Source organism: Copadichromis virginalis, linkage group LG3, assembly GCF_057382275.1.
Source record: "Copadichromis virginalis isolate Kocher_CV1m ecotype Utaka linkage group LG3, C_Virginalis_male_GT1.1, whole genome shotgun sequence".
NCBI classification, from domain to species: Eukaryota; Metazoa; Chordata; class Actinopteri; order Cichliformes; family Cichlidae; genus Copadichromis; species Copadichromis virginalis.
The window spans coordinates 53,403,580-53,475,668 of NC_140620.1; the positions used below are offsets into that span (position 1 = coordinate 53,403,580).

Genomic DNA, 72,089 nt, shown 5'->3' on the forward strand with positions numbered 1-72,089 from the left:
AGCAGCAGGCGAGGGTGATGAGACTGCAGCTGGTGATGAGACTGCAGCTGGTGATGAGACTGCAGCTGGTGGCTGGACGGGCTCCTCGGGTCCCCCAGCAAAAACAGTCTCAGACCCAGTGGGCACTGGAGCCCCTGGCACACACAGAACAGAACCAGCAGGCACACGGGCCTCCGGCAGGAACGCAACAGAACCAGCAGGCACACGGGCCTCCGGCAGGGACGCAACAGAACCAGCAGGCGCGCGGGCCTCCGGCAGGGACGCAACAGAACCAGCAGGCGCACGGGCCTCTGGCAAACACATGGCAGACGGCAGCTGCACAGAGCATTGAGTCGGCTCAGGCAGCGACGGCCGGGTGCCGTCCCCAGCTGGCTTCTTAACCGCCAGGGGTCCCAAGTCTGCTGGGGGCTGAGACCCAGCCTCTGGGGAGGCCCTGGGGCGAGTAACAGTCTCTAAATTTGCCAGTTTCTGAGAAACTAGAGTGGTTTTAATGGGTTTGTCTCTCCGCTTAAAATGGGTGCTAGGAACGGGATTCAAAATGGGTGGCACAGACACAGCCTCCAGTATGGAGGGAACGGGTGATCGGGCTAATGGCATAGATGCAGGCTGGGCTAATGAACTGGCTAAAGGCTGATGTACTGGTTGAAGTGAGACTTGAGTTGGTGGTGGAGTGGATGAAACACAGTCAGTTACTGTTATGGATGTTTTGAAAATGCCAACTTGTGAGAGGTCAGTTACCACGAAGGTAGGTAAACGCCGTGTACTGTCTCTACTTTCACTATGAACAGCCCCAGAAAACACAGTCCCAGAAGCACCAGCGTCCTTAAAACTCACCACAGCTGGTCGCACAGGAGTCCCTGAATCCGGCTGTGGGGTGAAGCGCCGGTGGTGCGAATGTTTCCTCCCAACCGTTGACGGCTCCGACAGGCAGGGAAAAACCTCTGGGGGGTCGGGCCGTGAAACCTCCGGTGGGTGACTCTGAGACGGATGCTTTGTGGCGGTCGTAGTCCATTGTTGCTGGGCGCAATCCGCTACTTCCCGAGCTTGCACCGCTTCCAGGGCTTTATGCAGCTCAGCGAGTAAGTCTGTAAATCCCCGGACCTGGTGGAGATAGGGATTTCCGGCCAGGATTGCTTCAACGGCATTTATCCCCACAACCTTCGCTCGTGCATTGGAGGTGTGGGTTACCCAGTCCACCAGGCGTAGGGCCCGTGTGAGGTCGCTCTCCCCGGTCAGGGCCGCTGGATCCATCTTGTGGTCGCGTCGTACTGTCACGGCTGTACAGCAGTCGTGTGGTGAATTGAGTGAAGGATCCAAGATGCAGGCACTGACTGGGGTGCGAGTGAATATTTATTTGCAGAGGTGATAAGGTGACAAAAACAGGAGGAGCAGAGCGGGGAGTAAACCTACCTAAACTGGGGAAAACTAAAGAACTCAACTAAAACCAAACACGCACAGGGGGAGGAACAAAATACACAATGAAAGATGGCGGAGAGACGCAGACTAAACACCATGTTACACAGAATGATGCAGACGGACACGGCGTTAAACAGACGACGCGACAGAGAGCACAGGAAAACACAGGGCTTAAATACACGGGGAGTAATCAGGGAATGGGCCACAGGAGGGAGACACAGCTGGGAGCAATAAGGCTAACGAGACAGGGGAGAGGTAAAACTGAACACACTGACATGAGACATGAACTTTCAGAATAAAACAGGAAACTAACAGACACAGAGAATCAGACAGGACACTGAACATGACAGGCAGACTCATGAGCAGACACAATAACACCATGGACAGACAGAGGGAACACAGAGAAGTGGGAGCAGGCAGGCAAAGAACAGAAACCTAACAAATGGCAAAATCACAACAGAATACACACTCGGAATAAACAAAAGCATAAGGAAACACAAAACACTGAGTCCTCAGACTCAGGACCATGACAAAGAGTCTCTTTTAAAAAAAAATTAAATTATGGAATCTACACCAAAAAGGGATGTTTTAGTAAAGTAAGTAAAGTTTTAGGACATACACATACAGGTGATTTTACTTAGGATGGATGAATGGTGTATACACGGCCCCTTTTTGCCCTTTTCATTTTTTTTTATTGTAACCTGTAACATTGAATATATATACGAAAGAAAATGGGGGCAGCTTTGTGGGCAAACAACATTTTTTGCGCACCCTCCTACTGTCATTTTCCATCGCCGTGACAACACTGTGTGTCACCCAACTTGAAACCCACAGAAAGGCAAGCATTTAGCTCTGCAATAAAACCCCATGCAACAAATGCTGCAGTGCTTTCCGTGCAGCATTTGCTTCAAAAACAGCAGTTTTGAGCACTTCTACAATGGCCTTCATTTTTAGGAGGTTTCACCTCTAGCTATATTCAGAAGCAGACCCCACATCTTTTGCTAATTATTAGCAATTAAAAAAAGGTTTAAAATGCATTTTTATGAACAGGAGAACAGCAAAGTTACATTTGTTTATTTTGCCTTCACACTGCGCCCCTATTAGAGGGGTCCACCCCATAGTCTGAGAACCACTGCAGCATGCAACGTGTCACAAAGCTTATATCATTTCAGAATGCTCTCGTCAACATATCTTTTTGCTGTCAAATGGTTAGTAAGGTGACTATATCTCAACCTATCACATCTTTTGGGGATGTGATGGAACTGAAGATTTGCTAAATGAAGGTCCTGTCTTCAGTTCTACAGAAATGATAGTCTCTGAGGAATGTTTTCAGCCGCTTGCTGTGTCTAAACTAAAGCATCTGGTCCAGCTCGATACCATCAAGCTATACCTAATCAAACGGCCTTGAAAAAACGGAATTGAATCTCAAACGATTTCCTCCTTTACCAAACTAATGTACAGTTTTTATCTTTTTTATTTCTTTGTTTTTTGCTTCGGGGAAAAAACAACAACAAAAAAAGGAAAATTGAGAAGTGGTGAAAACACTGGTTACTCATAATACCAGACAGGAAAGGTGCACCTCACGACCCCTGGCTCATTTTGGTACTTGTGGCGCGTAACGTGGGAGTGATTTTAGAGCTGCTGTGTGTCTGAGCAGCGGGGTAAAAATAGGAACCTTCTTCTATACTGAACCTTCCTTAGTGAAGCTCTGTGATTTCATATCAACAGTGATGAGCTTTACTATAAGAACTGCTTTGCTGGTCTGCAGCCTCGGTAAGTAACAGACCTCATTTTATCTCAAAATGTCCGTGATAAAGGTGTGTTTAACCTAATAACCAGCAATAAACCTGAATTTAAAACTACCAAAACCTTTGAGTTTCTGTTTTGGTTTTACTGGATCAAAAATATATTTCTTTGCCGTTTGTTTCAGGCTGGATCTCCCGCTCAGAGTCCTCGATTGTGGAAGTCCAGCCTGGAGAAAATGCCACACTGCTTTGCTCCAAACTTTCAAGTTTTCCTACTCACACAGTCTGGTTCAGACTAGTGAACAGAACCCAGCCTTGTTGCATTAGCATTTACAATTCTATTGAGCCACCATCATTCTGCGACGGAGTTGATCAGGAAAAATTTGAAGTGACATCCAACTTTTCGACGATCTTCCTCAAAATCAAACATGTGGATTTGTCTGACGCTGGGTTTTATTTTTGTGGATATTACACAAACGGACTCCCAGTGATTGTTAATTCAATGGATCTGCAGGTTCAAGGTAAGAATGGTGAGATAAGAAATAACAAAGAGAATGAGATACGCAGCTTTCACCACAGTCAGATTGAAATGTGGTAATGTAAAGAGTTTGGATCACATGTGAAGAATTTTGTCAATCTTTGCAACAAAACATATCATTCATGACATCAAGTGTAGGCACGTTTCTTCTAGAGGAAGCTGGTGAAACAACAAACCTGACAACCCTGATCCTGAGTGCTGTGACTGTCGTTCTCACTAAGGTCATCATTTGCCTTGTTGTCAAAATGAGGCTTCAGACAGGTACTGCTGGAGGACTTGTTGATATTTATTCCATTTTCTTTCTTCTTTAAAAATTTCTGTATCAACAGCACATCAAAAGCCAGCATAAGTTAAATTAAAAAAACAAATAACTAATTTGTCTGCGCCAAAAATAACTGATTAACCAGATAATCCATTTGTAATATTCAATATTGAATGTAATATTCAGTGGAAGATGTATTGTACTGTTTTAGGGTATTGTTGTGAAAAAAAAATCTGTCTCTTCCTTACAGAATCCGAATCGAGTCCCGAGTATTGATTGTCATCGAGCAAAACAGAAGAGGAAACTCAATCATTTCAGTTTGATTAAGATCAAGACCATTTTGAAACTCCAGATGTTTTTTGCCCCACAATTCCCAACTTTAACTGTGTTCACAGATGTTAGATGTTACATAAACATTTCATCTATAGTGTGCGATCTCTGGAATTCCTTGGATTCACCGCTCCATCAAACCTCCGTCCTCATAGCATACATTACGGAAGTTGCAGCTCTCTGAACTGCTTTCACTTCCAGACTTTAAAAGATGTAAAAATGACCTTGTGAAATAATTACTGTGAACTTCTTCCTGTTTATGATATGACTGTGTAAACATTAGACAATCTTAGCTATTTCATTGTTTCGTTTTTTAATATGTTTGTCTGAAACAGGTCTATTCTAAATGAGACAAAAAGTCTCAATTGAACTACCTGTATAAATAAAGGTTAAATAAATAATGACTTCTGAAAGTGTTTCTGAGCCACTACAGTGATTTCCATGACAGAATCATGCCCCGAGGGTCTCAGGATGATGGATAACCAATACTGATTTTTGGACTTGTCCCTTCTGCACAGAGAATTTTCCATATTCCCTTAATATTATGTACTGTAGATAATGAGATACTCAAAAATGATTCTTAAAGTATTCAATAATTTATAGAAACAGTTATAGTTTTGTAGGGGTAGGTAGAGAGTGACCGGTGAGACTCTGTCAATCTTCTGCCTCTCTAAGATGCTCGTTTTGTATCCAGTCATGTCACTGATCTGTTGCCAATTAACATAATTAGCTGTGAAATATTTCTCCATGTTTATTTTGGTGCTACTTATTTTTCCAACCTTTTTTACCTTCTCTCAACTTTTTTGACACATGCTGCTGTAATCAACTTAAAAAGAGCTAAAAGTTTTCATGAAACAATAAAATGTCTCAGTTTAAAAATTTAGATTTTTTTCTGTGTTTTGCTGCTAATAAAATATGGGCTTATGAAATTGCAAATCATTGTAAGCAGTTTTATTTTTTTATTTTATATAGAATCACAACTTTTATGGAACTGAGATTTTGTATTTTATACACTTTCCAAAACACACTGAAAACTAGAGACAAGTAACTTTGTTACAGTTAATTGCTTGTAGGTGTTAATATTTTCATCTACAGCTACAGTTAACTACAGCTGTTGAAATGAGACGTACATTACCAAACATTTTCTTGGTTGAAATGAAAAATATTATTGGTGAGCTATTTTTCATGTCTTTCTTTATAAATATGTGGACAGTAGCATCAACAGTACATTGATGAGTATCAGTCGGCAATACTGACAACATCATGATCCACTTGCCGGGTGTCAGTTTGCATCTTTATAAAAGTCGTGATGTTATTTTGCTGGTTTTCCCATCCACAGAATTTCCCTTCCACGCAAGGGAAAGACTCGCTGACAGTTTCATGCATCATAAAGATCAATCTATTGCATATGTTTTAACATAATATTCTTTCAATGTAGTGCTTTCAGGCTTGTTTAATCACGTCAACTCAGTTATTTAGTGCATGTACTTTATTTACAAAACCTAGACTCCAATGACATGAAAGCACTGAGCATGCCCAATTTCATAATAAGAAGCAGAAGATCTGTAGCAGGTGGAGAAGTAGAGATGATTTTTATACCAGCAGCAGCTTTTGATCTCACCTGTCTCTATTTAATTTTGTCTGCTTTTGTGTTTCAGTGCGGGACATGCAAATCATATGAGTAAGCAGTGAGTCAGAAGTCAGAATTAGAGGGGAGTTTGCAGTAGGGCTGAAATGAGTGTTTGACAGGAAGAGGCAACATGGTGTGGTCGAACACAACTGAGGTGAGGAGAATGAGGACTGTAAGAGCAAAAGTCAAACCTGAAAAGGAAGCAGTAAACACCAGCTGAGAATATTCATGTTATTCACTGCACATTCAAAACCGAATATTTTAACTGCTATCATAAAATCTGTAAATGTTACTGCTAATAAAAGTAAATTTATAGAATTATATATCATCTATCAACATATATGTACTTCATTCGTGTTCTACCTGATTCTGTTTTAGATCATTTTTTCTAAGGTCGCTTGTAGACAAATTATTTGATTTTTGTGGCCAATATTTAACATCCACCATTATACCAGAATCTATGAGAGAGACTATATATGTATATATGATATGTATATAAGCCCCACTTTAATCTTAGAAATCTGACTTAATCTGGCTTGATAATGGATATATAGAAAATGAATAGTTGATTAAAAAACGTACATGGTGAGTGTGCTCTGAGCGCCAGACGACGTGACAATGGAGCTCTTTATAGTCAACAAGGAGCTTCACTGTTAAAAGCTGCTAAGTTGTTCAGAGAGTGAGGACTGATTCAGTCAGTTGGAAGAAATCAAGAGCGTTTGTGTTTCTGCTTGCTGACAAAACCTAAATTAGGACACATCTTCACTGTAAGTCAACCTCACTCTGTTATTCATACAAACTCACATCACTACCCTCTGCTTCTCAGGGTGACACCTACACACCCTCGAATCAATGTGGTTACTCGTCCACGTGCTGCACACCAAAGCCACACTAGGTGAAGGGTCCACACTAGCATGCACTTGATCCTACTAAGCCTTGCTAACATAATATAATCAAGCATGGTGAAAAAATACGTTTAATTTGTTTTTTAGTGTGGGGCCAATAGTCAGCTTCATGCAGTGTTAGCAGTTACAAAATCAACAGAGAACTTCAGCGAGTGCGTCACATCAGATTATTATTTCTGGCATAAAGTAGGGCTGAACCTCTGCAAAGACTTGTGTAACAACTAGTGTATATTTTTATTTTAAAAAATGTTTGACATCTAATGGTGACGACAACAAATGCTGGGTAAAATTATGCAGACCGACAGCTTTTTCATGTATGTAAACTTCTAAAAAAGATATTATCTAGATTATCTGAAATGCTGTCAAAACATTAGTATATTATTTTGTTCCTAAAGCTGTAGGTTTGTACCATTCTCCTAAAACTGGTGGCACTGTGAGTATGAGGAACTGTACATATAACAAAGCAGCCCGCCTCTTTACAAAGAGATCACTTTTACTGGAGCGCAGTTCAGTTAGCAACATTGCAGTGGTCATACACACGATGCTGGAAGTTAAGTGGATTGCAGTTTTACTCTACACCTTAAGTAAGTAGACCCATCACTTTTTTCTCATGAAAGAATTACTTGTTGTTGAGTATTTCAAGAGAACTGACAACAATTCATAGGCATTGTTTGGTTCCTGTGGAATTTGAAGTTTATGAAAACGTGTTGTTTGGTTCAGGTTGGATCTCTTCCATAGTCACAGAGTTTCATGCTGTGGAGTTTCAGGCTGGTGAAGAAGTCACACTGCTCCAACTCCTGGTCACATATTCTGGTTCAAAATGATCAACAGACCTGACACGAGCTGCATCTTGTTTATATGCAGTGCTGATATCAATGCTTCTCTCCTTGTTGGTTTTCAAATTGGCAAATATAACATGATGTCCACTGTGCTGTTTGTTAAGCTCAAACAGCTGGACTCATTTGACTTATTGTATTTCTTTGGTGAATTTAACACTAATGCAACATATTTAACGGTTTAAGGTAGAGCTTTTTTTAAGACATCCCAATAAAATACACATTCATATTTTACTCATTTTGATGATAATTACTTGCCTCAAACCACAGCAGACCAAACGTTATGAGAATATTCTTATTTAAGTAAAATTGTAGTGCTACATGTATGTCAATTGTCTCTGTCTTGAAAGAAACACACCGAATCATAACTGTAGTTCTGGAATGCAGATGCAACTCAATAAAAGTTTATTTACAGCACAGCAATAAACCACAAATCATTTTCTCTGTAAGACTTTCTTTCATCAATCTCTGTCTTTCTGTCTCAGACAAAACTCTAAGGTTTCTGTGCAGAAGAGAAAAAAAGGGTGAATAATTCACAGGGCAAATACTGAGCAACCATTCAAGCAACAAGAACCAGCTTCACGAAAGCAGTTAGTTAATCTTAAGTTATTGCTGGAAATAAGATTTTCAATAGGTGAACTTGTTACCTCAAAGTGTGTGGATGTAGAGGGTGGAAACCCAGGAAAGGTCCCAAACACAAAGGTGAGGTTAACACGCAGGTGAGGTTAACTCGCACCACACTTACAGTATTCATACACACCAATGAGACAGAAGTAGCACAGGAAGAACAATTTAGAGCAGTTTCCTGTGGTGAGTTAGACTCACTTTTTTCCTCCTGGGCCCTGTTTCAGGAAGCCGGTTTAGTGGAAAAACTGAGTAAGTATACCCTGAGTTAACGAAAACTCTGGGTTTTCGGTTTCACAAAGCGAGTTCAGCTGAAGCCTGAGTGAGTCACTATGACGACACACGCCGTGAAGCTAACCTGCCCCCTAGCAGGTTTACCACAACTAACCCTGACTGTCTCCGCCCCTTTGTCGGAAACCTGACAGTAGGAAGTGTCGGACATGGCGTGCCACTTCCTTGAAGAGCCAGTAGATCGTGAAGCCCAAATTCTCCGCAGAGCTCTCCGCCGGGAGAGAGTGATCAGAGCGCGTTTGGACATTTTATCATTTCCTGATGATTTTCTGTGCGAACGTTACCGTTTCTCAGCACAATCTATAAGTTATTTGGATAACATCCTCAGGCCATATATTACGCATGTGACACATCGCGGACATTCTCTCAGTTCTGTACATATTATTTGTATTGCACTTCGGTTTCTTGCAAACGGGAGCTTTCTGTATAATATTGGTGACGCTGAGCACGTTTCCAAGGCTACCGTCTGTCGGGCAGTCAGGAATGTTACAGTTGCACTGAAACGTCTCCTGTACTCGTCTGTGGTGTTCCCCGGTCATAGACCCACAAGATTTATCAAAGAGGGATGCCACAAAATTGCAGGTATCAGGATGACCAAAACTTAATGTATGATGTGGTGATACTTGGACTACTACTTAAATTGCACATTTATTTTCAGGGTTCCCAGGCGTGATTGGCTGTACAGATGGCACTCACATTCCAGTCATTGCTCCTTCAGTAAATGAAGGAGACTATGTGAACAGGAAGTCTTTCCACAGCATTAATGTACAGGTACATAGTTCCCTGTACCATTTCAAACTAACAAATTATTTCATTATAGTAATGGATGCTAATTTGTGTTCTCTGCACTGTGAAGATCATATGTGATGCTGCCAACATTATCACAAATGTGGAAGCCAAGTGGCCAGGCTCTGTCCATGACTCACAAATATTCCGTGAATGTACACTGAGCACAAAATTTGGACATGGTGAGTTGAGAATACTTTAAAATATATAAAGACCAATTGCTTCAGGGACATTTGAACTGAAGTGTACCCTTCTGTCTTAGGAGAGTTCACTGGCTACTTGCTTGGTGATAGGGGGTATCCATGTTTACCCTATTTGCTTACCCCTTACCCTGACCCTGAACCGGGCCCACAGCAGCGATATAATCTGGCTAATTGCAGGACAAGAGCCAGAATTGAAATGACTATCGGAATGCTTAAGGCCCGGTTCCAGTGCCTGCAAAGACTCAGGGTCACCCCAGAAAGGGCATGTGACATTATTGTGGCATGTGTGATTCTTCACAACATTGCCACAATTAGAGGAGAACACTGTCCTTCTGAACCAAACATCAGCAGTGATCCAAACCATGAACATCCTGACCCTCCCACGGACATACAAGATGGAAGAGCAGTCAGAGACACCATATGTCACAATCATTTCTTTTGACCCATCACCTCAACATGTTGAAAGAAGAATAAACAGATTTTTTGTTCAACTGGCTTTATTGGTCGCCTGTATTTCCTGTACACAAAGTATTAAAAGATGTAAACCTCATAAAGTGTCTCTGTTGCTTCCTCCTCTGTAACAGCTGTAAATGTTTCTTCATTATTTTCCTGTAGTAAAGAAATAGACAACATTGCTGTTCTACTGTAAACTCATATAATCTGTGGAGTATTACTCACAACTGCATGTTGGTCTGGCTCAACAGGAGGCTGCACCAGATGCAGTACACCACCACCATCAACTGATAGAATATGAGGTTTATACAGGTCACTTATAACTTACAAGGGACCAAATGGCAATTAACAAACATACCAAGCACCTTACACTTCATTGTCATTATGCTCTCAAAGACAACCAAGGCTGAGGGAAGGCAAGATCAGTCGGAAAATAACTTCACTACAAAATAATCCATTATGGTAAAGAGTTTATCAAATGAATGTGTCGCACTGCAAAGGTGACTGTGAAGAAAGGATGTATGCACATCATGTATTATTTTGAATTTACCCCCTATGTAGGCACTTGTGTCTTGCGGGGTTATTGACTCAGAGGATGTCCCCGCAGAGATGCCTTCGGCCACAGGGCGCCCACTGTTTTGGCTGAGGGCCAACTGCTCAGCCTCTGTGAGTGGTGGTGGTGGAGGACCCCCACCTGTTTTTCGGGCCTCCGCTTTTTTTCTGTTGGCTATAACGGGCCACATTTGAGCATACAGAGTGGGCAAATATGTACTTGTAATGTGCTCAGATAATTTCAATAAGTGCTTACAGAAAGAAAATTAATGTAGCCTCTAACTGCAATTGATTTACATGGGACAAACAGACCAAGCACTATGGCTCATAATACAATTACACCTTACCTGTTTGGACTATATTTTTATATTTCATTTTTACTTGCTGCCAGGAATGTTTGGGGCCTGTTGGGTTGCACCTGCGCTCACATCACATCACAAAATAAAATGTATAAAATAACAAATAAAATAACATATGATAAAATAACGTGTTAAATGGGTGGAAATCCCTAGATCAATGTTTATATTAACACTCACGCATTGACTCTGTCGGCTATGTTTTGCCATGCATGCTTTTGCAGCTGTGGCTGTGTTACTTTTTTCCGCGGAATTTGCATGTTATCAGCATATGCTGCCATCAGAATTTCGGCCTCAAGCGCTGTAAGATACATTGACCGCGCCTTCTTTCCCTCCGTCTCCATGGTGACTCGCTTAATCTGTGCTCCGCTTATCAGGGCTTTATGTATCCTCGTCCGCGCGCTTCACTTGGGGTTAAAGCAACTCCGCGTTGACTGAACTAATTGTTATCAGCCTTTCTGAAACCGAATATTCCGAGTTGGACAGTTCGGGGTTACTCAACCGTGAGTGTCGTTTTTCACTCTGAGTTTTCCAAACCGGCTTCCTGAAACAGGGCCCTGCTCACCATCAGTCAAAAACTCCTGTTCACTCTGCAAAAGGGTTAATGACTAGCCCGTGCTGGGCTGTCAGAAGACTGGTCGTACTCATCCTGCTTCCATAAACACTATTCTGCCCTCTGAGACTCTAATTACAGATCATTATGTTTCTGAAACTGATCATTTCTGATCTCCTGTGGTTATTTCAGAACCTGTCTCTCAGCCTCTCAGCGGTTTCAATGGTAAACACGTTTGAAGAGCTAACTCGTCAGGCCAGGACTCCCAGTCTATTTACACCTACAGGCCAGTGGACACTCTTTCAATGGTGAGGATGTGTACACCCTGGACAGGGAGGAACGCTGGTTTGAGCGCGGAGTCAAGGAGGTCATTTACATGAAAAGGGAAAAACTATCTCTGAATCGAGGAGGAGGCCTAAGGGTACATTATTCCCCATCTTAAAATGCAGCCATTTCCCAACTCTCTGTGGATGGTGCTCACGGCCATTGATCAGTGGCCATGGCAATTTGCATATTAATGATCAAGGAACTGACCTCACAGCCCACTGTTCATTCAGTGGTGCTAGTTTCAGTCATTGTGCAAATGTTGTGTTTATAAGTCTGGGGAAACCTGCAGTCAGCTCAGACAGAAGAAGTCACTTGGATCAGTGATGAAACGTTTCTCCCACTGAAAACAACATGTCCAGATGAACAGAATCAACTTTTATGGATTTACTTACCTGGATGACTGAGCATGCATCAAGACATGTCGCTCAGCCTGTTCCTGCTGGCCGTGTGACTTGGACCCTGCCTTCCACTGCACCCATTGTGGGTGCACCTGGGTGAGTGTGGCTAGGGTCCAGCCAGTCCCTGCTCCTGTTCCTGTTTGCATTCCTGCTTGCAGAGCAGCTTGGGCCACCTTGTACCCATTCCAGTTCTTCAGGTGATGGTGGCCAGGGCCCAGCCGGTCCCTGTCCTGGTTCCTAGAGCAGCTAGGGCCCAGTGTGTCCCCGCATCCATACCAGTTCCTCAGGTGGGGGCAGCTGGTGTCCATTGTTGCCTGCTCCTACGGTGAGGCCAGTCCACCTCTGGGCCTGTACCAAATCCTTGCGTGAGGGTGGCCGGTGTCCAGCAGGCTCCTGTACCCACACCGGTTCCCAGGGCAAAGGCAGCTGACACTCAGTCCACTCCTGCACTCGTATCTGTTCCTTCGGTGGGGGTGGCTGGTGTCCAGCTAGCTCCTGCGCCTGCCCCTGCTCCTAGGGTGAGAGTGGCCAGGACCTGAACCTTTCCCTGCATCCATACCTGTTTCTCGGGTGGTAATGGATGGGGTTTGGCCAGTTCCTCCACCCATTCTGGTTCCCAGGAATAGATGGCTAAGCCCTCAACGCGAGCTCCAGCCGCAGCACCCAGAGCCTGCTGCAAGCTCTGCACAGCCCCGACCACAGGTTTCTGCACCAAACTTTTGGTTCAGACTCTGGGGCCGGAAGGAAGAAACGCACATGGACACAAGACAGACCGGGGAGACAAAGGGAGGAGACACAAAGAGGGAGACACAGAAACAGTTAAGGGAGACGAGACACTGTGGGAGAGGGAGACATGAATGCACATGACGGAAGGGGAAAGATGGAATGAAACACAAGGAGGGAAATGTGAACAGAAAAAGGAAAAGAAATGCAACGACCTGTCCAAGACACAGAAGTGCGAGGAGCAATACAGACACATAAACACAGACTACAAGAGAGGGAGACACAAAGACAAAGGCACAAAATGGACCCAACAAACAAGAGAACGTAAACCAGAAATTACATTACAACACAAATAAATCACAAAAACGCGCTCTCAAAATGGTTGGTCAAATGACCCAGAACCATGACACGTAGTTCTGAATAGCCGTTAGCTGACATGTTTTGTTTGTCATGGTTAAAAAAAATAGTTCCAAAATAAAAATGAACTGACTTTGCAGATGTTACCACAACTTTGGTTTGAGCTATGTCTTCAGTGTTGGAAGAATCAGAAGACAAAGTTGCATTATGAATGTGACCCACAAACTCTTGCTGACTGGCAGACTGGGAGGAGATAATTGTAAGTCTGATGTGCTAAATTCAGCATGCCAGCATGCCAAATGAAACTGAAACTGGTTGTTGTGACTGTTGTTCTCATCCCCGTTATCACAGCTATGGCTGTAAAACTCTGGAGATTTCAGATAGGTACTTGATGAAGACTACGGTTAGATCTATTTACGTTGTACCAAAATGATAAACTAATCCAATAGCACATTCACAGATGGTGTACAGTTATTTTTGGTAAATGGTATGTCATCCAGATATGGGCCAGGTCTGGCAATGATGGCACTGTTTATGTGATGGCATGCCACATCTGGCCTGATTGTGGTTTATGTGGCCCAGGCTCATAGAAAACAGGTCTGGCCCAGATCCGGCATCAAGCTGGCACTTCTGACTGACTGGTGTCATGGAGGGTGTCTGTCAAAAAGATGTGGGCCAGGTTTGGCAATGATGGCACTATTTATGTTCCTATTTTCCTATTTTAGTTAGAAGACCCAAATGCCATGTTGCAACACTATACTGCTATGGTAGCCAACGTTTCAAATGCAAGGGTTTATGCATGAGTGTACACTTTATCCAAAACCTTGTGAGGGTTTACTCATGTTTACTACTGGGAGGCTGTAGCTCAGGAGGAGGTCACCTACTAATCGGAAGGTTAGTGGTTCGATCTCTAGCTCCTCCAGTCTGCATGTCAAGAGTGTGAATGCAGTTAGGAAGCACTCAGTTTAGAGAAAGTGTGTGATTGGGTGAATGTGGCATGTTGTATAGAGCACTATGAGTAATCCATGAGAGTAGAAAAGCGCTATATAAGCATCAGTCCATTCACTATCTGAATAAAGTTTCGTCATGCTACTTTTGCGCTATTATGTTCCGGCACATGTTGTTATTAGTTGGCTTGATTAAGGTACACATTAGGCTGACATCTGGGGCCAGAGCTGAAACTGTTCTGGGCCAGCACAGGTCCAGCAGTGTGTCTGCAACTGGCCCGTGGCTGCACACAACTTACACATGGCCCACATACCGCAAAAAATGACGGCCCTTTTGTGGCCCAGATCTACTTTGCCAGAGGTAATCCACACATGGGCCAGTTTGTGAGTCTGAAGGTTTGGGACCTGATTGACGTGAGGCGCTGACGTGAGGACACCTGTGGCCCTGGTTTTCCTGAAACAAGAGGATCTAGCGATGGCTTCCAAGGGCAGCCAACGATTCATTGCTATGGACCAGGGTTGTAGTGGTGCACAAAAGTTACAGTTTTGTATATAAGCTAATTTATATAACATTTATGTAACATTCTGTCATTTATGTTAAACAATGAGAATATTCCAATGTGTCTTATTCCTAATGAAACAATAGTGGTACCAATACTTCCAACTTATAAAGGCAGCTTATGTAGGGGAGGCTGGTCTGTCATGACTGATGAGATCATCAGTTTGCCAAATCTGAAGACATTTTAATGACAACTGAATCTCTGTGACTTTTACTTTCCAGAGTTAAGACAACAAAACACGCCTTTCAGTTTCATTGTGAAAATGCCTGTTTGGAGACCTGTGATGCAAATCTGTGTTTAAAGCACTCTGGGTCAGCTTCTGTTGTTATATGTAGTAGACTTGACAGTCAGCACAAAAATGTTAATATTATGTTATTTTATTATGTTGAGACATTTTTCATACTGCATGTTTGAAGTGTATTTGTTTAATTTCCAATAAAAATATTTATTTAACACAATGCAGTGGACTGAATGCATCATCTGAATGTCTGAACATAGTTTACAGGTAATCTGTGTGCTAAAGAAACTGCTATGATGTATCAAAACACAAACATTAACTAATGCTGAAGAACCGACATGTGTTGTGACTGAAACATCACTTCCATCATTAAATGAGCTACTTGGTTGGATCTCTGCGTCTCTGAAAGGACTTTAAAAGAGAAGCAGCAAAAAAAAAAAAAAAGCATCAAGAGGAGGAAATAAATCCCTCAGACAGACCCAGACGCCAAATGTTTTACATTGGTCACATCATTCTGAGTGAGCTCTAATCACCGCTATGCAAAAATTAACAATGATAAGCAGTTTCATAATTTTGAGATGAGTGACTGTGGTACCAACAATCATTCCAAGTTAAAGCTGATTAAATACATTTTTGCCCAAATTTTGTGAGACTGGACAAAAAGGACCTGTTGATTCGAAAAAGTAAACAATGAGTGCACCAGCTGATGTGACAATTGTGCTCAACAAGGAGCTTCACTAAGTTGCTAATTTATTCAGGGCTGATTCAGTCGGTTCACTCGAAGAGCATTTGTGTTGCTGCATGCTAAACAAATCTAGATCAGGACACATCTTCGTGGTAAATCAATCTCACGTTGTTATTCACACAAACTCACATCACTACCCTCTGCTGTAGCAAGGTGACACTTGCACAGCCTCATATCAAAGGGTTTACTCCTCCACAGGCTGTACGTTTCAAACCCACACTAGCTAAAGGCTCCACACTGAGATGCACTTGAACCTACTAAGCCTTGCTAACATAATATAATCATGCATGATGAAAAAAGATACTTGATTATAGTATTAATACTTTATTTAGTTTGGGGCCAATAGTCTGCTTCATGCAATGTTAGCAGTTACAGAATCAACAGAGAACCTCAGCGAGTGCTCGATATCAGGAATTTTTGTCACGTATTATTACTGACACGTCTGATGCTGAGTTAAACCTTTTCAAAGAGCTGCGTAACCACTAGCGCAAAGTCTTATTTAAAACATCTAATTGTAAAGACAACAAATATCTAATATATCAAAATGATACAGACTGACTGCTTTTGTAGATGTATTTTAAACTTGAGACTGTAAGACTAAGACTGTATTTTAAAATAAGTCATCTATTAAATATATCCTATTAACCAGCATTATCTGAAATGCTGTCAAACAATAAAATATTGATGTTCTGTTCTTCCTAAAGCTTTAGGTTTGCACCATTTTCCTAAATCTGGTGGCACCGTCAGGCTGAGGAACGGTACATATAAAAGAGCAGCCCGCCTCTTTATGTAGAGATCACTTTTACTGGAGCACAGTTCAGTTAGCAACATTGCAGTGGTCATACACACAATGCTGAAATTTAAGTGGATTGCAGTTTTACTCTACACCTTCAGTAAGTAGACCTATCACTTTTTTTCCTCATACAAGAATTACATTTTGTTGAGTAATCCAAGAGAACTGAATCTTGAGACACTGAATGGCCAGTGTAGTTCATAGGTATTGTTTGGTTTTGGTGGAGTTTGAAGTTTATTTTGTTGTTTGGTTCAGGTTGGATCTCTTCCATAGTCACACAGTTTTATGCTGTGGAGGTTCAGGCTGGTGAAGAAGTCACACTGGAGTGCTCCAACTTTAGCAGACATACTGGTCACATAACCTGGTTCAAAATGACCAACAGACCCAACGTGAGCAGAATCTCATCTATGGTCAGTGCTGAAGGAAATGCTTCTCTCCAAGATGGTTTTCAAGCTGGCAAATTTAACATGACGTCCAACACCTCTGTGCTGTTTCTCAAGATCAAACATCTGGATTCATCTGACTCTGGCTTGTATTTCTGTGGAGAGTACAATGATGAAAAGACGGTAATTTCAAGTGGAACATATTTAAAGGTGCAAGGTAAGAGTGTAATTATGTTTTCTGTCATTTAAATCTTGTTATTTTGCATGACTTTTTACTGTCATAGGCAGTATATTACACAAAGTTTTATTTAAATTGTCCATTTTGTAGATGTGTTTGATGGATTAACAAATGTGATGCCTGTGATCCTGGGCAGTTTAATTGTTCTCCTTCTACTGGTCATCATTGGTCTGGCTGTCCAAATCAGGAAATTTCACTCAGGTATTTATATGATTTCATTTCATTTAAATTACAAATACAAAAGCAGAAGCGAATTACTGACGGATGGATTGTTCCTGTCATTTAGCTCAAGATGATGGACAGAATCCACAACAGAGTGAGGTAATCTATTTAAGATTTATTCTCACCAAGCAAGATATTGAACCCATTTAGGGTAACAGTTGGAGCCTGACCATACCATGCTTGAATATGCACATTTTAAGGAATTACAGGATGCTAACATCCAAATTAAGTCTCACATATTCATTTTGGCATTGCAGTTTTTCTCTCAAAAGCTCTTTCATTTTAATGATGAAAGTTGAGTAGCTGGACCCCAACACTAGATGGGTTCCCTGTGACCTTCTGGATGTTAAGAGGTTGACAAGTAATGTGCAGGATTAGTGACTTTGAACATTTTTATTTACAGAATGTGGACTCTGATGACATGAACTATGCAGCACTGAATTTCCATCCCAAAGCTAAAATCAGAAGGCCTGTACCACAGAGTGAGCTGGACACAAATGTGGTGTATGCTTCTACGAAACACTTGAAAAACAACAGGAAGATCAGCACAGAGTGAAAGCTGTCACACTGATCTCTCGTGAGGGATTTGACACATACACACATGCATATATTCAGTCCTGTTTTTTGAGTATTAAAATCTGATGAACTGAACGGACGAACATGAATATCTCAAGGATTATAATATATAACATGATTATATTATATTTTATTATATTATAACTGTATAACACAATAATGATAATATTATTTACACTTTTCAAGCTTTAACTATCAAAAAGAAAGAAAGAGCAACCCAATTTTGGGCCATTTTCACAACTTTCTAGTTGTAACTGTAACTGAGAAAATACCTTTTTTTAGCACTATCTGAAAATTCAGTTTCTATTTGCATGTAAATTATTATAATAATATATAATAATATTAATTTGTATAAATTTTTATTCTAAAGTATTATTCTAAGGTAATAAGGTAAAAGGTAAAATGAAATATGTATTCTTTTTTAAACTAAAAAGATATTTCTACTAATTAAGCAAATAGCAAACTGAATTTGTTATAACCTAATTTCACACACACACACACGACTTCTCTGAGAAATCAAGCATAACAAGCAACCACTGTTCCACACACTGTGGCGATCTTCAAACTTCATGTAAGAGATTTACTTCTCTGCAGCTTCTGTAAGTCCTGGAACTGAAATACCTACAAATCACTGATGTTATTCATTATTCTTCTCTTCTTTTGCTAATTTTTTTTCTTTATTATCAAAGAATTTATGTCTCTTTTGTTTCAGCCCAGGCAGTTCAGTTTGGTGAAGAATTCAAACTGCTCTACTGCAAACTTCTTCTCAGATATTCTGCCTTAGATACATAAACAGAAGCAGTCCTATTTGTCTGACCTACGTGCTCAGATTTTATTAACAACATTTATATCTACATTCAACAAAGTATTCAAAGTATTAATGTGATAATGGCTGTAGTAAGTAATAAATTGGGCACATCATTTTTATCATTTAGGTGGAAATAAGAATCTTAACAAATAATGTAGAGATGTGAATAAACAGGTGACACAGCATAGCAAACACAGACATTTGAAATAAATTAATGCTTATCTTTAAAGAAGACCTTTCATAAATCTCCTTACCATCTGTCACACATATACTGGTACATTTGTGTATGTTCATATTAAAGATGGCCAAAGTTTCAGATAATGAGGTCGTCTTACGTACGAATAACCCCTGTGAGTCATAAGTACAGACGGCTGATTGTTCAGAGATAAATTTAGTCGTTAAACCCTTGCATCAGTTTGATGTCACAGATATAACTAATCTCACCTACACAGGTCTGGTTGGTAAATCTACAGTTTATGACGGGCAGCCAATCAACAGAAAGCTAGCGTAAACGGACAGTGAGGGCATCAGGAGGATTAGTTTAAAAGGAAATCATGAAAAACTGCTTCAGTAGTTGCCAAGAATAACTTTATGATGATGAGCTTAAATGCCCTCTTCTGAGAGCTATTAAGCTCTGTTGTTTAGTTGCATCTCATAAAGGGAAATCGTGTTTGACTCTTATGACTCAGCTCTTGATCTAGACTCTGATGATCATCAGGATGTAACACTTCATCTGCATGGAACAATTAAAACCAGGAGGCATGCAACAGGGGAGAAATAAGAAACTCGTGTTATCCATGCTGCAACCAGACAGCCTGAACACAACCAACTTTTTAAGATAGCGTTGATACGTTGTGTCTGTCCCAAAAAAATAAGATCGCTTCTGTATTGTGATTAAAAGTTAAGCTTGTAATAAATATGATGAACAGGATATTGTTGTCTTTATTAATTTTGATGTTGAAGGACATAAGTCAGGACATTAAAGACTGTCAAGTGTTTCTTAAGCTGAGAGTTAGATGGAGGTTTGTCGAGGAGAGAGTGAGATATACATCATGAGCAACAGGAAACAATAACACGGTGTGGTCTGAGCAAAGCTGACTTTGAGATCGTGAGGTCTGTCACATCAAATATCTGTCTCTTGTTTGTCTGTTGTTGTCTTGTTTGGGGTTTTTTTTTCTAAATAAAAAAAAAAAATTGTTTCTCAGCAGAACCACCTGTCTTCAGTATGCTATGACAGAGCAGGTGTAACGCTGGTGTAATGAGTGTTTTTTGAGTTTGGACAACTTTTCTGATGCTGCAACACAAAATTTATAATAATAATAATAATAATAAAGTATAACAATCCAGGAAATGATGTATGCAATGTTTATTGTAGATTCATATCATTTGTTGGAACATTTTCAATATAATTATCCGATAAATAATATAGCTGCGGATGCATATCCATGACACACAGTGCTTTCTCACCTCAGATGCTAAAACCCCAACGTGGTGACCCACAGAATGCAAACGCTCAGGCGTTAAGATGGCAACTTTTTTTATAGTATATTATTTATCGGATAATTATATTTAAAATGTTCCAACAAGATGAACATCATGGACAAGTCGGGTTTAGTACTGTCACGTGAGGCCTAGCAGTCAGCTAGAAGCCAGAGCTGCCTACACTGACATACCTGTCAATCAAAGTGACCAAGTCCATCATTTTAAGCCTTAAGAATGTCTAAATAGATGAGGTAGTCTTGGGGAAATTACTCCTTTTAGAGCCATATTTAAGAGGACATAAGAACTGCAGATTTTAGCTCTTTACTAGTTGGTTTCATTTTCCAGCCCCAGAAATTGCTCTTTAATTACAACTTATATATTTACTAGTTGTACAGATATCGCCCTCTAGTGGTCACAGCAATTAAAACATATCTAAGATAGTGGTAAAAGATACACAAAGTCTGTTTGGGGACCAGAATAGGTTAATTGTTTCTTTTTTTCACTACAGTCATTATTTTTCATCCATTATTTATTTTCCACCATAAATGTAACTGCAGCTCAGGGATAAACCATTAATCTTTCAGATTAAACTCCTATTGAGATTTCTGTGTATAAATGAGCATTTATTGACCTTTGCTTTTGTAAGACATTATCTATTTTTTGCATATGACCTCACCTGTCCATTATTGCATTTACTCTGTGGTAACATTCACACCAGTGCGGTATTTCTATCTATATCTTGAATCAGGTCTTCAGCTGCCTGAGTCACAGCCACATACAGCAAGCCGCTGTATCTTTTGGTGGACTTCCTGTTGTTATTTAACCTGTCTGTAAGTGTGAGATGTGGCGTGGCAGTTGCACAGCCTCAAATTATATTCTCCGGTCTGTACCAGGGTGATAGCCACAGCAAAGGTGCTGGTGCACAAGTACACAGTCTGCCTATAAGCTGCTGCTTCAAATAAGAAGCTATCTATATGCGGCTTCAGACTGCACAACCTTGGGAACCTTTACTGGTACACAATCTTTCGATGTATCTGATAAGTGGATTGATCCAGGCATGTTTCCAATTTTGTCACATTTTGTGTGGGTCAAATAAAACAGGTCTAACAGATGTGAGTGAAGTGCCCTGCCCCCACCTTCTTCAAATCAAACAAAACTGATGTCAAACGTGCTGTGTGCTGATTTTGTTTTAAAGACATTAAAAAGATGAACCTTTTGTGTGACTCCCCATTTACATGCAGAAATTGGAATATATCACATATTCAAATTATTCAAACCAATGAAGTGTGTTCTAGTCTTTGTAATAAGATATTGCGATCAGTAGTATTGAATACTGGACTGATGTCCAACAGGACAAGCACAAAGATGAGCATAACAAGGTCATTAGTAACCTTCACTGCTGTTTCTGTGCTAAGATTCACTCTAAAACTCAGAATAAAAATATTCAAATGAACCATTCCTCAATTCTGTCTTGAAAGAGATATTTAAAATTAAAGCAGTAAATAACGATAAGAGGTTTTGAGCATTCTTGTAGGAATGTGTAACAGACATGTTAGTGGCATACAGGGAGTGCAGAATTATTAGGCAAATGAGTATTTTGTCCACATCATCCTCTTCATGCATGCTGTCTTACTCCAAGCTGTATAGGCTCTAAAGCCTACTACCAATTAAGCATATTAGATGATGTGCATCTCTGTAATGAGAAGGGGTGTGGTCTAATGACATCAACACCCTATATCAGGTGTGCGTAATTATTAGGCAACGTCCTTTCCTTTGGCAAAATGGGTCAAAAGAAGGACTTGACAGGCTCAGAAAAGTCAAAAATAGTGAGATATCTTGCAGAGGGATGCAGCAGTCTCAAAATTGCAAAGCTTCTGAAGCGTGATCATCGAACAATCAAGCGTTTCATTCAAAATAGTCAACAGGGTCGCAAGAAGCGTGTGGAAAAACCAAGGCGCAAAATAACTGCCCATGAACTGAGAAAAGTCAAGCATGCAGCTGCCAAGATGCCACTTGCCACCAGTTTGGCCATATTTCAGAGCTGCAACATCACTGGAGTGCCCAAAAGCACAAGGTGTGCAATACTCAGAGACATGGCCAAGGTAAGAAAGGCTGAAAGACGACCACCACTGAACAAGACACACAAGCTGAAACGTCAAGACTGGGCCAAGAAATATCTCAAGACTGGTTTTTCTAAGGTTTTATGGACTGATGAAATGAGAGTGAGTCTTGATGGGCCAGATGGATGGGCCCGTGGCTGGATTGGTAAAGGGCAGAGAGCTCCAGTCCGACTCAGACGCCAGCAAGGTGGAGGTGGAGTACTGGTTTGGGCTGGTATCATCAAAGATGAGCTTGTGGGGCCTTTTCGGATTGAGGATGGAGTCAAGCTCAACTCCCAGTCCTACTTCCAGTTTCCAGCCTCCACCACTCTCAGCACTGGAACCCCCCAGGGGTGTGTTCTGAGCCCCCTGCTGTACTCTTTGTACACATATGACTGTGTGGCCACTACCAGCTCCACCACCATCATCAAGTTTGCTGACGACACCGTCGTGGTGGGCCTGATCTCTGATAACAACGAGACGGCCTACCTGAAGGAGATTAGGAATCTGGAGAACTGGTGCCAGAGGAACAACCTCCTTCTAAACGTCAGTAAGACAAAGGAGCTGATAGTGGACTTCAGCACTAAGCAGGAGAGGAACTACCAGACCCCCGTCATCAACGAGTGCCCAGTGGAGAGAGTGGACAGCTTCAAATACCTCGGAGTTCACATCACGCAGGACCTGTCATGGTCCTGTCACATCAACACCGTGGTGAAAAAGGCCCGACAGCGTCTCTACCACCTCAGACGCTTGAGAGACTTCCAACTGCCCTCCAAGGTGCTCAGGAACTTTTACTCGTGCACCATAGAGAGCATCCTGGCGGGAAACATCTTAACCTGGTTCGGGAACAGCACCATGCAGGACAGACGAGCTCTACAGAGGGTTGTGCGGTCAGCTGAGCGCACCATCCGCTCCGAGCTCCCTGACCTTCACTCAATCTACAGCAGGCGGTGCTGGACCAAGGCCAGGAAGATCGTGAAGGACCTCAGCCATCCCAACAACAGACTGTTCTCTCTGCTGAGGTCAGGAAAGCGATTCCGCTCCCTGAAGACCAACACAGAGAGACTGAGGAGGAGCTTCTTCCCGCAGGCGATACGGTCTCTCAATCACACCACCACACAGTACTGACCCACACATATGGTTCTTACACACACACTGGACATTCTGGACTTTGGTTTTGCACAACACTGGTCACTATATTCTTCATTTCCAGTTAATACTTGTACAGCTGCTGTTATTGTGTATATATTTATTTATATTTAGATTTCTTCATACATTCTTATATAGTTCTATATTGTGTATTGTGTATTTTGTTGTACAGTTATTTTATTTTCAACTTTAATTTATATATTTATCTTTATCTTATTCTTCCCAGTTAAATTTACCCTTCATTCTAATTTGTGTTGTACAGTTATTTCATTTTTAACCTTAATTTATATTTTATTCCTTCCTAGTTAAATTTACCCTTTTTAATTTTTCATATTTATTTCCTATCTTATTCATAGCCTTTTCCTTTTTTGTTTTCTTTAGGTCACGAGCAGTTGTCCAAGCATTTCACTACATATCGTACTGTGTATGACTGTGTACGTGACAAATAAAATTTGAATTTGAATTTGGAAGACACCTTCTTCAAGCAGTGGTACAGGAAGAAGTCTACATCCTTCAAGAAAAACATGATTTTCATGCAGGACAATGCTCCATCACACGCGTCCAAGTACTCCACAGCGTGGCTGGCAAGAAAGGGTATAAAAGAAGAAAAACTAATGACATGGCCACCTTGTTCACCTGATCTGAACCCCATTGAGAACCTGTGGTCCATCATCAAATGTGAGATTTACAAGGAGGGAAAACAGTACACCTCTCTGAACAGTGTCTGGGAGGCTGTGGTTGCTGCTGCACGCAATGTTGATGGTGAACAGATCAAAACACTGACAGAATCCATGGATGGCAGGCTTTTGAGTGTCCTTGCAAAGACAGGTGGCTATATTGGTCGCTGATTTGTTTTTGTTTTGTTTTTGAATGTCAGAAATGTATATTTGTGAATGTGGAGATGTTATATTGGTTTCACTGGTAAAAATAAATAATTGAAATGGGTATATATTTGTTTTTTGTTAAGTTGCCTAATAATTATGCACAGTAATAGTCACCTGCACACACAGATATCCCCCTAAAATAGCTAAAACTAAAAACAAACTAAAAACTACTTCCAAAAACATTCAGCTTTGATATTAATGAGTTTTTTGGGTTCATTGAGAACATGGTTGTTGTTCAATAATAAAATTATTCCTCAAAAATACAACTTGCCTAATAATTCTGCACTCCCTGTACATATGTGGGCTGGTCGGGGTCAGTGCATGACTCCAGGGTGCTCCACAACAGCCCACTGTACTGGCAGGCCATTTACCCTCCTCCAGTGCATTTCATCCTCACAGATGGAGGGTACCCATCTGTCCAACATCCACTCCCTCTTATCATTCCCTACAAGAGGCCAGTCCAAGGTGTGGGTGCCCAGCGCTTCAACTCTCATCAATCCAGGTCATGGTCTATTATAGAGCATGCTTTTGGAATGATGAAGACAAGGTTCCATGCCATCTTCCTCCAAGCGCTGGAGGTGCACCACACCTTTGTACCATATATAAGTCATTAGAATACATCTTTATTGTTTTTAGTGTATGTGCATGTATAAACACTTTATTTACAGAACGAAACATCTGTTTCAGGTCATAGCAGCATGTGCTGTTCTGCATAACATCTGCCTTGGTGTTGGTGACATTGCGGCCCCGGGGGATGAGCCCAAGGATGATGTGCAAGATGAAGGGGAGACTGGTTTGCACCACTTTGATCTTGCATCGTTCTGAATACATTTTAGTGACATGGCAGGCATTAGTCACATCAGCCCTGCAAACCCAAGAGATACATGATGCAGTGGACAATGGAGAAGAGCATCCCTGAACACCTTGTGGAGACCACCCTGTATGATGCTCCACTCAGTACCTGGAAACACAAACCAAGGGTCTCAGTTGTGGCACCTCCTTCTTCTTTTTGGTCCTGGTCCAGCAGATTCAGCAGCACTGCTCGAGACTTCATACTCAGGCAAATATCAGGCCTGATTAAAGGTGCCTGTGCACACTGGGACACTCAGGTTAATGGAGGTCATTAGGACTGCAGTCCTGGTAGAAGGCCTCTGCCTTAACACCTCATCCATGAGGGCAAACCAAAACTCATGATGGACCAGAAAGACCTCTTAGGACAGAGCTTGCATATGGGCAGAAATCTGTGCCATCAGAAACTGAATTTGAATAAGTTCAATTTGAATTTGAATTGCTCAGATTGAATCTGAATTGTAACTTGAATAAATGCTTTTGAAAACTGAATTTGAATTAGTCTAATTTGAAATTGAATTTATGGTTTGAAAATGATCATCACTAAATTGAAATTGAATTTTATATTTTGAAAATGAATTGATTTGCTTTGAAACTGCATTTTATCCTTTAAAAATTCAGCTCTCGAATAATTTCAGTTTCACTTCTCACCATTCAGTTTCAGTTCTACAATTCAATTTCAGTTCCAAAATTCAGTTTTTTGGAACTTACATCCGGTTCCGGTTCAAGCGCAGATTAATAGAGCTACGTTTTACTAGCGGACCGAAAGTGTTACTGACGGGAATCTACAGCGTCTTTAGCTGAATTAAGACTTCAGAAGTCATTCGTCATGTCGAATGAACTCTCAGGTTGGTAATACATGTATAAGAACAAGCGTCATGTTAACAAATGATAGCCGTACGGTAACTTTTATGCTTATTGTAGCTGCTAGCTAAAAACGCTAATTTAGCGTAGTTTGCCCTGAATTCAGCTTTGACAACAAATATGATCGACTGTTTCTAGTAGAATTCCAAAGTTGTCATCTTGGACCCTCTCAGAGTACCCCCTCTGTATGCTTGCAGAGACCCCTACAGTAGGGAAACATGCAAAATGGTGTCCAAACCTTTGTATTTTAGCTTTATTTATGTCTTACACAGCATCCCAACTCTTTAGCTAACTTAATAACTTTAGCTAAAGTGAATAGTTAGTCTAATTCATTAGTGCAGCATTACTGGATCACCTCTGTTTGAAGTGGTATAATGTGATATACAACTATCACTGAAACAGCAAACTTTGTAAATAAGCAAACAACACTTCTCATTCTCTAAACGTTTGGCCACAGCTGTAGATTACACTATCAGTGCTTGTTCACTCTTGACAATAATTACATTTCTAAATTTACTTTGTGCATTTACAGGTAAACAATATCTAATATTTTATCTAAATGACTGCTTTGTCTTTGAAAAGGGTGAAGAGCCTGAGGCCAGTGACAGTCCAGTTCTACTCTAAGTACATCCTTACAGTGGCTCACAGGACAAGGCCACATTCTTGTCCTGCCAGAAGAGAAGAGAAGCTTCAGAGTCTTCATGCAGTTCAACCACACCTGTCATATTCCATATGACAGGGGTCTCAAACTCCAGTCCTCAAGGGCCAGGGTCATGCAACTTTTCCATGCCCTCGAGGACTGGAGTTTGAGACCCCTGCCGTATGGTGTTTATGCTGTTTTCTACCCCACAGTTACAGCATGTCTGGCTGCCTGTTCAGCATATGCAAAAATATATGATGAGTTCAAGCATGTGATGACTAAGGCCTTCCATTATGGTGTTTGTCATCACATGTCACAGACATCTGGATGATCATTTGGAATAAACAAAAAACTAAAAACTTGTTACTTCATCTTATCTTTATTATTGTTCTTATTTTACACTTTTCATTGTTAGGCATTAGGTTTATTTGCAGTAGTCCTTTCCAACTTCTTTCCCTCTTCCATGTTACTGTGGCAGCTTGTCAGCATCTATTTGGGGTTGGGAGTGGAACAGAAAGTAAGGAAATCCAAAGTGCCATTAAAACCAGGAGAGGTTCTTATATTTCAGAAGAAGGGATTAATTCAAAAGACCTCAATGCCATATTTTATTTAGGAACCCTAGAGAGCACTTTGCAAAATAACACATTCTTATAATTTCACCCTCAGATGAGCCAAGCTACGACTGTCAGGGAAGGTGATGTAGGTACAGAGCATATGAGAGTGGTTACGTTTGTCTCTTGTCTAGATGAAGGCACAAGAGGGATGGATGGCAAGGCGTAGAGATTCAGTATCTTCAGTCTTCAGTGGACACTCCATTTCTGGCACAAACCACCTGTAAAAGATGGTCGATTTAGGAGGTGACCCGACAACTTCAGCCTGTCAAACATATTAATGGAGCAGTATGTTTAAAAAAAAAAAAAATCTAATCAAGTAGAATTATTATGGTAGTTAAACACAGTGATAGTTGTATATCATATTATATCACTTCAAACAGAGGTGATCCAGTAATGCTGCACTAATGAATTAGACTAACTATTCACTTTAGCTAAAGTTATTAAGTTAGCTAAAGAGTTGGGATGCTGTGTAAGACATAAATAAAGCTAAAATACAAAGGTTTGGACACCATTTTGCATGTTTCCCTACTGTAGGGGTCTCTGCAAGCATACAGAGGGGGTACTCTGAGAGGGTCCAAGATGACAACTTTGGAATTCTACTAGAAACAGTCGATCATATTTGTTGTCAAAGCTGAATTCAGGGCAAACTACGCTAAATTAGCGTTTTTAGCTAGCAGCTACAATAAGCATAAAAGTTACCGTACGGCTATCATTTGTTAACATGACGCTTGTTCTTATACATGTAGTACATTTATTACCAACCTGAGAGTTCATTCGACATGACGAATGACTTCTGAAGTCTTAATTCAGCTAAAGACGCTGTAGATTCCCGTCAGTAACACTTTCGGTCCGCTAGTAAAACGTAGCTCTATTAATCTGCGCTTGAACCAGAACCGGATGTAAGTTCCAAAAAACTGAATTTTGGAACTGAAATTGAATTGTATAACTGAAACTGAATGGTGAGAAGTGAAACTGAAATTATTCGAGAGCTGAATTTTTAAAGGATAAAATGCAGTTTCAAAGCAAATCAATTCATTTTCAAAATATAAAATTCAATTTCAATTTAGTGATGATCATTTTCAAACCATAAATTCAATTCCAAATTAGAATCATTCAAATTCAGTTTTCAAAAGCATTTATTCAAGTTACAATTCAGATTCAATCTGAGCAATTCAAATTCAAATTGAACTTATTCAAATTCAGTTTCTGATGGCACAGATTTCTGCCCATACTTGCATGCAAAAAAGAAAAATAGTGAAACAAAAGATACAAAACCGACTGGAAAAAAACACACGCTTGAAGCCTACAGCTATGTGAAACCAACAGTGAGTAACCTTAATGTCAACTTGGAGTGTAATTTTCTGTAATTATATATGCTTATAATTTTAGAAAGTTACGCCCAATTTTGCAAACAACAAAGTCATATGCAACATTTTACCTAAAAATTCAGCCTGTCAGGTTTTGGAGAAACAGGACTGGATAGGTGAGAGTTAATTTTTGAATTTATTTTTTTAATAGTGAACAAACAAGCAAAGATGTGCAAAAACAGTTTGAATAGCATGGTTTCCTCCGTGACAATCTCCCAACTTCCGAACAGTGAATTCTCCTCTTGGTCCGTGGTACAAGAAACAACTCCCTCAGCAATATTTATAAAAGTGCTCGGCTCCCCCCACACTCTCCCTTCTGGTTTGTTTGCAAAACAAGACACAATTTAGTTCATTTCTCACCGACAAAGGACAAAGACAGGTTCACCTGAGCGAGCCGGAGTTTACTGACTCACTTAGTGATCCCAAACCTCAGCCACTCTGTTTCAGGGTGAGCCTATGACGAGGATCATCAGCAGCAGGTGAGTATGATTGTTGGCAGGTGTGGCTGACTTCAGGGCGGGAAACTCTCCAGCCTTGGTGTTGCACATAAACAAGAACCTAGAGACACACATACACACAATGCAAAATCTTTCAAAATGACTGGTGTTCAAGTTCTTCCTCTCGTGGTTTCATGCTACGACTTGTCAGCCACAGAGCTTTTGTTCAGATCCCCTGATGGTTTGTGTTACTGTGGCATCTGACACACACCCAAGTCCTTCGCTGCAGGCTGTCTGATCCAAACATAATGATCATCACTGCTGAATGATGATGATGTGATGGTTCAGTAAATTTACTGAACCAACCATTATCACAAGAAAGGCTTTAAAATTCGAATTTGCAGAGTAACCTTTTGCTTTTAAATGTATATTATAAATATAAATGTATACATATTTATTTTGCTGCACGATTTAGCTTAATCAGTTAAATCACCACCACTCTGCACAAGGTTTAACTGCTGACAAGAACAGCACTTAAACTTTCCGCTGTCATTAAAATGGACAACAGAGAAAATTTAGACGATATTGTGTAAACATGGGGTCAGAAGGTACTCCTTTTTCTTGGGCCATTACCCAGCCCTTCCCGTCCTCCTCCTTTCCCCACTGGACCCTAACTCTAAAATCAATCTGCGGTCACCTTCCTTGTATTTTACCTTTGTGTAACTGTGCTTTGAAGCTTTGCTAATCAGTAAATCACTGCCAGCGAATCATAATTCAAAAGAAAACTCAGCAGCGTAAAGTGAAGTTATGTATGAATGTAGTTTTATGCACAGCCCACTGATCTCACTTTTAGTGGAGAAATCATAATCATACACAGCAAATCCAGCATGTCCAAATTAACACTGTCGGATTTGATTTCAACACTATTAAAGTGTCTATATGGGTCCACACCAGAGTGTTAATTTAACTCTTTTTGGAGAGTTGGTACGTTAACTCTGATTTAGTGTTAAACACCAAATCTGTCTGGAGTTGATAATTTAACACTTGGTGTTAAGAGTTTATATATTAACTCTCAAAGAGTATTTTAGTTTAACTACGTAAGAGTTATCTTCTAATTCATTCTAAAAAGCGGGAATTTTACTGTTCTGAACTTCTAGAAATTTCTTTTGGAAATAAACATTTACTAAAAAGACGCAATGATTTTTGAAAAACATTTATTCTGAACTGTGCACCACAATTTCAAAACATTTTCTGAAAGATGTAACAGTATACATGTTCTCACTTTCATTAGAATTTTGTTTATCAAAAGGTCTGACATAGTAAATGCAAATAACAGCATTCTCATCACTTATTTCTTCAATACAATATGCATGTCCTTCATTCATCCCTTTGTGGAACTTCAACGCACTTCTGCTCTCCCCCATATTCCATCTTCACAAGCATATCCTGTGCGGAGATTGAATAAAAATTAGTTGACACTAATTAATGGCACAAATAATCCAGTAATCAATTGCAGCACAGTAAAAAAAAAAAAAGGAATCCTCTTTGAGCCATTACTTGTGTAAAGTATTTTCCCAAAAGACAAGGACACAGGCAACAGGTTATACTGAACTAAATGTAAAACCTCAACCTTTTTAATTTTTACCTAAACCGTGTGCACAAAACTCTGGAGGGATCTAAATGCTAACGTAGAACCCAGTCAGGACGTCTGCTACTGCTGTTTGCTCGTTTTGTTTTTTAAATTTTTATGGGAGATCATTTTCAGGCTTCGAGTAGCACCATTATACCAACATTTCACATTCTAGACATTGTTTTAGGTGTATTTGACCAAAGGTTTGACTGAAAATTCACATGCAAGCTTTTTTTCAAGGCTGTGGTATTTGCCTGCAAACAATACCTTTCAGCTAGCTAAAACAGAATATTATGCTATCAGCGAGCAACATGGCTAATGCCTTTCACACAGCTTTGTCTCAACTCCAAAGAGCCACAGAAGTAAAAGCTAATAACAATTGAAACAATCTTTGAAAAAATGACTTACCAAGCATGGCAAACAACTCAAATATGTAGAGCAAAATGTTCTGAAACGGCTTCACTTCAGCTTCGATTGGAGCCGTGCTGGGGGCGGAGTCTGTGAATTTACTCTATTGGTGTCATAGCCCCTCTAGGAGTTCAGAGTTAAGAGGTCAAGAGTTAATGTTTCCATTGTAACACCTCCAGATTTGACATAGAAACACTCATTTTTAACACTCGATTTTAACTACTATCATTTTACACCTCAGAGTTACATTAAAAGAATGTGACTCTGCTTAGAGTAAAATTAACTCTACTTTTGCAAGAAGACTACTAACACCGAAACATTTAACACTTTTGAATTTGCTGTGTATCTGTCTCTCTGTATATCTGTAAGCACGGTGTGAAGGTGTGTGATTTTGTATCTCCTCCACCCGACAGCTCCACTCCAAAGTAAGTTTCTCTGCTGTTTTTTCTGGAAACTGACTACAATGATTCACGCAGAATCTGCTTGCTCTTACTCTGTGTCCCAACAAGATGAAGACAGGCCATACATCAAGAAGCCACCAAACGTCTTCATGCTTTATCCTAAGGAGCAAAGGCCAAAGGTCAAAGCTGAACTAAACGTCACTGAGAGAGCAGCTCTAAATGCAGTCGTGGGAGAGAGAGTAAGTTTGTAACTCTCCATATATTTATGCATCTCCTAATATTTCATGCCTGTGTTTGTGCATGCATGCTGTAGCTATGTGAAGTAGCAGTGTACCTGTGTATTTCTATGTGCTGAGTGTTTTTTTGTGTTCTTCTGTCCACAGTGGAAGTCACTTTCAAAGGATGAGCATAGGAAATATTCTGATCAGGCGGAAACAGAAAGATGTCGTCATGCCAAAGAAAATCCAGCGTGGTCTACCAAAGACAACTACATACGTCCAAAGGGCCAATATGCAGTTCATACATGGGCCCATCGCTGCTCTAAATGATGAAACATTCACAGCAAAGCGTTTGAATCACTTTTTAAAATTCGAATGTGTTTGTATTTAGGGAAAAAAGAGGAAAAGACATCTCACACATCTAGCACAAGTGAAAAAACCATTTCAGTTATTTTTATTGCAAAATGTGATAAAAACAAGACAATAATTTGGTGTTTTTGTTTGTTTTGCAGCATCTGCAGTTGAATCCAAGGATGAAGCACAGCAAACCAAGAGGCTTTGTATGAGGCCAGCTGAGAGAGCCATCCACTTCCTCTTATTCAGTTGTGAAGGACCCAGATCAGCAGCCACAGCTAGATGTTAGCAAAGTGCCTCACCAGCAGTCAGTGTGTGCGCAGAATCCAAACACACAGACATCACTCAATACACCTGTGTGTCAAGGAAATCAGGTCCCCACTTCCTGTCACTGGCTGCCTCTGCTGCACCCGTTCAGCTCCGCACTGAGGTCACCTTTAACAGAGACGATCATTGAATTCAACTTGATCCTTTCACCTTCTCACAATCTCAGCAGCCCTCCTGTCTATGTGCAGACCCCGGCACTGATCTTCTATTTAAAAAGACCTGGGGCCCGTTCTTCGTACGTCGCTAAGTAAGTTAGCTGGATTTGATTGTTGACGATTTCGCGTGATCTTGGATCGTTCGGTTCCCCGACGCTCATCCGGGACTTGCTGTCATAGCAACAGAGCCGTAAGCGTAAACCTGCTCGGGAGCAGGCTTACTTTATGTAAACAGGATTAGATCGCGGCCACTCAGGTATGTCCGCCTCATGTATACGAAAGCAACAGCGATATCCCACCACTGTTTCACCAGAAATAGACATCATCAATGTAACTAAAGATAATGCAGCACTTGATACTGTTATTGATGTCACACAGATACATACAGGTCATTTCCTAAAAAAGGGAAATGCACTATTAATCACGCTATGTCATGTAGGTGATCACGCCAGATGCAACTCATATGTCAGAGTAGTAACAGCAAATTACGTCGTGTAATCAAGATGGGAGACCACGGCTATAAAAGCGAAGGTGGAAGTGGGAAGTCTGTCGCAGCCATGTCCTGTCCGTTTGTACGCGAGCCACCCATTGCGGAAGGTGCAAGAGTGATAAGGAGAGTTTTCAGAATCCAACGTATATTGCGGGATAGACAGGATCCTTTAGCTCAGCGCGACAGTGTGCTCATAGAGAGATACCGATTTTCCCATGAGGGTATCATCTACCTAACCAACTTGCTGGATCCCCATGTTAAGAGTACCACTCACCGTAGTCGGGCATTAACAACTGCACAAACTGTGTGCATTGCCTTGCGTTACTTTGCGAGTGGCACATTTCTGTACGCTGTTGGAGACGCAGAGAACGTTGGCAAGAGTGCTGTCTGCCGGGCCATTCGCAAAGTGTACCTGGCACTCAAGCATTTCCTGGGTGCGTTTGTGGTTTTTCCAAGCCACTTAAGACCACAGGTTGTCAAACAGGGCTTTTTTGCCATTGCAGGTACAGTAAATTCGATAGTGAATGTGATGCAATCATGACCTATGTCGGTAACTGTAGCTCGATTGTCCGCAGGCTTTCCGAATGTGATTGGTACCATAGACTGCACACACATTGCGATCAAGGCCCCCCCAGGCCCCAATAAAGGGGATTTTGTCAATCGAAAGGGGGTCCACAGTATAAATGTGCAGGTGAGTAATACTAACATTCCAGATGGCAATATATAATGGGAGGAGTGTGTTCACATATAATGTAATCTCCCAGATGGTGTGTGACTCTATGTGCCATATCACAAATGTGGAAGCTAAATGGCCCGGATCAGTGCATGACTCAAGGATCTTCAGAGAGTCAGGGCTATGCACATTATTCGAGCGTGGTAAGAAAAAGAGGCTTATTCTGATATTTCACACTCATTTCGGGCCTAACATAACAGCATTTCTCCATTACACAGGGGCCTACGATGGGATTCTCCTTGGAGACAGGGGTTATGCATGCAGGCAGTACTTCATGACACCGTTCCCTGACCCCAACCCTGGGCCACAAACCCGCTACAATGCAGCTCTAGCCAGGACAAGGGCACGCATTGAAATGACCTTTGGGCAAATGAAGGAACGATTTCAGTGTCTGAAACGCCTGAGGGTTGCACCTGACAGGGCATGTGACATTATTGTTGCATGTGCCGTACTGCACAACATTGCCACCATCAGAAAAGAGAGGACTCCCGTGGTGGAGGTGCAGCCTGATGATGACCTCCAGCCAGTGCACTTGGACCAACCTAGTGGCAGAGCTGCACGGGACAGAATTGTGCAACACAATTTCGAATAATTAAATCATGACATAACATATTTTCTATTGACGTTTATTTGAGCATCTTTGTCTGTCTCATCACACACAAGCCAGTCATCAGTTGCCTGGAAAAACAAATCATATATACTGTGTCATGCAAGGTCATCAATAGTGCTCCGTATGAAAGTGTATTCTTACTTACTCTGAAGTTCCTTTTGAAGCAACTTGATTTCCAGTTGAAGTTTCTGCCTCATTAGAGCTTGAAGTTCGAGTTCACCTAGGAGCCTTTGTTTCTTCAGCTCAGTGTACTCCATTTTTTGCTGGAGACTTCTCTTGTAGAGCAGACGAATGTCACCCTGTTTCAATTGTAGTGACAACATTTAACGGGAAATACATGTCATATAGGCAGTAAAATTAATCACAACACTGCCCACCTCTGTATCAGCAGGCCTCTCTGCCGGCCTCTTGGCCTGCAAATCATACTGCAGTCAGACACACATGGCAGTGCACAAGTAGATGGCAATTCAGGCCAATTCATGCATGTACTCACAGGGTCTTCCTCCAAACCACAGTCATCTGACAGGGTTGCGTCACTGTCCTGTGCAATGGAAACACAATGGTGTTACAAAGGGACGTGGTACAGCCTATTGTTCTGTACAATTGGGTGGGGACAGATATATATATATCTCTCCCAACTTACTATGCATGCTCCAGTCACCCCTTCCATGGGAACAGGTAAAAGTGATGGAGTGTCATGTAACACTACACACAAAGGAAACCCACAATGCCAATGAATGTCAAAGTACGAATAGCATTTTCATTAAGGCAACAATCAAATATTTTACATTGTGCAAATGGAATCATGAGCCCATTCACCAGTTATGTAGGTGCTGCTGCTACTGCACCCCGGCTTCTGGTCTGTGGAAGAGCTGCCCCCAGGGATGCCCTCAACAATGGGTCTGGTGGCATTCAACCTTAGGGCCAGCTCCTCTGCCGGGGTGTGACGAGGGGGTGCAGGACCACCACCTGTCTTTTGTTGCTCTGCCCTTTTCTTGGTTGCTGTTATACACAAACACAGGGATTGTTTCAGGGTGTCTTTTCAAGAGACTGACAGCAATATGAGTGATAGATATTACCATTCTGTAGAATGTTCTTGTATTTCACTTTTACTTGTTCCCATGTTCTGGTGGGTCCTTTTGTGGCTCTAATGTGTAGGAGGATATCATGTGATATGATTTGATATGATATAATATGATATGGTATGGTGTCATGTAATATGTTGAATTACTTACGTGTTTAATTTGTCAGCAACTTTCTGCCAGCCCTCTCTCCTTGCTTTTGCAGCCTTTGCAGTGTTCCCTTGCATTTTAATTACACTCTGGAACTCCTGAAATCCCTCAATCAAGAGTTCTTGCTCTGCTGCGGAGAAATACTGGGCGCGCTCCTTCGACATTTTCACCGACCAATCAGAGGGTTGCCGATCAATGTTTCTGCTATCGATGCGTAGCTCCTTTTACGACACCCAGTGATCTCACATTACTTCATCCAGCTGTACTAATCGTCAACAGCAGGTGTGTTCGGAGAACCGGATTAGCGAGCTCACGGTTAGCGCGATGATTTGGTCTTGGATTTGTCATTTGATCTTGGATGTAGTAAGCGACGTACGAAGAACGGGCCCCAGCCCTGCTTCTCCTGTTGATTCTACTTCATCTACATAATTTTCATCTGCAGTTACATTCTTTGAACACAGAAAAGAGCCCATCTGTTTTGCTGATGTTCAAGAAGACATGTGGTCACTGTGGACACTGTGGACACCCTACTTCCAGCCCCCACCCATCCACATCTGGGATTTAAAAATGCGGGACAGGGTCAGGGTCATCACCTGGGACCTACAGGATGGAGTGGCTAAACCACTCATCACAAAACAAAAAACAAAAAAAAAAAAAAACAAGGTGGCAGCCATCTCCGATGGGGAGATGGTCATAAAAAATAGCATTGTTTGAGGAGTTCTCCTCAAAAGTCCTGGAGGGGGACATGAGCTCAGAGGCACAAATCCCCCTTACGTGATAAATATAACTGCCAAGACTCAGTTTTTCAGGGTAGCTGTCCTTCCAGTCCCTGAAGAGCTTATGGCAAAAGCGGAGGACCTTCTGCATTCCCTTGCCCCTGTAATGCCACTGAGAACGAGCTAAACTGTGGGGGGGCTTATGTCAGTGGACAAAGAGGTCGTGGAGGTAAGTGTTTGAGATTAGTCAAGAAAGAAACAACCATCACAGATCTATACAATCACTATTCCTGACATTGTATTTTAATTGAATTTTCAGTGTGTGGCAGTGAGGAAGGTTGTCTCACGGAAACAACTGAAAGTGGTGAAAGTAATTTGGCATATTTGAGATTGGTGGTAGATGAGCAGATTGTATTAGCTTGTAGGCTTGGTTTTGGTGTTAGTGGCTTTTCGTATTAATTAATGAAAACATCTTTTATTCTGTCATGTTTGTGATTTCAGGATTGTTATACCATGACAGTGTCTCTGTGGAGAGAGGCAGCAGTGCAGCACTTTCACGTGGGAGATCACATAAAGGTCTCCCATGTCAAACTTAACCAGTCTGCTTATGGTCCGCAGCTGCACACGACCTCATTTACAAACATTGAGGTATGAAGAAGCCATATGTTTGTACCAACATGTAAAAGCAATGTAACAAAATGCTTAGAATTATAGGTTTTGAAATGTAAATAGATCCTCTGTCAGTGTTGGTCAAAATATGATATATATGTATATCTATATATGTCTAATTGTCTCTCTATATATCCCTATCGAAGATAGATAGATAATGCAAATGTAACCAACCCAAAAGGTTGATTCTGTTTATCTGGAAATAGCATTTTCAGTGGGATAAACATTTCCTCACTCATCCAAGTGACTTCTTCAGTCTCAGCTGATCAGTGGTTGTTGATCATTGGTCATGAGATTTTGCATATTGATCAAGGAACTGACTTCACAGCCCATTGTTCATTCAGTGGTGCTAGTTTCAGTCATTGTGCAAATGTACTGTTTATAAGATTGGGGGAACCTGCAGTCAGCTGAGACTGAAGAACTCGCTGGGATGAGCGATGAAACGTTTCTCCCACTGAAAACACTTCATCCAGATGAACAGAATCAACCTTTTGGTATCTACTTACAGTGGGGCAAAAAAGTATTTAGTCAGCCACCGATTGTGCAAGTTCCCCCACTTAAAATGATGAGAGAGGTCAGTAATTTGCACCAGAGGTACACTTCAACTGTGAGAGACAGAATGTGAAAAAAAAAAAAAAAAAAATCCATGACTCCACATGGTAGGATTTGTAAAGAATTTATTCGTAAATTAGGGTGGAAAATAAGTATTTGGTCACCTCAAACAAGGAAAATCTCTGGCTCTCACAGACCTGTAACGTCTTCTGTAAGAAGCTTTTCTGTCCCCCACTCGTTACCTGTATGAATGGCACCTGTTTGAACTCATCATCTGTATAAAAGACACCTGTCCACAGCCTCAAACAGTCAGACTCCAAACGCCGCCATGACCAAGACCAAAGAGCTTTCGAAGGACACCAGGAAAAGTATTGTAGACCTGCACCAGACTGGGAAGAGTGAATCTACAATAGGCAAGCAGCTTGGTGTGAAAAAAATCAACTGTGGGAGCAATCATCAGAAAATGGAAGACATACAAGACCACTGATAATCTCCCTCGATCTGGGGCTCCACGCAAGATCTCATCCCGTGGGGTCAAAATGATCATGAGAACGGTGAGCAAAGATCCCAGAACCACACGGGGGGACCTGGTGAATGACCTGCAGAGAGCTGGGACCAAAGTAACAAAGGTCACCATCAGTAACACACTACAACGGCAGGGAATCAAATCCCGCAGTGCCAGACGTGTTCCGCTGCTGAAGCCAGTGCACGTCCAGGCCCGTCTGAAGTTTGCCAGAGAGCACATGGATGATACAGCAGAGGATTGGGAGAATGTCATGTGGTCAGATGAAACCAAAGTAGAACTTTTTGGTATAAACTCAACTCGTCGTGTTTGGAGGATGAAGAATACTGAGTTGCATCCCAAGAACACCATACCTACTGTGAAGCATGGGGGTGGAAACATCATGCTATGGGGCTGTTTTTCTGCCAAGGGGACAGGACGACTGATCCGTGTTAAGGACAGAATGAATGGGGCCATGTATCGTGAGATTTTGAGCCAAAACCTCCTTCCATCAGTGAGAACTTTGAAGATGAAACGAGGCTGGGTCTTTCAACATGACAATGATCCAAAACACACCGCCCGGGCAACAAAGGAGTGGCTCCGTAAGAAGCATTTCAAAGCCCTGGAGTGGCCTAGCCAGTCTCCAGACCTCAACCCCATAGAAAATCTGTGGCGGGAGTTGAAAGTCCGTGTTGCTCGGCGACAGCCCCAAAACATCACTGCTCTCGAGAAGATCTGCATGGAGGAATGGGCCAAAATACCAGCTACTGTGTGTGCAAACCTGGTAAAGACCTATAGTAAACGTTTTACCTCTGTTATTGCCAACAAAGGTTATGTTACAAAGTATTGAGTTGTATTTTTGTTATTGACCAAATACTTATTTTCCACCCTGATTTACGAATAAATTCTTTACAAATCCTACCATGTGGATTCATGGATTTATTATTTTTTTTTTTTCACATTCTGTCTCTCACAGTTGAAGTGTACCTCTGGTGCAAATTACTGACCTCTGTCATCATTTTAAGTGGGGGAACTTGCACAATCGGTGGCTGACTAAATACTTTTTTGCCCCACTGTACCTGGATGAGCACACATTGAGACATGTGATTACCATATTTTTGTTGTTTTTATATGAAAACAGGTCAAGTTGCAAGGTTACATATTTGCTTATTGTGTATCCACAGACAAAGGAAGAGGACAGAGCAGAGGTTCATATAATTGGTGTGGCCACTGCAGAGAAGTCCAACCAGCTCGAGGTGCTCATAGAAACTGGCAAAACCCTGTACATTGACAGCGAAATGTGGAAGCCCTATGATGAAGACCTAGAGAAGGCAACTGTCATCGTCAGTGTGAAAATCAAAAAGGGAAACAAATTACTGACATCAAAAAGAGAATTTAAAATACAGTTACTTTGTTTTGTTCAAAGTGTTTATAATGTTCAAATATCCAAAATTATATTTTATAAAGGATGAATTAAGTTGTTTTTGTGGGTATTTATAATTGTTTGTTAGATGGTATGTTCGTTCATTTAAACTATATTTACATTTTATACTTTCAAGTGTATTCCTATGCCAAGTTTTTATATTTTGAAAAAATCTAATAAATGGCTGGAAATGCATAAAACAGTCTCATGTTTATTAATGAGACAGAAGGCATGTTAATAAAACACTCTTTAACGTACAATTATATTGCAACCTCCAAAGTTTTAGAAGTAGTTAGTCGTTATTAGAAGTGTTTGTGAACTCAAAATCAAGAATGTGGGATACTGTTTAGTATTTAGTATTTATTTATTTATTGTCATTGTCAAGAACAATGAAATTGCGTTTGGGGCTTCCATACAACCCAAAAAAAAAAAGAAAATAATAAATACCCCTTAAAACCCAAGTGTACATATTTAACCCAGTGTGACTCCAATGCAATAAGACAATCCTTAGCAATAATGTTCGTAGAAATTCAGACAAAGACCTGAGAAACATGACAAAATACAACAATGCAACCCATTCAATATTATTGTACTGTGAGATATGATATCAGATATGATAGTTATCTATTTAAGAAAGAGGGGGGGGGGGGCAGGAGGGGGAAGAGAATAAAGATATGATGCACCAATGCAGACCAGTTCATTGCTATTAAGTTGGATATGGTTATTATCCGTGAGAGGGGGGCAGAGAGTTCAGGAGCCTCACAGCCTGTGGATACAGGCTGTTGGCCAGTCTGGATGTTCTGGCCTGTATAGACCTGTACCTTCTCCCTGAGGGCAGCAGATGGAAAAGGTGGCGCGCAGGGTGATGTTGGTCCCGCAGGATACTGTGCACCCTCCTCAGACAGCGAGTGGGGAAGATATTACTGATCTCTGGCAGACTTGTTCCAATAATTCTGCCAGCTTCTTTCACCACCCGCTGGAGTGCTTGCTGATCGGCCTTGGTGCAGCTGGGGAACCACACTAGAAATCCATGCGTCAGGACGCTGCTGATGGCACAGTTGTAGAAGTTCAACATCAGAGATCTGGGAATGTGTGCGCTCCGCAGTCTTCTCAGGTAGTAGAGGCGCTGTTGGGCCTTCCGTGCAACTGAGGTGATATGGTTGCCCCAGGACAGGTCCTCGGTCACAGTTACCCCCAAGAATTTAAAACTGCTCACCCTCTCCACCGCCTCACTGCCAATGAAGAGAGGCAGATGGTTGTTATGACCCCTCTTCCGGAAATCTACAATGATCTCCTTGGTCTTTTTGGTGTTTAAGACCAAGTTATTGTCGTGGCACCATGACTCTAGTTGTTGCACCTCTGTCCTATAGTTTGTCTCATCATTGTTGGATATAAGTCCGAGCACTGTGGTGTCATCTGCAAACTTAACAATGAGATTGGACGCGCAGGAGGAAATACAGTCATGGGTGAAGAGAGTGTATAGCAGAGGGCTCAGAACACACCCCTGAGGGGCACCGGTGTTGACCACAAGGGTGGAAGAGGTGTTCTTACCCACTCTGACACTCTGTCTACGGTTAGTGAGGAAGTCCACAATCCAGTTGCACAGAGAGGAGTTAAGTCCCAGTTGGTGGAGTTTGGGACGGAGTTTGTATGGCCGGATGGTATTAAAAGCCGAGCTGTAGTCTACAAAGAGGAGCCGTGCATAGGTGTTCCTGTGTTCCAAGTGCTTCAGTAATGTGTGCAGCACTGTGGCGATCGCATCCTCGGTTGACCGGTTCTCCCTGTATGCAAACTGGTGCGAGTCCAGGGATGGTGGAAAAGCAGCTCTGATGTGTTTAATGACCAGTCTCTCCAGGCATTTGGCGGGAATGGGGGTGAGTGCCACAGGTCTGAAATCGTTCAGACATGTGACATTTGACTGTTTTGGGATGGGAACGATGGTTGCTGCTTTGAAACAGGATGGTACCAGTGAACAGGACAGCGAGGTGTTATATATAGAGGTGAAGACGTCCGCCAGGTCCGCAGCACAGTCTTTTAGCACCCGGCCCAGCACTCCATCCGGCCCGGCCGCCTTCCTGGTGTTAATGCTCCGGAACACACGCCTCAGCTCATGAGTGCTCAGGACTGGAGCAGGGTCGGTTGAGGGGAGAGGGGACAGGACAGGGTCGGTGTTCTCCCTATCAAAACGGGCATAAAAGAGATTTAGATCTTCAGCCAGAGTAGAACTGTCGGCTGAGGGTGATGGTGTTCTTCTTTTGTAGTCCGTGATAGCCCTGATGCCCTCCCAGACCTGCCTTGGGTTTGTGTTGTTCTCAAACCTGGCCTCGATACGCCTCCTGTGCTGCTGCTTGGCAGTCTTGATGCCTCTTCTCAGGTTGGCCCTGGCAGCACTGTATGCCTCCTGGTCCCCGGATTTGAAAGCGTTGTTCCTTGTTCGAATAAGTTGTTGAACTCCGTGTGTCATCCAGGGTGGATTATTAGGGAACACACGGAATCGTTTCAAAGTTGTTACATTGTCCACACAGAAACAGATGTAGTCCAAGACAGTGGAGGTGTAACTGTCCAATGCGACACGATTGTCAGTGTCCTGCACCTTGAATACATCCCAGTCTGTGCAGTGGAAACAGTCCTGAAGCATCGGAATAGCATCCTGCGGCCATGTTCTCACGGTTTTGGTTGTAATCCCAGTGCTCTTGATCTTTTGTGTGTATATTGGGTGTAGCAGAAGGGAGAGATGGTCTGACAGACCCAGGTGGGGATAAGCCTGGGCTCTGTACGCATTCGCCATGTTGGTGTACACCTGGTCCAACGTTCTATCTCCTCTGGTAGCACACTTCACATTACGGTGGAAATTGTGAAGTACAGATTTCAGGTCCGCGTGGTTAAAATCCCCAGCCGCAATAAAGACACTGTCCGGGTGTGCTACCAGGCTGTTATTGATGCTGCTGCTCAATTGTGCTAACGCTAGCTTAGCATTAGCATCTGGTGGAATGTAAACAGCGCAGATGTAAACGGCAGAAAATTCCCGAGGGAGATAGAATGGACGGCACTAGTTGTAGTAGATCATCTCTGTTGTATTGAAGTAACCCCAGACTGTGTGAAATAATACACAGTACCACCAAAAGTGCAAAAGTGTAGGAGCTCCGGGCCGCTGCGTCTGTGCGCGCCGCCATCTTAAGTTTAGAGGTCTGTGATTTGGAGAGCCCAGCGTGTGCTCCCAACGCAAAAGCTCAACACTGCGCCTAGCATCCTGGAGCACTTCTGTTGTGTTTTGGAGTTCGTACGTGCTTTGTCTCTAGGGACCTATGGAGTTAAATCAGGGCCATAATGTTTGTGTAGTTAAAAGAAAAATTTGAAATCGAAAATATGTAAACTTAAAGCAAAAGTCACATTTTTAGAGTGAACTTTGAAAAAGAATGATTTTATTTGAAATCCAACTCTAACGTTTTGAATATTTGTATTATTTCTCTGAGTAAACTTTATTTAAAAATTTTCAGTAATCTTCTTTTCATTATTATTATTTTTTTTAAAAATCTATTCAGTCTCAGATTACATTTTTTCAGATTCAGATCTTTTAAATTAATGTACAAAAAAAAATTCTTCAGGTTCGGATTTTTCTCTCAGTTTCAATTTTTTTTTTCACTTTAAGATCTCTATTTTTCAGTTACAGACTTTTGGCCCTGTTTTGGCCTGGTGGGCGTGGCTACACAGAGGGAGTCATGAGTGACAGCAGACCGCTGCAGGCTCAAGATGGTCCATTTTTCATGTTGCCTTCAGGAAACCTGGGAATGAACATAATTTATCAAACACCTCCTGCACTGTATTATTTGATAATGTTTAGAAAACATGTCATGCATAACTGCTAAAACTCAGTTACTAAAGCTCTTTCAAGCAGTAATGTGTACAAATTACGCCGTAACTGATCAATTATGACACGTTTTCCCAGCCACTACGTGAGAAGTGGTCATTTTCCATGCTCTCAAAGTAGCGCGCATTGTATCGGGTGGGGGCTGCTGTTAACTTGTCCCTCAGTGAACGATGGCGTCGTCTTCCAACAACACTGCTGGCACGAACAATCAGGTGAGTGTTTAAGTTTGGAACAATTACACTGCAGTCTGTGAATACTACGAATTTAAGAAGTGGCTATTGTTACGGTTAATTTTTTCGGCTATTCTGTTTTTTTTATTTTATAACGTTTTTTTGCTGAAATGCTAGCTCAACAGAAACGCCTCGCTATCATTTTCGGCTGAAACTTACGTCCTAGTTGATCTGTAAGCTTGGAGAACAACAAAGTTAGTGAAGTAACGTAAAATTCTTTGTATTTAATTTAGGAGCAGCTAAAAAGAGAGATGCTTCAGCGACTACTGCATAAAGTTTCCCAGGTCATGCACAGACAACCCCTCGATGTGGACTATTTGCAGTTTGTTATCGACCATGAGATGGTCCTTTTAAGATCTTTGTCCGATCAGGTTGAGATCCCTCAAACTATTATAAATGCTCTGATAGAGCTGTCAACTGTGCTCAGTATGGAGGACGTCAATGAACAAACCCCCTCTCAGATGTCAGTGTCAGAAGGAAAGCTGGGATGTCCAAATTACAATGTATCGCCTGTATAGCTCCAGATACTGACAGAAATGTTCTTATCAATAAACAATAAATGTAAGTATATAGGGCTTGACATTACGCTTTGAATTCTGGTATGTGGGAGCCATGTTAATTGTGTAAGAAATGTAAATAAACCATAGAAACAAACAGTACATCAGAGAAACAGCCAATTTAGAAGAGGGAAGGTAAAAACAACATATTAAAATTCCCAAAAGTATGCTGCATATGAATACCTGAACGAGGGAAGCCTGGAATTTGTATGTGGACAAAAATCTGCATTATGTACAGGTTGGATCTATATGAAACAGCCAATAATGAGCACATAGACACAGTCGGGCGGAGACAGATGTATATATTGTGAAGAGTGGACCCAAAATGCAGACACATAGGAACTTGGACCAAAGCTTGAGTATTAACAAAAAGCGAGCCGTTTAATATGGCTGGTAACAAAAGGTACAACTAGTGATGTGTCCTGTGTGTCGAAGCTTCGAATCGTGCGTCGGGTAATCGCGGGGGCGTTTTTCTGAAGCGCGTATCAAGGCTTGCTTTGATTACGTATGCAGTGACGTTCAAGGCCTCGCGGGCAGTCCGTACCACGTGACTGATTCAGGGACTGGTTCACCGGTTCGCGCCAGATTCGAGATAACATGGGCAGGAAAACAGCTGATTCCCCATCACACCGTGTTGTGGAATTGGATTACGTACGTGCTACATAGTTACTTGTGCATTTCTTCTTCGATGGAACCAGCAAGGAAGAGTTTTTTTTTTTAATTTTGTCTCTCCTAATAAAGTATGCACACAGTAATAAATATCACAAATGATAAACACCAAAATATAAATAAACAACACTACACATCCTATAATCTGATTTCTGTCTTTTAGTTTATTAAAAAGTGAAGCACCAAACACTAGTTTGTGTCATTATCCAGATGTACATAAGGTTTACACATCATTATAATCAAAGAGCCCGCTTCACTTGAATTGTCCACTTGATGGCGCAGTAGAGCAAATGAATCATCACAATGCTTCGAACCATGAGTCGACCAATTGGATGGAAAGCTTCAGTTCATCATGAGGCTTCATCTCACCATCACTAGGTACAACCAAAGTGCAAGGCAAACTGAAGTAAAACTAACATTAACCTAAACTGGGAGAACTAAACAAACAACAAGAAAAACCTAGACTTGAACACATGGCGTGGACAACAGACGACCTGACAAGAAATGAACAGAAACACACAGACTAAATACACACAAGGGTGATTAGGGGAAGTGGAAACACATGGGGAAACAGCTGACACTAGTCTGACATAACGAGACAAAGGAAGCAAAGCTGACTACACTGACATAGGACACAGACCTTCAAAATATAACAGGAAACATGTGATGCAGACAAGACAATATAAACTTGACAACATAAGACACACAGCATGAAACACATAAAGGGCAAAGGGAGAGGGAAACTTAAATAGAAAACACAAAGGGAAACTAATAAACAACTTAGCTACCCTAAAGAACTCAAACATATCATCCAAATAAACTAAAACTCAAAACGCTGGGTCAACAGACCCAGGAACATAACACAAACTTAATAGTGTTTTGAACATTTTCCCACACTGCTCACAGAGGTATCGTTTGGTGTGAACTTTTGTGCGCAGATCCAGCTGTTCTTCAATTGAATCTTCCCCCTTCTTATGGTGAGGTCTTCTTTGCATTTTCCCGGTCTGTATATAAAGAGAAAGAAGAGATGGACAGAGTAACAACAATCTACAACCATTTGATCTGATAGACTTCCTCCTTACAAAGACTGAGGTGTTGTGAAGAAAGTGGAAATGGGAAATTAGTGAAGAGTTGTTGTGTCCTTCATAAACTCCTCCCGCCAGGTGAGGGAGGAAAAATGTGTGTGTAGTCAGAAGATGTTTTGATGCAGTCAGCATGCTCATTAACCCAACAATATTTTGCATATTAATTATACATGTTTTTTCCCCATTTATATGTAACTTGTTCGAATTCAAAGAGCACTCAAAATGTGGCGACAAATGCATCCTACCTCTCCGCGAATTTGAGGGTTAGTCGTGTCCGAATTCGGGGGAAGGATGCGCCAATGCCACACTTGGAGGCAATGACGTCACGGCGACACGACGAAGGCTGTCCGAATTCAAAGAGTACTCAAAATGTGGCGACAAATGCGTCCTACTTTGCCCTGAATTCTAAGGATGGGTCCGATGTATCCTTCATGTCCTACTATATCCCAGGATTCATTGCGGGCCACCTGCCGCATAAATTCCGAACCAGTAGAAGGATTTTGGACCGGAACAATGGTGGGTGAACCAGGTGTGACAGTGGGAGACGGGATTATTTTTTAAAACAAAAACGGAAAATCTCCATTTTCAAAAATACCCGTGTACGTGTGGACGTAGCCTAAGATGTCAGAGATATGCAAGCAGGAGTGCCATGAAGTGCCATATACCACCGGAGAAAAGGTTCCTAGACAAATTTGCGCTTGCCTGTTAACAGTAGTTGTGGTCTGGTGGTACCTCCTCCAGGGCTGACACCTCAGATGACAGTTGGTCCCGCCAAGGAGCACCACTGACTGCCTCCAACCCAGCCTAGATCACTGAAAATATACACTTAATTCTTTCAACCCCACAATTATTGTTTCTACATAAATATTTTCTTGAATCCTGTAGTTGTTTTACTGTCCTTCAAATTGAACAAAAAGTGTAGAAAGTTCTGTTTGAATTATTGAAATGTCGTGTGACCGAGCAGTGAAAAATTAATTGACATCATAAGAAAACACAAGAATTTCATTAACATTTAAAGAAAAATGTATTTAAAATGCATTTGTATATATCTGTAAGCATCAACTTCCTTCACAGTAAACTGTTGGGAGAGATTAATCAAAATTGTAGATGTTTTCTCCAAAAATTAATATTGTATTAGTTTATCACAAGAAAGGCTTTAAAATTCAAATTTGCAGAGTAACCTTTTACTTTTACATTTATATTATAAATATAAATGTATACATATTTAGTTTGCTGCACAAGGTTTAAGTGCTGACAAGAACAGCACTTAAACTTTCCGCTGTCATTAAAATGGACAACAGAGAAAATTTAGACGATATTGTGTAAACATGGAGTCAGAAGGTACTCCTTTTTCTGGGGCCATCACCCAGCCCTCCCCGTCCTCCTCCTTTCCCCACTGGACCCTAACTCTAAAATCAGTCTGCGGTCACCTTCCTTGTATTTTACCTTTGCGTAACTGTGCTTTGAAGCTTTGCTAATCAGTAAATCACTGCCAGCGAATCATAATTCAAAAAGAATAAGCGCTTTACACTACATTCAGTCATTCAACCATTCACACACTGGTGATGGTAAGCTACATTGTAGCCACAGCTGCCCTGGGGCGCACTGACAGAGGCGAGGCTGCCGGACACTGGCGCCACCGGGCCCTCTGACCACCACCAGTAGGCAAACACGGGGTTAGTATCTTGCCCAAGGATATTTGGCATGCAGCCAGGAGGCAGCCTGGGATCGAACCACTGACCTTCTGGTTAGTGGCTGACCTGCTCTGCCACCTGAGCTACAGCTACCCATCATAGTGTTGCATCGCATCTCATCATCTGTTGTATGTTTTGTGCGTTTTCAAGTGTGATGTCCTCGTGATTTTTGATGACACGGTACAACCTGCATCCTGTTGGAGAACTGTATGTAAAAGGAAACAAATTAGCGACATCAAAAAAAGAGTATTTAATATATAGTTGCTTTGTTTTGTTCAAAATGTTTATAATGTTCAAATATGCAAAATGATATTTTATAAAGGATGAATTAAATTGTTTTTGTGGATATTTATAATTGTTTGTTAGATGCTATGTTCGTTCATTTAAACTATATTTACATTTTATACTTTCAAGTGTATTCCTATGCCAAGTTTTTATATTTTAAAAAAAATCTAAAAAATAGCTGGAAATGCATTAAACAGTCTCATGTTTATTAATGAAACAAAGCACTCTTTAACATACAGTTATGTTGCAACCTCCCAAGTTTTAGAAGTAGTTAGTCGTTATTAGAAGTGTTTGTGAACTAAAAATCAAGAATAGGGGATACTGTTTGTCCGTGATTTGGAGAGCCCAGCGTGTGCTCCCGACTCAGGGGAAACAAATTCTTGGAACAACAACTGTTGTGCAGGTGAAGCCAAAGGCAAGACATGCTTCGCATATCTTCTAGTTTTGGCTTGGAAGGAAGTTGGTTTGGAAGCATATTTGGCGCTGCTTCAACCTCTGCTTTCTGTTTGTGTGGGACCCCTGTCAAAAAAACCTTATGCTTGCAGTATTCAATTTTATTTTTTTTTTAATTCAACCCCCCACTTTGGGATTCACTGGTGTAAATGTTTCTGCTGTAGATTACAGAAGACAGTCAGGGCTCAACTTGTGGTGAAGTTATTCAGTCTTTGTTTCCTTGGATCTTTTAGTCTAGTCTAAATGTATAATATATTTGCCTGTTATGTTATTTCCTGTTGTGTCCTTTGTGTGTTGTACTCTGTCCATAGCTTTAGTTATAATTGTCATTGATTATTTTCACCTGTACCTTCTTTTTCCCTAGCTGTGTCTCATCCCCTTGATTAGCCCTCAGTATATTTGAAACTAGTGACGGGATTTCCGGCTCTTTTTAGAGATCCGGCTCTTTCGGCTCGACTCACTAAAAAACCCCAGCTCTTTCGGCCCCCAACTGGCTCTTCAGGTTGTTTTGTTGCTTTAATTAATTTATTATTAACAACAGTATGAAATCATGCTAAAAAAAAATTACTAATGTAAAAAAAAACATGGTTTTATTTATATATGTTTATATATAAATATATACGGTGGCCCCTAGAGAAAAGCAAACTCCAAAACACATTTCTAGCATTAACTGAACTGCCAAAACAGAGCTACCTAGATCACTTAAATTACACAATTGAAAGCATAGGTGTATTGTTTCTGTATTTATACACAAGCACTTATATATATTTAAATAATGTAAAAAAAAAAAACGTTCATTTACCTGTTACTACTACACACCAAATCCGGTCGTTGGTACTTCCTGGCTTGTGTAGGTAGGTAACAAAAGCTCAACACTGCCTCAAACAACCTGGAGCACTGTTGTCTTTTGTACGTGCTTCGGAGTTTGTACGTGCCTTGTCTCTAGAGGCCACCGTAAATATACTTTTATTTATTCACTCCACATAAAATGCAATAAATAAACCATATAATACAAATTATACAAAATATAATACAAAAAACATTTCAACTTTTTCTATTTAAATTTTCAGCTTTTCCCTTTTAAACAAATTTAAAGTGAAACAACACAAAACACTGCACAACACAATTAAATATAAATTAAAATATGAAAACAAAAAGAAGATGCACATTCTCAGTCATGGGCCTACATGAATAAACTTTCTGAATCCTTTATCATCCGCAACTGAAAATAGTTGTGGATGATTACTATACCTTTCTAATGTGACGTTGTTGTCCCTGGCTCTTTCTCTCTCTCTCCCTCCCGCTCTGTTCCTGTGCTACTGCGAGTGTAACTACCGCCCCTCCCCCCTCTTCCCAGCGCAAAGCACAAGGCTCGCATGCGGAGTGACGCGGGAAAAAAGTGCGAGAGAGTCGTTTCGTTTGCGACCGACACATCACTAGTTTCTGCTGTAAATTACAGAAGACAGTGAGGGCTCAACTTGTGGTGAAGTTATTCAGTCTTTGTTTCCGTGGATCTTTTAGTCTAGTCTAAATGTATAACATCTTTGCCTGTTGCCCAATAATGTAAATTTTTTGTTTTTCTAAATTTTGTGGCCTGCCTCAAATGGGGGCTCTTCCTGTTACAACATGTGGTGGTGTTATTTCATTGCAGGAATAGCAGCGTTGCAACCTTCAGTGTTCTGCCTGAAACAAACACCCAGACAGTTGACTGTAACACCAAGAATAGCTGTCTTTTCCAAAAATATAAAAACTCCCAGGCTTCTAGACTTATGATTGCCCAAAATTTCATTTATAACGTTTACATGTGGACGGAGATATTTTTTTCAAAACTGCACATGTGGACAAGATGGTTTTTTTGTTTTGTTTTTTTTTTAAAAATGCCCATGTACATGTGGACGTAGCCTAAAACATGCTACCAATAAATAGTGATAATAAAAACTATGAGAGGCCATTAGTGATCATTGACTGATTTTATGGGCTTGTTCAGATTAAACAGAACAAGATATAAAGTCTTAAGACATATTTCAGTCTTGTTCTCATGTCTGTTTCTGCACCTGCCACTGGAGCCTGGAGGCTAGTGCATGAACCAGGATCCAAAAGCAGATTCAAGCATGGAAGGAAAGTGAACTAGTTGAAACCTTAACATTAAGCACAGGAGTTAATAACAACGCAAGGAGAGACTCTTGGCAAGAAGGCAATCTCAACAGTGGATAATCCAGTCTGTAACGGTGTGTTCACACCGAACGCGATGGGCGCGTGAAAAAAGCCCCAAACGCCCCTAACTTGACGCGTGCACATTCGCACCTCTACGCGTGTCCAAGAAAAATCCATCGCGCCCCAAAATATCATATTTTAACGCGCGTGAACCGGAAATGTGGGAGGAAGTTTTGCACCTGCCATCTTTGCAAGATGGCAGGTGTCGAGCTAGCGCTTGAGGAGAGAGTCTCCCTTCTCTATTTACTGTGGAGAGCAGAGCAGCGGCGTAAAAGACGTCCTCGCCGTACCTGGGTCCATCAGGTCCTCGAGACGCGTGAGCAGTTTGGTGAGTTTCACCATTTGCTACAGGAGCTGCGCCTGGATGACGGCAGATTCCAGCGATATCATCGTCTGTCACTCGGCCAGTTTGAGGACCTGCTTTCCCGCGTCGGTCCCAGAATTGCCCGCCTAGACACCAATTACAGGCACTCAATCCCACCAGCAGACCGCCTGTCCATCTGCCTGAGGTTAGTAAAAGTGTTTAATACGGTAGTCCTTTATTGATACCTGCGCTAATATATGCTAAACCATCCATTTATACACTGCTAACATGGATGTGCTATGCTAATAGTGAATGCTGTCAGCGTTTACTGATAGCATAGCACATCCATGATAGCAGTGTATACTAACATGGATGTGCTATGCTAATAGTGAATGCTGTCGGCGTTTACTGATAGCATAGCACATCCATGTTAGCAGTGTATACTAACATGGATGTGCTATGCTAACAGTGAATGCTCTCGGTGTTTACCGATAGCAAACTGGTACGAGACGACTTCATAATATTTGTAGTGATACTCAGACGGTCTCATCAAGTCCCGATTTAATTCGATTTATGCTGTTATCAGTGTTTGAATGATAGCATGGCTGTGGTGTCATAGGTATGCTCTCGGTGTTTGCTGATATCAAACTTGTACTAGGACCAATGTGGGTTAATCTTTGTAGTGATACTCACTCCTTTTTTCATTTAGACCTGGTTTAATTCTGGGATAGTTGAATATTTGTTTATGATCACGGCAGATTGTTCTAGATTATATCAAATATATATCATGTAATTATCCTTATAATTACAAAATGTTTTATGTAAGATTTATGTTTTGTAATTTTGGAATTTCAATAATGTATTTTGTAACTGCAGTACACATAATACTCATTTTAAACACTGTTGTCCAGGTTCCTTGCCACCGGGGACTCCTTCAGGACCATCGCGTTCAGTTTTCGAGTCGGTGTGTCCACGGTGAGCCAGATCATCCCCCAGGTAGCGACGGCCATCTGGGACTGTCTAGTGGACGATTTCATGGCTGTGCCTTCAACTGAAGACTGGCGGTCCATCGCAGAGGGATTCCAGGAGCGCTGGAACTTCCCTCTCTGCTGTGGAGCTCTGGATGGGAAGCACGTCCAGACGAAGGCACCCCCCAACTCAGGATCCATGTTCCACAACTACAAGGGAACTTTTTCCATTGTTCTCCTTGCGGTTGTGGATGCAGAGCATCGCTTCCGCGTCATTGATGTTGGGGGGTACGGGAGGACCAGCGACGGTGGTATTCTGGCCAACTCCACCTTTGGTCAGGCTCTTCGGGCTGGGACTCTCCATCTGCCTCCTGACCAGCCTCTACCTGGTGGAGAACACCGTGGAGCCCAGCCCCATGTCTTTGTGGCTGATGAAGCGTTCCCGCTGCGACGTGAGGTCATGAGACCTTTCCCTGGACGCCTCCTCCCTTTAGAGAAGAGGGTCTTTAACTATCGCCTTTCCAGGGCCAGGATGATAGTGGAGGGTGCCTTCGGTATCCTCTCCTCACAGTGGAGGTTGTATCGGCGCGCCATAGAACTCCGTCCTGAAATTGCGGAGAAGTGTGTGAAGGCAACGTGTGTTCTCCACAACTTTCTGCGCTGTGTGGACGAGAGAGGGGCATCTGCTGTGAGAGGTGTGGCGCCTGCTGTGGTGGAGCCGTTGCAAGACCTGGGTCGTATGGCAGCAAACAACTCCTCCAGAGAGGCTGTCCTGGTGAGGGAGAAGTTCATGGCTCACTTCTCGGCAGAGGGAGCCGTGTCTTGGCAACCAAAGGAGTAGCCTGTTTGAAGTCTGAACGACTTCCCCACAACGGCTCTTTTAAGAGCCACCCACAAACCTCTAAAGAGTGTTCCTGTCTTTTTAAAATTTTCTTAATAAATGGAGCTCTATTCCAAAATAATCTAACCTCTTTTTACTCTCTTAAGTAACTTGTCTTCACTATGTTCCTATATACAGTGTGGTGCAAAAGTTTGGGCAACCTTATTAATAGTCATTATTTTCCTGTATGAATCGCTGTTACAGTAAAAAATGTCACTTACATATATCATATAGGAGACACACACATTGATATACACTACATATTTATGTTATTTCTCTTTTTAGTGTTGCCAATTTATGCACCTGCTTGCTTTAGTTTAAACAGTTATTGCACACTTTCTGTAAATCCAGTGAACTGCATTTCACTTCTCAAATATCACTATGTGTCTCCTATATGATGTATTTAACTGACAATTTTTATTGAGACAACCAACAATTTGTACAGGAAAATAATTACTTTTCACAAGGTTGCCCAAACTTATGCATCCCACTGTATTAGTATGTTTTGTTATTAGTGTAATATGAAATAAATTCTACTTTTGTCAAGTCGGGTGCCAATATTTGCTGTGTAGTAGAACAAAGACATTTGTCATTATAAATGTTTATTTGATAAAATATATAAATTCAGTAACAAAAGGACATAAATAACATAAATATATGAAATCTAACTATTTACAGACAGACAGGAATAAAAAGGACCCAGCTTGGAGTGGAAGAGCCTCAGGGAGAAGGAGGAGAAACATAAGAACATTGTTTCTGCCCTGGAGAGCTGCTGCCTCATCAGAAAACTACTGATCATTAGGGTCCAATGTTTCCAAATTTAGCACAGCTGTGCTATTTTCAAAAACTGATTTAGAAATTTGGAATTTCACGAATTCTCGTGTCTAAGGCGGCATGCTCTCCAGAGCAGGAACAAGGCTGAGGAGAAAATATTCTGTTGCAGACGGGCGTGGCCTCTTTAGGCACTCCAGGATAGCCAGCTCCACCGCCGATGGACCGTCCTGGGTGTGATATTCTGGATTAGGCTCTTAAAAGGATCAGGACAGAAGGACGTGGATAGGTGCCTTTATTGAACAGCAGGACATCACACACTAACTTGTTGTTTCTTAGCGGTGCAGAAAACTACCCTTTTTTGTTGTTATATATTGGTCAACCAAGAACTAGCCCTGTAACAGGCACTTCTGTATTTTACCACTGGGGGGCAACAATTCACTCTATTACATTCCTCCCCTTTTAGATTTGTAATTGAAGTAAGCAACCCTTTAAAGAATGTATTTCACTGCCCCCACCAAAAAGAAATATTCTGTGGCCCTTACGAACAATGAACAAATGTAGCCATTACTTCCATTATTAACTCTTCACTTCTAAAATAACTGGCAGTAAATAACTAAAACATAACTCTACATTTTCAAAGATTCAGTCTCTTTGGGGGAACTCTGCGTCTCTCTGGGTATCTGCGTTCCACAGATGGGCTTTGGGTGGTTTCTGGGTTGGATACTGGTGGTTCATCGGTTGTCTGTTTACGTGGTTCAGGAGGTAAGGAGTGTGATGTTAAAATCCCAGGTGGACTTGGTGGTATCTCTGGAACAACACTGTCCATAATCACTTCTGGCCGTCCCTCTGAAACCGGTGAAAATATAACTGGGGGTTTCTCCACAGTCTGTCTCCATGGTAACAGGTGATCCACATGTATTGTGCGTGTTCTCTGTCCCTCTTGTATCAGGTAAGTAACACTTCCCATTTTCTTCAGAACTGTTCCCTGAGTCCATTTTGTTTCCCCCCCCCCCCCTGAAGTTTCGGATACGCACAGCGTCTCCCTCCGAAAAAACACGAACAGGTTGGGTTTTGTAATCATGGTGTCGCTTCTGCTCAGACTGTTTCTGTTCAATGTGTCTGCTTAGTTCAGGTTTCAGCAGGCTGAAGCGAGTCCGGATCTGACGTTTCAGGAACAACTCTGCTGGTGTACGACCCGTTACAGTGTGCGGTGTACTGCGATACATGATAAGGAAGTTTGCCAAACGATGACTGAGTGGCAATGTGGCCTTACCATCTGCTTCCAGCACATTTTTCATCAGGGATCGTTTCAGGATTTGTACTGACCTCTCTGCTGCCCCGTTTGATGCAGGATGATAGGCAGGAACAGCTGTGTGTCTGATCCCATTTAACTCCAGAAACTGATTGAATTCCTTTGACACAAGTTGAGGTCCATTGTCTGAAACAAGCTCTTCTGGAAGTCCATATGAAGCAAATAACCCTCTCAAAACCTCAATGGTGTTGTGTGAGGTAATGGATGGCATAGGGAACACTTCCAACCATTTTGAATGACTGTCAATGACAACTAAAAAGTACTGCTTGCCTTTTTCAGCGAAATCAATGTGAATCCGTTGCCAAACTCTCTCAGGCCACTTCCACGGATGGAGTGGTGCAACGGGTGGTGACTTCTGTACAGCCTGACAGACTGAGCAGCTTTGAACCAGTTCTTGTATATCACCATCACAGCCTGGCCACCACAGGTAACTGCGAGCGAGTGCTTTCATACGACAGATACCTGGATGTTCATGATGCAGGTCTTCCAGCACTTTCTGTTGGTAAACCGGTGGAATGATGACCCGTTGTCCCCAAAGAACACATCCTTGTTCTGCTGACAGCTCGTGTCTGCGTGTAAAGTAAGGCTTAAGTGATTCGTCTTGCATATAACTTGGCCACCCATTCATGGTGTAGCTCCAGACCTTGCTGAGGATTGGATCCTTCATGGTTGCTCTCTCAATGTCTTTAGCTACTATTGGTAGCTCTTCCACATGTGAGAAATAGAAGATACTTCCCTCAGCGGCAATGTTGTCTGGCGTATTCCGAGGTAGACGTGACAATGCATCTGCATTAGCATGTTCAGCTGATCTTCTATATTCAATGTCATAATTGTATGCCATTAGAATAAGAGCCCAGCGTTGCATTCTTAGTGCAGCGAGTGTTGGGACAGCTGACTTTGGCCCTAGTATAGCCAGCAGTGGCTTATGATCTGTTATGAGGGTGAATTTCCTTCCATACAGATATTTATGGAATTTCTTTACTCCAAAAATTATGGCAAGGGCCTCTTTTTCTATCTGGGCATACTTTCGCTCAGCTTCAGTTAATGTTCTTGATGCGAAAGCCACAGGCCTTTCCTCTCCATTTTCCATGACATGAGAGATGACTGCGCCCAATCCATAAGGTGATGCATCGCAGGCTAACTTCAATGGCAGATTTGTGCTGTAGTGCACCAACACTTTGTTCTGCAGCAGTAGACTTTTTGCATCCCTGAATGCTTTTGCACATTCCATGGTCCAAATCCATTTAGCATCTTTTCTCAACAGGTTATGCAAAGGCTGAAGAATGGTGGATGGATTTTCCAAAAATCGACTGTAGTAATTTAGAAGACCAAGAAAGGACTTCAGTTCAGTGACGTTTGTTGGTTCTGGTGCATTTGCTATGGCTGCTACCTTTTCCTCTAAAGGATGCAGACCATCCCTGTCAATACGATGTCCCAGGTACTCCACACTGCTCTGAAGAAAGTGGCACTTGGAAAGCTTCACTCTGACACCATGCTTCTCCAGACGTGTGAGTACTTCCTCCAACCTCTTCAAATGATCCCTTTCAGATGAAGCAGTGATGAGGATGTCATCCAAAAAGCAGGTGACATGCTCCATCCCCTGAAGGATTTGATCCATCACAGACTGGAAAAGAGCCGGAGCACTGGAAACACCATAGCTGAGGCGATTGTACTTATAGAGACCTTTGTGTGTGTTGATGACCAGATACTTCTCTGATTCTTCATCTAACTGTAGCTGCTGATAGGCATGAGAAAGGTCAAGTTTACTGAAGGATATTCCTCCAGCTAAAGTGGCAAACAAATCTTCAGTATTTGGAAGTGGATATCTTTCCTCTTCAACACACTGGTTGACACTGACTTTGTAGTCACCACATATCCTAATTGTTTTGTCTGCCTTTGGCACAGTAACAATAGGGGATGCCCACTCACTTTTCTCAACCTTTGAAATAACCTTCACCTTTTCCAATCTGTCCAGCTCCTTTTCCACAGCTTCTTTTAGTGCATAAGGAACTGGGCGAGCTTTACAGAAAATTGGTGTGGTGTTTGGTTTAGTGTGGATTCTAGCTTTAAATCCCTTTATGCAGCCTTGGTCATCCGAAAACACTGCCTGATGGCGCTGAATCACTTCTAGTACTCCTGGCTTTGCTTCTTTCTGCACCAGTACCTTGTGTACTGTGAAAATCTGTTTCCAGTTCAGCTGTAGTTTCTTTAACCAGTTTCGTCCAATCAGAGCTGGTCTGTCTCCCTGAACAACGATCAGTGGTAGGGTGATGTTTTGAGTCCCATACTGTACTGGTAACATAATATATCCACGCACAGCAATGTGTTGGCCTGAGTAGGACTTGAGCTTTAGCCCACTGGCTGGTTTTATAGGGAAATGAGTGAGATGCATCTGATAATACTTGTCTGATACTACCGACACTGCTGATCCTGTATCCAGCAGCATGGTGGTGTTCTTGCTCCCAAGCGCAACATCCACTGTGTATCCCTTCTCACTGGAGGTGATGGAGTACATTGAATAAACTCCAAAAAGTTCAGCTTCATCATTCCTACTTGAGCATTCATCCTCAGTTTCCAAATACTGAGTTTGCTGACTGAATTTTTTATTCCTGCAAGCACGTGCAATGTGTCCTATTTTTGCACAAACATGACACTTTTCGCTCTTAAATTTGCACTCACGTGCTGAATGCTTTCCACCACAACGATAACATGGTTGCTTCATTCCTGTGTCTTTTTTAGGTCCCTTCCAGTTCTTTGGCTTGTTATTGCCCTCTTGCCTGTTCTGTCCTTTCCATCCTTTGTTGAAAAAATTTGGAGCATTTGTCAAGGCATTTACGTGGTGAGGGTCCTGGCGTCCTGAGAACTCCATCGTATTTTTCGAAGCGAGTTCCATGGATACGGCAATCTCACATGCACGTGGAAATGTAAGATCCTTTTCCGATAGTAGCTTGCGCTGCACAGCATCAGAACGCAGCCCACTAACAAAACGATCCCTCAGGGCCTCATCCAAATATTGTCCAAAATCACATGTGGCTGACAACTGCCTCAGGGCGACAACATAGTCAGAAACTGCCTCCCCTTCTTTCTGGTTACGTTTCTGAAAACGAAAACGCTCAGCTATCACCACTGGAGTCGGCTTATAATGCGCACTTAACGCCCCAGTCAGCGCTGCATATCCCATGGTACTCGGTACCCTCGGAGACACAAGATTCTTTAGCAGCCTGTATGTATCTGCTCCGATCACAGAGAGAAACGTGCACACTTTCTTCTCATCGGAAACATCATTTGCCAACATCCATTGCTCCAACCGCTCCAAATATGACTCAAAATCTTCCTTCGATTCATTATACTCTTCAACACGACCCACATGCATCGCCATGTTAGCTCACCAAAAGCTGTTCCACTGCAGCCGTGAAGAAAACGTCTTGATTTGTCTTTTTCTTTACATGTGAACACAACCCTCCTACAGCCTCTGTCACGCTGTGGAAATCTTTAGAATCCTCGTCGCCAGTTGTGATATTCTGGATTAGGCTCTTAAAAGGATCAGGACAGAAGGACGTGGATAGGTGCCTTTATTGAACAGCAGGACATCACACACTAACTTGTTGTTTCTTAGCGGTGCAGAAAACTACCCTTTTTTGTTGTTATATATTGGTCAACCAAGAACTAGCCCTGTAACAGGCACTTCTGTATTTTACCACTGGGGGGCAACAATTCACTCTATTACACTGGGACCCTTCCCTCGCCCGCCTTCGAGCTGTCCTCCTCTGTGGGCCTGTAAAACACAGAACAAAACACCACAAAGAAATGAGAAGGCTGCTACTAGATTTTCATTTTCAAAATTGAAGAAAACCAGGATATGAACAGATTGGTTGTAGATATTTAGTAAAGGTGATCACAAGGGGATTCAAGCAAGTAAAAAGCTATCAGTGCTTGATGTTCATACCTGTGGGTGCAGCAGCAGGAGTGGAGGGACCAGGGACTGGGGAGTCAGGAGAAGCAACAGGGGAGGACTCTGCTGCATGATTACTTGACTCTATCAAGACAATATTAAATGTTAACAGGTCGAAGACAATAGTCATAGAGAATATTATATTATTATATACTTATTATTATATACAGTGGTCTCTCGTTTATTGCAGCACATGAACAGTAGTCACAGTTCTCACAAGTTGATTCTCAAAGTGCAAACCAAGTCAATTTTAAAACGTAAAAGTATGCCGCGCTTTTTCTCCGTCTGCGGCGCCACTTTTGTGCGCCTTTTTCGCTCCCGGTGCAGGTGCCTATTTCCGAATGAGGGTCATAGTTATGAGTGTTTTTGTGCTGTTTTTTTCTATTTGAAGTGATGGTTATCAAAACCAAACATGATAAGTTTGGCAAGCGCAGGAGACATGACATGGAGGAGATTTGTCATTTCGGCTGCAGAATGCAATGCTCATTGTTGAAAGCTGTACGGTGCAATAAAAAAAAAATCAGCGAAAAGGCGAGGCAGTGACGGATGAACAGTGGGACTACTGTATACTGTTTATTAATAAACAAAATATATTCCTGTATGACAACACGCATTAATTAACTGCCTACATTAATTCATTGTAAACATACCTTCTGACTGACACTCCCCTGCTGCCTCTTCGGGCTGTCCCTGGTCCTCGGGGGAGAAGTTCTCCACGGTCGGTCCGCACCATATTTCCGCTAGTCTCCCGCGGGGTGAGGAAGGGGTCCAGAAACCCCATGACCGCGAAGAACTTCCATCTCCTCCCCGATCCTGCTGCCGACCCACTCCTCTTCTCCTTCTCTGCCCTCTTCTCCTTATTATAGGTGTCCCTGAGGCTCTTCCACTTTCTCCTGCAGATGTCCTCTGAATAAACGCATTATCTGGTTAGCGGAAAGGTATTTGTACAACAGTGGGAAAATCGCGGGACAGTAGGCGGGCTTGCTAGCTTTTGCGCCGCTTCATCGGGTCAGTCTGAAAATTAAAAAGAAGGAATGAACTTACCAGGTTGCCCGATCTCCTCACTGATTTGTCTCCAAGCTAGGTCCTTTTTATTCCTGTCTCGGTAGAAATAGTAGGTAGCATCGTATAATTCGGGATGATTTGCCACAGCACTGATTAGTTTTTCCTCCATGATGAATGCAGAATGAATGGCTTTGGCGGGATCTGCCCCTTTGAACTAGGTAACAGCCACGTCACCAGGCTCCTGATTGGTTGTCGCGGCGCGATTTGACGCTGGAGTTCAGATTTTTCCAACTCGAGCAGGGGACGCGAAACGCATAGAAAAATCTGCGTTTTCAAAAATACCCGGGTACGTGTGGACGTAGCCTTGGTGCCACTGAATCTTTGATTTTATCTATTTTTTGCTGTGTTTTACTTGCATTTATTTGAAAGTGTGAAACGCAAAACAGTTTATTTTATATGCTGGAATATGCAGAAAATGGGCTTAAATGTAAAACAAAAATCTTCCAATCAGAGAATGTTGCATGGAGTTTAATTTTTGCTTGATGCAATGTGCATAAAGTTAAAAGATTAATGAAACCAGTTTTAAAAAGAGACTTTTTCATTGTGTATTATGCAGAAAAAATAGAATTGGGCTGAAAGGTCTATTGCTTTATAACATATTGAGGTTGTGTAGAATGTTTTTTTAAAAAGTAACTAAGTAATAAAGTAACCAGTTACTTTTAAAAATAAGTAATCAGTAAAGTGACAGGGTTACTTTCTTGGAGAAGTAATTAGTAACTAATTACTTTTTTCTTTTTTGTCTGTCCCGTTTGGTTCTTTTGCCACCAGAATTGTTGTCTAAAGGCAAAGAAAGATGCCCAACGGATTTACTTTACCAGATGGACCATCCCAGCCTTGCCGTATTGGTCTATTTGATTCACCTTTGCTTTTATTGTTTATTTTCATTTGCTGAACCGGTGGTTGCAGTGACATGCCCGTGAGCTCCACCGGCAGCCAGCTGTGCCAGAGTGACCAAGCTCTAATTACTATTTTCAAGTAACTTGACAAATAATCCTTATGAATCTTGTTGTTTTATTGTTTTGATCTTGAGGAATCAGTTACGCATAAAGGCCTGTGAGGGAGATGGATGACGAGGTCAGTTCCTTGAGTGGTGACTGATGGGAAGGACAGGTAGGTGAAGTAGCAAATGGTGCTGTCTTGACGTCTGGCAACAACAATGAAGCTTTGTGGTGAAGATCTGCATCCATAATATACAGAGCTGCTTGAAGGGGTGATGGAGTAATGTGACAAATGAGGTTAGGTGACCCCATGCCTAGTGTCAAGCTGTGTGTCTTAGTCTGCATCTCAGTGTGCTTCCTGTTTTATTTTTACAGTTTCTCGTCGTGTATTGAATTTTCTCTCCCCGTCTCGTTATGTCTGTTTGTTTCAGCTGTGGTTTCATGTTACTATACTTTCCCTAATTACCCTTGTGTTTCAGGCTTTCCGTGTTTCCATGTTCAGGTTTCAAGTTTGGATTTCATTTTCAGTGTTTCTATGTTTTAGTGTAGTTTTGCTCAGTTTTAGTTTGATGTTAGTTTTGAGCAATGTGCTTTATTTAAAAAGCTCAATAACTGTCAATCTGGCTGACGTCCAGTTGTTGTCTGAGTGGGTGCAGCGCTTTTCTGGTTTAGCTGAGGACCAGTGGAGGCGTCTAACTGATTGAGGTGAGATCAGATCACCCTGTGCTGTGATGGGAAGGTGGTCAAGCACTGATCACTTCTCAGTGTCAGTGAAAAGGATGGGCTCTGTTCGGGGTTGTCTTGCTTGGGAGGCAAATGATGTGGATGGAGTGGAATCCGCAGGAAAAGCAGGGCTGGTGTTACTTAGTTTAGGACCAGCACAGAGGTCTGTAGGAACATCCACATGTGAGGAGGAGAGGACCTGATTTGGCAGCTGCAGACACACTGCCTGCTGGTGAGGCAGGCTAGTAACACCTGGCTGTGGCTGCTGAGCTGGTGTGATGTAAGGCTTCTTGACCTGTTGATCTTCCTGGTCAGATGCAGACACTGCAACACAAACAAAACACAATGAGTCTTCTTTTTTTAAACAAATGTTTGTCTTTCACATGAAGGAAACGCCGTGATTCCCAGAAATAGTCTTTCACCGGTGGTACAGCTGCGATTTCTGATTCTCTTCCTCTTTTTGCCCTAAAAACAAACACATTAGAATTTTCACGGGCTGATACAAACTCTCTGATGTGAATGTTTCATCATTCAGTGCAGTCACAGGCACATGTATGAATATTGGCACTTTGGACATACATAGTTGTCTTTAGTGGACCACTGTGGATGCTCTTTTGTGTGACGCCATCTTTCTGTCTCCACCCGATCAAAATATTTCGCCTGCTCATTTTTTGAGAGCAACTTCCACTGTGGACAGAAGACCACAGGAACACACTGTCAGCATATATAAATGCACAGCTACACTGTTACTACACATTACTACAGGACAGCTGGTACACATGCAAAGACACCAACACAAAACATGAACAGATCCATAAATGTATGTAGAGTTAGTTACACACTTACTCTCGCTCCCACAACTGCATTCACAGCTGCACTCCCACTGACGTTCAGTTCAGCCTCCACCTTCGGCCTCTGCTCTTCCAGATAGACCATGAAGGCATTTGGTGGCTTCTTAATATAAGGACGGCCGTCATACTGATGGGATTGACACGGTTGTTTTCTACAGGGATAAAACACAGTGTAAGAGCACATGTCAACACTGCGAGAAACCTGCAGGACAGTGCAAAAAAGCAGTACAGCAAACTTACCTTGGAGTGGACCTGGTGGGTGGACGAGCAAAAACAGTGCCTGGTGGTGTTTTGGGGATCATATTTGCAGGCTACTTATACAGTAGCTTCTGTGGAGGGAGGGAGAAGGTTAAAACCACACAATACTGACACTTAACCCAGCACTTCAGAGGCTAATAATGATGAGCGCCACAGAAACATGTACGTGTGGGCAAATTCAAACTTTGGTAATTTCTTCACCAGATTCAGAGAAGATTGCATGAACAACACAAAGTAAAGTGATCACTGGGAGGAGAACGTGCATAAAACTACATTTATAGATAGCTTCACTTTGCTCTCAGTTATTTTTGGATTGATTACAGGTAGTGATTAAGTTTTCTGATCAGTGTGACAGTCCTGCTCAGGTGGAGCAGATGGACAGAGTGTGGTCTCCGCATGCGAACTTTCCACATTTGCAGCAGGTGGTGACAACTCTTCTTCTGCTTTCTGCGCAAAACTGGCACTGCCTCCTGACCTTCCTGGCTGGAGAGGGGCCTGCAGCAGCACCTTGCACACTTTTGACAAAGTCTGCTGCGAGTGATGAGCGGGGAAGGTAGCCTCTCTTCGCTATCTGTGGATTGACTAGCATTTCTCCCACCTCCTCAATATACAGCCTCCTCCTGTGTGGTTTGGCCTGCTGCCATAAAGGGTCAATTGCGGTCCACAAGACGTAGCCATTGTAGAGCGAGACGTCAAGGAGATGGTGGAATAGGGCCAATGGCCACCGATTCGTTCGCCTCCTGCACGAGTAGGTGCCAACAACCTAACCCTAACAAAAAACAAACAAAAAACCCCCCGAAAACATTAAACCTATGTATATTTTACACAACAATATATGAGCAAGAATGAATAAATGTGTGCGTAACTGCGTAATGACACCTCCTTTACATTTGTTGTAATCTTTTATTATTGCTGGCTTTCTCTCAGCATCATCGCTTACGCATGGAGTCCGGTGCTTTGTGTTCAGCAGGAGGACATTCGTGCCGCATCTGGGTGCATAAGACACGAGCGTGTGCGTCTTCGTGAAGGCGAAGATGAAGGAGAACACCTCTCTCCCGCTTGTCTCCAGCAAACGTGGTGGAAGTTCAGGCTTATTTTTCCGAATTGTGCCAACCAGGGCCAGTTTCCTCCTCAGTAGCTCTTCTGACAGAGGGAAGGAGGTGAAAAAAATTGTCACATGTTATAATGTGATCTGTCATGTCCAGGACCACCCTCATCCCCTGGTTGACCTCCAGGCGTTTGCCAGCTGCTTTGCCTGTCTAGACCTGTAGTCTGCAGGCGTAGGATGTCTTGACATCACATAGTGCCCAAATCTTCAGGCCATACTTGGCAGGCTTTTTTGGCATGTACTGCCTGAAGCTGCATCTGCCTTTGAATGGTACGAGTTGTTTGTCCACACAAACGTCTCTGTCTGGGCAGAACAGCATCTGGAGGCGGTGCGTCCACATATCCCAGACTTTGCGGATTGGAGCCAGTTTGTCACCTCGGGGTCGGGAAAGTTCATCATCAAAGCGCAGCGCCCTGGTGATGTAACGGAATCATTTTTCCAACACGGTCGCCCAAAAAATCCGCCATCCGGATTTCTCACTCCAAAGGTTGGCCGTTGATTCATTTTTTGAACGGTACACACTGGCCAAGATCAGCTGTCCCACATAGGCCCTTAGTTAATCGGTGTCCACATCTCTCCAGTCTGCGATTGTGCGTCTCCCTTGCAGATTTGTCATTGATGCAATATGCAGCACGATTTCATCTTTGAGAAATAGTGCAAAGCTGGACTGTGGGTCGCTAATTCGGGCGGTGGCATAATGTGTGGGTCCCAGGATAAGTCCTGTGGCTGCAGGCACATAGCGGAGCGTCTTGGCATTTGTAGGAGACCACACTATTCTTCCGTTCTTAGACGTCCACTCTGCTGTCATCCCCAGAGTCCTCGGAGAATGACGCGGAGCCATCCTCGCAATCAGGGTCCAGGACCATTTCCAAAACTTCCTCAGTGCTATAGTACCTTGCCATCGTGAAAATGACTACTCCCACGCTACGGCTCATTCTTATAACCGCGGCTTTAGTGCAGCTGCATACACAACCTATCCACAAAGAAGTTTAGAAAGTCATCACTCTCAGATTTAGAGGACACGGGTACTGGGTGGTGCACGGGGGAAACAATAGATTAATTCTTGTCTGGAAATATCGTAAGAGTTTATTTTGTGACCCGGAAAAAGTAATATTAAAACTAACCGTAATGTTACAAAAAGAAAGCATCTACAGCACATGTCAAACTCAAGACGAGTGGTTAATGTGTCTTATAATATGTCTATATGTCAATATGTCGATTGTGTTACCAGTGCAGTGACAGTATTCCGCCATTAGGTCGCAGTTTATCCATTTCCGTGTTTAATTAATTAAGTGTTATCCACAAATAAAATAAAATAAATGCATGTCAACCATGTGCAATTTAATGATAGTACCTGCATGTTGTTTTGTGTTTGTTGTTTTCAGAACATGATCAATGGATGAGGTTGGTGGAGAGCGGATCCACTTGATGTGTTTAATGACAGGCAGCCTGTCATTTTGAACTCAGTTGTGAGCTGAGACAATGTTTATTTGTCATTTTGAGTTATATTATACTACTTTATGTGCAACAATGTTTTTGTGGGCAGTCTTTTGTTTTTGTAAAATTCTACATCTGTCACGTTCTTTGTAGCTCACTATTGATGGTTGTATGTTATTCTGTAGTGATGGGTCGTTCTCGAACGAAATGGCTCTTAGAGCCGGCTCATTGACGTGAACGACACGAGCCGGCTCCTTAACGCGAGGCGTCACATGGGGTTTTTTTTCTTCTTTCTCTCAGCCTCTCTCTCGCACTTTTTTTCCGCTTCACTTCGCACGCGAGCCTTGTGCTTTATGCTGGGCAGAGGGGGGAGGGGCGGTAAATACACTCAGTAGCCCAGCAACAGACCCAGAGGAAGAGAGAGAGAAAGAGAGCCAGGGACAACAACGTCACATTAGAAAGGTATAGTAATCATCCACAACTATTTTCGGTTGCAGATGATAAAGGATTCAGAAGGTTTATTCATGCAGGCCCATATGACAGAGAATATGCATCTTCTTTTTGTTTTCATATTTTAATTTATATTTGTGTTGTGGTTTGCAGTGTTTTGTGTTGTTTCACTTTAAATTTGTAAAAGGAAAAAGCTGAAAATTTAAATAGTTAAAAGTTGAAATGTGAATAGTTGATTTTTGTATTATATGATTTATTTATTACATTTTATGTGGAGTGAATAAATAAAAGTATATTTAAGGTGGCCCCTAGAGACAAAGCACATACAAACTTCAAATCACGTACGAACTCTGAAGCACGTACAAACTCCAAAACACATAAAAACACGTAAAAACTCCAAAACACGTAAAAGACAACAGAAGTGCTCCAGGATGCTGGGCGCAGTGTTGAGCTTTTGTTATCTTGTGGCTACACAAACCAGCAATTACCAACGACCGGATTTGGTGTGTGGTAGTAACAGGTAAATGAACTTTTTTTAAAATTATTTGAATATATATGAGTGCCTGTGTATAAATACAGAAACAATACACACATGCTTTCAATTGTGTAATTTAAGTGATCTAGTAGCTCTGCTTTGGAAGTTCAGTTCATGCTAGAAATGTGTTTTGGAGTTTGTACGTGTTTTTACGTTAGTAATTCCTTTTGTGCATAATTTCATATTATTGTTAATAATAAATTAATTAAAGCAACAAAACAACCCGAAGAGCCGGTTCGGAGCCGAAAGAGCCGGATCTCTAAAAAGAGCCGGAAATCCCATCACTATTATTCTGACCCTCTCAATTGAGACCAAACAATTTTGATAAGTTATTATCATACCTTGTTTAAATATTTTTCTTTATTTGCTTAAATAGTTTGATTGTGAGCAGTGGAGTAATGTGGGTTTCTTAACATGACAAATTAGATTAGATGTATGTTATCTATGCAACTTAAGACAATTTTGAATATTCTTTTTCCAGTCCCACCATTAATTGCGTACTCTACTATGGGACTTACAGTCTATAAAAAGTAAAGGTAAGAGTACTTGGAACCACTATTCACAATTACAAGTGGTTTCCCTTCTAAAGTCAACATTTACTCACCTTAACTTCCACCCCAGGGACAAAAACAGTGATTGGCAGATGTTTGGGTACTGGCTCAGTAGATCAGTACGACCATGAAGTTTTAGACCATCACGTAGCTGGGTGGGAAGAGGCACCAACTGAAGGATGGCATGAAGAACAACAGCATTGAAATGCAGAAAGAAAAAAAATTGCATACTGTTAAATTAAAAAGAAAAAAAGTTTTTGTGGAAAAAGAGTAAAACAATTTTACCAAACAATTTCTTCTTTCTTTTAAATATTAACAGTGAGTTCTGTCTTTTTATCTTCTGCGGCCGACTCAATCTTAAAGGACAGAAACACACACAAGAGATGGTACAATCTGTGCCACAAACATGTAATTCCAAACATTTTAGAGCAGTGAAACCTATAAAACTTAATACCTGAGAGATAAAAGAAGTATAATGAACATCACAGACATCCTCCTCTCATAATGCTTTCAATCAAAAGCTCTCCATTGCACAAGTACTGGTAACACCAATCTTTGAGCCAGCAGAAATTTCACCAGTACTACTGTGAGAGAAGAGATAAATAAGATCAGTCAAGTAATTTCCAAAATGTGTGTTTGTGTGTACACACAGACAAGGACCCCACTGCATGTAAGCAAGGCCTACTGGAAGTTTCCTTGATCAAGATCCAGCAAGGAATATTTGGGAGCCTTCGCAGTCTGGTCACTCTCAATGACCGTTGCTCCAAGCCTGCAACCATTTCTTTTAACACAAATTGTTAGTCAGGTTAAGTAGCTATTTTTATTCCTAGCAATTTAGAGCATATTTTAAATATGTGTACCATCTCTCCTGACACAATATTCTGCTAGAATGACACAATATTCAGAAGAAGCATCTCATTGTTTTATGCTAATTAATTTATATAGTACAAAAGTAACACACATGTCAAATGATTCAAAGGTTTTTTTGTTAATCTGTGCATATGTTGCTTGCGTCTAGTTTCACAAAACCTGGGAGGCTGTTGGGGAGTTTGAACACTGGGCTGAACAGTGGTAGATGTAGAAGTGAGTAAATTTAGCAGGCGTCTTGCTGACCTGACAAGTTCTGAACTGTCTGTCAAACACAACAATTGAGCAGTATGTTAAGAGTACTCTGTAATTAAAAGATCCTTAAAAATAACTTAAGGCCAAAAAAACAGCCACTTCCCAAAAATTGCTGCAAAAATGTTATATGTTAATATTTTAATATTAATTTAACATTCATGTCTGATGTCAGTGTGTTCAGTTTCACTTGCCTCCTGTCTCGTTAGCCCTAATTTCTCCCAGCTGTGTCTCCCTCCTGTTTCCCATTCCCTGATTACTCCCTGTGTATATAAGCCTTGTGTTTCCTTTGTTCTGTCGCGTTGTGAACGTCTGTTTACCCTCATACCACCCTGTGTGTTCTGTTTGCCTGCCTGCGAGTTTATTTGCTTTCCAGTTTAGTTAGTTCTTTGTTCAGTCTGTAATTCACCTGTGCCTCCGTGAGTTCTGCTCTCGGGTCCACCTTTCCTGCCTGCCTTCACACATTCATGACAGTTTTTTTTAACAGAAAAAACAAAAGGTTTAAATATTTTCCATAAAATGCATTTCAATAAATATTTGATTGTTATTATAATTAGGCCTTTAGGTGGGTGAAAGATTGGCACCAACACTGATTTTGATACATCATTATTATTAATTTTTTGCAGGGGCACAGTAAATTTAATAATTGTAGCCTAAATGGTATATGTTTTTCACTTTTCCCCACTAAATGTTTATTACCTTGTTGCGTTCTAAAATTAAAAAAAACATTGTGTAAATAAAAATACAAGATCAGTTTGAACCAGAAGAACATTTATTTTTGAAAGATAAACAAGAACAGGTGGAGCAGACGCTTCAAATGAACTGGCTGTGGTCTCTGCAGGTAAACCTCCCACATTTGCAGCAGGTGTTCCCAATTCGTCTTTTTTTGTCAGTGCAAAACTCGCACTGCTTCCTGCCCTTGGATTTTATGAATCGAGAGGGGCCTGCAGCAGCACCCTGCACAGTTGTAGCGATGCCTGAAACGGCTGAGCGGGGAAAGCGCCCTCTCTTCATTATGTGCTGGTTGACTATCATTTCTCCCACCTCTTTGATGTACAGTTCCTACTGTGCCAGTGGCCACCAATTTGTTCGCCTCCTGCATGAGTAGGTGCCAACAATCTAACAAAAAAAAAACCCCGAAAACATCAAACCAATGTATATTTTACACAAGAATATATGAGCAAGAATGAATAAACGGGTGCGTAATTAATGCATAATGACACCTACCTTATCAAGGTTGTCGATACCTCCTTTGCATCGGTTGTAGTCCTGTATTATGATGGGCTTTCTTTTCCCTTCATCGCTGACGTCCTGACTGCAGTGTTTGGTGTTTAGTAGGACCACATTCTTGCCCAGGGGATGTAGGAGATGAGTGCGTGCGTCATTGTAAATGCAAAGGTGGAGGAGAAGACCGCTCTCCCTTTTGCTTGGGAGCAAAAGAGGTGGAAGTTCGGGTTTTGTTTTGTCGAATTATGCCAACTAGAGCCAGTTTCTCTTGCGCAGCTCATCTGCCAGTGCAAACGAGGTGAAAAAATTATTGCAGGTGATGACATGTCCATGGAGCCCTCTGTCATTTCCAGGACCACCCTCATCCCCTGGTTAACTTCAGAGCGATCGCCAGCTGCTTTGCCCGTGTACACCTGCAGCCTCCAGGCATAGGATGTTTTCAAATCACAGACTGCCCAAATCTTTATGCCATATTTGTCTGCTTTTTCAGCATGTACTCTCTGAAGCTGCACCTGCCTCTGAATGGGACGAGCTGCTCATTTACACAGAGGTCTTTTTCTGGGATAACAGCATCACCAGGCGGTACGTCCACATATCCCATACCTGGCGGAAGACAGCCAACTTGTCTTCCCAGTGTCGGGGTCAGGAGAGCTTGTCATCAAAAGGCAGCGCCCTGGTGATGTGATTAAATCTCTTGTGGGACATCGTAGCCCGGAAAATGCTCCGTCCTGATTTTTCATACCAGAGGCTGAGGGTCCACATTTCCAAATCTCGCCAGGCTTGGATTGTGCGTCTCCCATCAGATTGGTCATGGCAACAATATGCTGCACGATTTCATCGGTCAGGAACAACACGAAGCTGGAGATTGTGTCAGTTATTCGGGCGGCGGCATAGTGAGTAGGTCCCGGGATAAACCCTGTGGCTGCTAGGACATAGTGGAGCGTCTTCGTATTTGTGGGAGACCAAACTATTCTCCAGTTTTTTGAGGTCCATCCTGCTGCTTCTTCATTCATCTCCCCTTTGCTCTCATTTTCAGAAGAGAAATCAGATGATTTGGACGTGGACTCCAGCAGCTCTGTGTGTATGCTTCCTCCGTGTCCTTGGCGGGTGACGAGGAGCCATCCTTGCTCTCACAGTGCATGAGCATGTCAACAACTTCCTCTGTGCTGTAGTATTTTGCCATCGTGGAAATGACTACTCCTGCGCTATGACTCATTCTTATAACCTCGGCTGCAGTGCACCTGAGCAGAGCTTCAAGACAAAATAAAATCTAATTTGGTTTTGGTTCTTGCTTTTATATTTAATTTGTTTGTATTGCAGTGTGGACAATAGAAAAAAGAGTGTCTAAATCCAAAAGTCTTTTCTCTTTGAAGTTAGATACAGACATACTTTTTTGGGGGGGGGGGCAAAAAGACCCTTTTTTTTTTCTTTTTTTTTTTTATTAAACACACATGCCGTTATCCAGTATTGATAGTGACACATAAACCATTGCAGAAATTTAAGGCCAGGGCCCTGTTTCAGGAAGCCGGTTTAGTGGAAAAACTGAGTAAGTATACCCTGAGTTAACGAAAACTCTGGGTTTTCGGTTTCACAAAGCGAGTTCAGCTGCAGCCTGAGTGAGTCACTATGACGACACACGCCGTGAAGCTAACCTGCCCCCTAGCAGGTTTACTACAACTAACCCTGACTGTCTCCGCCCCTTTGTCGGAAACCTGACAGTAGGAAGTCTCAGACATGGCGTGTCCCTTCCTTGAAGAGCCGGTAGATATCGAAGCCCAAATTCTCCGCAGAGCTCTCCGCCGGGAGAGAGTGATTCGAGCGCGTCTGGACATCTTATCATTACCTGATGATTTCCTGTGCGAACGTTACCGTTTCTCAGCACAATCTATAATTTATTTGGATAACATCCTCAGGCCATATATTACGCATGTGACACATCGCGGACATGCTCTCAGTTCTGTACATATTATTTGTATTGCACTTCGGTTTTTTGCAAACGGGAGCTTTCTGTATAATATTGGTGACGCTGAGCACGTTTCCAAGGCTACCGTCTGTCGGGCAGTCAGGAATGTTACAGTTGCACTGAAACGTCTCCTGTACTCGTTTGTGGTGTTCCCCGGTCATAGACCCACAAGATTCATCAAAGAGGGATGCCACAAAATTGCAGGTATCAGGATGAACAAAACTTAATTTATGATGTGGTGATACTTGAACTACTACTTAAATTTTACATTTATTTTCAGGGTTCCCAGGTGTGATTGGCTGTATAGATGGTACTCACATTCCAATTATTGCTCCTTCAGTAAATGAAGGAGACTATGTGAACAGGAAGTCTTTCCACAGCATTAATGTACAGGTACATAGTTCCCTGTAGCATTTCAAACTAACAAATTATTTCATCATAGTAATGGATGCTAATTTGTGTTCTCTGCACTGTGAAGATCATATATGATGCTGCCAACATTATCACAAATGTGGAAGCCAAGTGGCCAGGCTCTGTCCATGACTCACAAATATTCCGTGAATGTACACTGAGCACAAAATTTGGACATGGTGAGTTGAAAATACTTTAAAATATATAAAGACCAATTGCTTCAGGGACATTTGAACTGAAGTGTATCCTTCTGTCTTAGGAGAGTTCACTGGCTACTTGCTTGGTGATAGGGGGTATCCATGTTTACCCTATTTGCTTACCCCTTACCCTGACCCTGAACCGGGCCCACAGCAGCGATATAATCTGGCCAATTGCAGGACAAGAGCCAGAGTTGAAATGACTATCGGAATGCTTAAGGCCCGGTTCCAGTGCCTGCAAAGACTCAGGGTCACCCCAGAAAGGGCATGTGACATTATTGTGGCATGTGTGATTCTTCACAACATTGCCACAATTAGAGGAGAACACTGTCCTTCTGAACCAAACATCAGCAGTGATCCAAACCATGAACATCCTGACCCTCCCACGGACATACAAGATGGAAGAGCAGT

At 41.9% G+C, this 72,089-nt stretch overlaps 2 protein-coding genes and 3 long non-coding RNA genes across 8 annotated transcripts; 3 read left to right on the forward strand and 2 right to left on the reverse strand.

The window, feature by feature from the left end:
- Positions 1-3,052: 3,052 nt before the first annotated feature.
- On the forward strand, positions 3,053-5,206 carry LOC146715281 (uncharacterized). Of its 3 annotated transcripts, none has more exons than XR_014918944.1 (4): positions 3,053-3,189; positions 3,347-3,682; positions 3,833-3,960; positions 4,212-5,206. It is a non-coding gene; the product is annotated as an uncharacterized LOC146715281 (long non-coding RNA). The 3 variants fall into 3 exon arrangements; XR_014918943.1 differs by having other exon boundaries at positions 3,853-3,960; XR_014918942.1 differs by having other exon boundaries at positions 3,347-3,960.
- A 3,358-nt stretch (positions 5,207-8,564) lies between these two features.
- Positions 8,565-10,109, forward strand: LOC146715282 (uncharacterized). Its single transcript, XR_014918945.1, has 3 exons — positions 8,565-9,348; positions 9,434-9,545; positions 9,626-10,109. It is a non-coding gene; the product is annotated as an uncharacterized LOC146715282 (long non-coding RNA).
- A 6,471-nt stretch (positions 10,110-16,580) lies between these two features.
- On the forward strand, positions 16,581-20,319 carry LOC146715283 (uncharacterized). 2 transcript variants are annotated; one of them, XM_085451684.1, is made up of 6 exons: positions 16,581-16,668; positions 16,824-16,978; positions 17,069-17,168; positions 17,280-17,390; positions 17,476-17,510; positions 17,815-20,319. In XM_085451684.1, the coding sequence occupies exons 1-6, from the start codon at positions 16,626-16,628 to the stop codon at positions 17,965-17,967; spliced, it is 597 nt and encodes a 198-aa protein (XP_085307810.1). In that variant the 5' UTR covers positions 16,581-16,625; the 3' UTR covers positions 17,968-20,319. The 2 variants fall into 2 exon arrangements, with proteins under 2 accessions (XP_085307810.1, XP_085307809.1); XM_085451683.1 differs by having other exon boundaries at positions 16,824-17,168.
- A 38,309-nt stretch (positions 20,320-58,628) lies between these two features.
- LOC146715284 (uncharacterized) lies at positions 58,629-59,555 on the reverse strand. Its single transcript, XR_014919342.1, has 3 exons — positions 59,496-59,555; positions 58,840-58,929; positions 58,629-58,668 (listed from the first exon to the last, which is right to left on the reverse strand). It is a non-coding gene; the product is annotated as an uncharacterized LOC146715284 (long non-coding RNA).
- An 8-nt stretch (positions 59,556-59,563) lies between these two features.
- LOC146715285 (transcription factor Adf-1-like) lies at positions 59,564-60,019 on the reverse strand (the record flags this gene model as incomplete). Its single annotated transcript, XM_085441085.1, has 2 exons — positions 59,890-60,019; positions 59,564-59,757 (listed from the first exon to the last, which is right to left on the reverse strand). Coding segments are annotated over exons 1-2 (324 nt in total), but the record flags the coding sequence as incomplete, so codon positions are not given.
- Positions 60,020-72,089: the final 12,070 nt, after the last annotated feature.

What these genes read in the sequence shown, in the direction of transcription:
- LOC146715283 (XM_085451683.1), top strand. Translation starts at nt 16,626, where the DNA reads ATGCTGAAATTTAAGTGGATTGCAGTTTTACTCTACACCTTCA. An exon ending in AACATATTTAAAGGTGCAAG is followed by an intron (nt 17,169 to 17,279) that starts GTAAGAGTGTAA and finishes TCCATTTTGTAG; the next exon opens with ATGTGTTTGATGGATTAACA. An exon ending in AGAATCCACAACAGAGTGAG is followed by an intron (nt 17,511 to 17,814) that starts GTAATCTATTTA and finishes TTTTATTTACAG; the next exon opens with AATGTGGACTCTGATGACAT.